Source organism: Notamacropus eugenii, chromosome X (genome assembly GCF_028372415.1).
Source record: "Notamacropus eugenii isolate mMacEug1 chromosome X, mMacEug1.pri_v2, whole genome shotgun sequence".
NCBI lineage: Eukaryota > Metazoa > Chordata > Mammalia > Diprotodontia > Macropodidae > Notamacropus > Notamacropus eugenii.
The window spans coordinates 14,090,681-14,162,769 of record NC_092879.1 but is presented as its reverse complement, the minus strand read 5'-3'; the positions used below and the strand labels follow the sequence as shown (position 1 = coordinate 14,162,769).

The following is a 72,089-nucleotide window of genomic DNA, read 5'->3' as shown; positions in this document are numbered from 1 at the left end:
ACAGTTTCACCAACTAGAAATTCTATTGTCTTCCACTGCTCAGAGAAGAGGTGGCTAATAGGATAGAAAATGTAGTGCTTGCATTAAATCTACACAAAATGGGAATAAGAATGCAATTTATCAAAGTGCAATTATTAAATACTTAATGAAAAACAATTTGATAAGTGCTGAGAAAACAAAGAATACAAGGACTAAAACAGATTCTACTCTTCTGGAGTTATGATGTAGTGCAGGAGACACCATTTGCATTAGAAGCTGCATGGAATACTCTCTGCCTCTAGATTGAGAGCTGATAGACTAGAAGCATATTTTCTATTCTTCCTTGAAACAGGGGGAGATAAGATGCAAGCTGAAATTAATTTTTCCTGATTATACATGTTTTAAAGGGCTTTGGTTTTGTCTTCGGAATAGGTGGGGAAGGGAGAGGAAAGAGGAACAGAAACTGAAAGTGAAAACGAAAGAAACTGGAATAAAGATAGTATATGCAAGATATATATGTGAATCTATCTATCTATCTATCCATCTATCTTATCCGTCTGTCTGTCTGTCTGTCTATCTATCTATCTATCTATCCATCTATCTATCTATCTATCTATCTATTTATATTTATATACAGACAGGAAGGCAACAGCAAACAGAGGGGTCAGGAGACTTTTTGCAAGAAAAACAGATTTTATGCGGAAAGAGGTATTTAGCTGAGGCTTAAAGACAGTCAGGAGGTCATCTAGTGCAAAGGCATGGATACGGAAGACAGAGCATCCTATGTGAGAAACAGCAAGTACAGCAGGATGGATGGAATGTAGAATTCGTGGAGATGAACTACCTCGAGAGGAGGAGGGGTTGTAAGGAGGAGAAGGGATAATGAGTTCATTAGATTCCTATTTGAAGTCTAGTCAAAATATCCAAGGGCCCCTTCTTGCCAAGTCAAACTCCTGTACATTGATTAAGGAGTTACATTCCATTTCATGGCTCCAAAAGATCTATCACCCTCTATCACTCCCATTGTTTCACGTAGCTTAAATCTCTCCCAGTCTCCTGTACGTTTCCTTAAACCTTACAGACACATCCATCCTTAAACAAACCCTCACTGGATTCACCCATCTCCAGTAATTATCATCTTCTACCTCTCCTGTTTTATGCAAAAGTCCTTGACAAATCCATATACTATCAGTGTTTCCTATTCCTTTCCTCTCATTCTCTTGACTCTTTGCAGTCTGGCTTCTGACCTTTCCATCCAACTGCAACTTTTTTCTCCAAGGTTAGCAATGAATTACTAATTGTAAAATCTAATGGCCTTTTCTCAATCCTTATTCTTCCTGGCCTCTATGCAAACTGTGACTCTGTCAATCTCCTTCATTTATATGATACTCTATTCTCTCTAGGTTTACACTCTCCTGGTTTTCCTTTTATCTGATATCTCATTTTTGGTCTCCTTTTGTTTCATCTTTATCAAAGTGACGATCATAAATGTTCCCCAATTCAAGCCTCTGTCTTGGGCCCTCTTCTCCTTCTATACTATTTCACTTGGTAATCTTATCGGTTCCCGTAATTTCAATCATCTCTATAAGGATGATTTTCAGGTCTATTTCTCCATTCTTAATCTGTCTCTTGGGCTTTAATATCACATCTCCAATTGCTCACTAGATATCTTAAACTCAACATGTCCAAAACTGAATATATTGTCTTTCCTCCAAAAGTTCTTTCATCCTAACTTTTCTCTTACTGTCACAGGTACTACTAGCCTCATGATCACCTAAGCTTGAATCCATTCTCAACTCCTTATTGTCTCACCCAATATATCTAATCAGTTGTCATGTCCTGATGTTTCTAGCTCTGTCACAAATCTTGCATATCTTATCTTTCTGCCTCTGACACTTCCACCAGCTTGGTCAAGCCTCTCATCATCTCATGCCTGGAATAGTACAATAGTCTTTGGGTTGAACTCCCTGTCTTAAGTCTCCTGATATCAGGTGATCCTCCACTCAACTCTCAAACTGATGTTCCTGAAGCGCAAGTCTGATTGTTTTCTCTTTACTTTCATTCAATAAACTCTAGGAGTTCTCTACTGCCTCTGTGAATAAATATGCAATTCTCTATTTGGTTTTTAAAGCCCCCCCATAATCCAATCTTGTCCCACCTTTCCAATCTTCTTACACGTTACTCCCATCCCTCTGGCATTATATGATCCAATAATGCTAATCTCTTTGCTTTTCTTAATATATGACGTGAATCTATCTCCCAATCTTAGGCAACCTGAAATCAGAATTCTCTCTCTGTCCGTTTCTGTCTCCTAGTTTCCCTGGCTAAACTCTCACCTAAGAATAAGAATACTTTCTTAGTCCTTAATTTTAGTGCCTTTGCTCTGAGATCACCTCCAATATGTCCTTTACATATCCTGTTGATACATAGGTGTTTGCATGTTGGCTCACCTATTATACTGTTATTTCCTTGAGGACAAGGGCTGGGTTGGGTTTTTTGTATCCCAGTGCTCAGCGCAATACCTGGCACATAGCAGTTGCTTAAAAAATACTTCCTGACTGATTCGAAGGATGGATATATAGATCCAGAATGATGACTGGACCTATGACAGCTGATGAGGAAATCAAATGGGAATATATAGATGAAAAGAAGAAGCCCTAAGACATGGACTTCAGAGAACAACCTCACTTAGAGAGAGTGACATTGGTGAAAATGTAGCAAGTAAGAAGAATGATAAGTGGTCAGATAGGCATAGGAGGAGAACTAAAAATCTGTCTCACAAAAACCCAGAAAGGAGAAATGATCAATATTATAAAATGTTGTCCAGAAGGCTGAGATTTTGAAAAGACCATTAGGCTTGGTAGTTAAGAAGAGTTCGCTGTTAACTCTGTCAGATGAGTAGGAGATCAGAAACCATGTTGCAGACAGTTGAGAAGTGAATGAGAGAAGTAGTGACAGAAGACACTACTTCAAACAGACGGCTTTTTTAAAGATCAGCTGAAAAAGAAAGGGATAATAGATGATTACCTTGTGGGGATAGTAAAATCCAGTAAGCATAAAAAACGCATAATTCAAATACCATGAGAATCATACAGCTTTTCATTCATGATTCTGAGGGCCTGTGTCACCATTATAAAAATACCAATTACTACTATTTCGTACTCTAAAAGAAAAGAAGTTCTGGTTATCTAAGCATTTTGGTCTTCCATAAAAATAGAAATTTACCATATGAGTATTTTTTAGTCTTATCCAGAGCATGAAAAATAGATTATATCTGGTACCTTTTAGCTTCTGGACCTTTATACAAAGACACTTTTAATTCAGTTTAAAGTGCTTTGGTTATTCAAAAATAGAATTCAGGGAATTTAATTCCTTAGGTATAAAAATAAGACAATAACTGCATAACTGAATGCATTATTTTGAGAAACAGGTGACACTAGGTTCCCAAAAGCTATTTTGGCAGAACACAACCAGGCAGATTCTTTTATGCTGAAGAGGCATTGAGTTTGTCTCAATGATGGACTACTTCGACTATAACTAAAATCTCCTCTAACCCCCTCTAATTGCTAATGCATGCATCCCATTCACCAACCCTCCATTTTCCCTTCTATCTCTCCTTTGCATATACGCATGTTTGCCCCATTAGACTATAAGCTCCACGAGGACAGGAATTGTTTCACTTTTATCTTTCTATTCTCAGCACCCAGCACAGTGTTTTGCTGATAGTCCTAGTGAGAGAGTAAATATTACAGACATCAGAGCGTAAGAGACTGATCAAGAGGCAGTAAGAGACAAGCACATGTTAGGAGCCTCTTCTGTAAAATTACAGATGTGAGTAGATTTATCATCTTATAAGGCCAATGAAAAAGATAAGTAGAATAATGTATTTCTTTTGATTTAAAGGAACCAACCACAGGCAAAGTTCCCCAGTCCTAAGAAACTGACATACCCAGAAGTTCCAAAGTATAGCCTGAGAAGAATAAAGTAGAGACAGTACTTCGAAAAAAAGGTATAAAAGGGAAGAAATAACACAATTGGACTGTATCAATTTTTTTCTCAAAATACTTGTGCTTTTGCATCAGGCCCAACAGATGCGTCCTATGCAGCAGTAGGATAAAATACAAACAGAAATGGAGTCTTGTAAGCTGTATGTTGACTCAGAAAAACCACATTAACATTATTTATGTTGTACTGTATTTTTCTTATTTTGATAAACACTTTTCAATTACACCTTGATTTGGTTCAGAGTTTAACACCCTGCTCTGGAGAATTAGAACACTACACCTTGAGTCATCACAGGCAACTATGGCCCCTCAATAGGACAAGCCATATACAGGACTTATATTCTCACAGAGACATACCAGTCTGTGTCATTATTTCTATGCTTTCCATTCTGATTATATGGAAAACTAAAATGCTCAGAAAAAATAATATCTAGCTATGGTATAGATCTCAAATGTAACAGGGATTACCCTCTTCACCTTAGTGGGGGCAGTGATTATCACTGGCCTGGTGCTAACAATAAGACTATTTTAAAAGAAGATGGTAATCTTGGTGGATCTGATACATTGGAGATGAGGTCAAGCATTCATTAGCTGTCTATATGCCAGATACTATTGAGTTGTGCAATGACTAGAAGGAACTACGAGTGTGTGTGTCTGTGAAACCAACAATTATTAACCATCACAAACATCTCAAACACAATAGGAAAGAGAAGCATAAAAGAAATTATGATTTGATCCCTCATACAATAGGGAGATAATAACAAAACACTTAATTTCTCCTCATGAATTTAAGTCCCTAACGTAGATATTTACATCTTAGGGTACTGAAACAGCTAGAGAATTACAACATTAAGCTAAAATGATAATTATAGCCACTAGAGAGTAAACAGAGGCAGCACCTTTGTTGAATCAAGTTAGGGATATCTTAGAGATCACGGAGAAAGGAAGATATCTGTGAGATTGGAGAATTGCAAATGGAAAGATGGTGTTGCCCTCTACAGTAATAGGGGAGGCCTATTTCTTACTGTATTCGAGAATTTTTCTTGAAATTGAAAGAAGATTCAAGGACTTCCATTACCTTGTTTTGACCATCAAGACAATGTTTCAGTACCTAAGATGTAGATCCTAAAGGGAGAATAGAATTAAAAGGAGGAGGAAAAAGCAAAGAAATGGAAATTAAGAGGATGTCTATCAATTAAGGAATGGCTGAATAAACTGTGGTATACGAAAGTAACAGAACATTATTGCCCTGTAAGAAACCTGAGAAACCTGGGCAGACTTTTCTGATCCAATGCTGAGTGAAGTGAACAGAACCAGTAGAACAACTGATAAAAGCACAAAAACATTTCTTTTGGAAGGCTTAAAGAATTTCATCAAAATAATGCCCAAAACCATGTCTCCAGAAGGCCCATGTTGAAGCATGTTATGCAACTTGTGACAGAGGTGATGGACACAGTGCAGAAAAATCATGTATTTTCCAATACAATCAAGATATGAATTTGTTTTCCTTGACTAGGTTACGTAATGAATTACGTAAAATTTACAAAAAGCAGCAAGAAGTAGAGATCCACAGTTTTTAAAAGCGATCTATTTTGTGCTGTGTTGTGAATACTAAAATGTTGGTTTTACATTTGTTTAACTTCAGTATAAAAAATGAAAGAACTGAGGAAAAGTAGTGATATTCAAGTTAGGATAACTTTTCTAGAATGGATGTGAAGGGGAGATATATAGTATTTAAGAAGAATAAGACACATAAGAAATTCTTACGGATGGGGGAGGTCCAGCCCTATTTGTCAGTGTAGCAGGAGCCAGCAGACAAGGAGATGTTGAAATTGAGAGGGGACGAAAAGGCTGACCATCTTCCACAAGAGACAGGAGTGGTAGCGATCAAGACTGATTAAGTACCTGCTATGTGTCAGACATTGTGCGTTCCAAGACAAAAAGGAAATATCTGTATGCCTGGCCCTAACCTCTCTTTTGACCTCTCAGTATCACATCTCTAGCTGTTCACTGGACATCTTTAAATGGATGTCCCTGAGATATCTTCACATATTTCCCCACAAACTGTCCCTTTTTCCCAACTTTGCTCCCACATTCAAGGGTACCACAATCCTCTTAGACACCCAGGCTTGCAATCTAGGGTCATCCTTGGCTCTGAACTCTTTCTTATCTTCCATGTCCAATAGTTTCCAAATGTTGTTTTCACCTTAATGACATCAATCTGACATTGCCAACACGATATGGCAAGTCCTAATGACCTCATACCAGGACTATTCCAAGAAGCTTCTGGGTAGTTTCCTGGATTTAAATGCCTCCCTACTCTAGTCCATCTTCCATTCAGCTGTCAGATCGATCTTCCTAAAGCCCAGGTCTTAATATGTCATCTGTCTATTCAGTAAACTCCTGGCTCTCTATAACACCTACCAAGATCAAATGTAAAATCTGCATCTTTTAAAGTCTTCCAAAATTTGACTCCTTCCTACCTTTACAGTATTTTTACACCTTACTCCCCGCCATAAGTTTTGGAATCTAATGATACTATCCTTAATATTCCTTAAGGTTCTTCACAGAAGGCATTTCATCTCTCAAGTTCAGATTTTCAATAGTGTTGCCCAGTTCTAGAACTCTCTCTCCTTGTATCCACCTCCTGCCTTCCTTCAAATCTCAGTTACACTTCCATCTCTTGAAAGAAACCTTTCCGGACAATCCCTTAATGTTAGTGTCTTTCCTCTGGAATTATGTCCCATTTATCCTGTGTATATATCTTTATTGTACATGTTATTTACATATTTTCTCCTCCAAAAGACTCCTTGAAATTGCGGATTAGTTCGGTTTTGTTTTGCCTTTCTTGATAGCCCCAGAACTGAGTACAACACCTGGCCCTGCATAGGTACAAAAAATGCTTGCGTGTTTGACTTGATATAATCGGTCCTCAAGAAGTTTATATTCTATCAGAGGAGATAACATGCAATCATAACCACATACAGAATATTTACAAGGTGACAGGGGGAGGAGCAACAGAAAACGCTTTGAGTTAAGTTTTGAAGGAAACCAGAATTTTTGTCTTCAGAGCATATATGAATACAACAGAAAATAGCCAACATCTACAATACTGAAAAGCTTCAAAGAATATTAAACCCAGAGGCAAATGGCAGAGCAGGAAGTAATTACATACTTTTAAATTCAACCTAGAGAAAAGATTGGTCATATTAAAAACATAGACATACCTGCTATAACCAACTCAATCCATAAAAATCAGGACTTTAAAAATGCTATCCAAGTTTTTTACAAAATTATGTATTACAATATGATTTCTTTAAACATCAAACTCCCCTAGTATAGTTAAAATAGGATTCGATTTGCTAAAAAGTTAACCAAAAAATAATCAATACAATTGATTAATACAATACAAAAACAATCTTTTCAGCAAAAGATCTCCCGTACAAAATAATAAGAAGCAAGAAATACCACGGTTTAGTAAAGTGCTGGACCTGGAGTTGGGAGAAATTTTGGGAGCAATTGCATTAAAATTCTGAATGATACATGAGCTATGTTTACCATAAGTAAATCATTTAGGCTTCGGGAACCTATGTCTCTTTATTCATGAAGTGGAGATAATATCTGAAGTACTCATCTCCAGGTCATTCTAACTGAGTGGCTACAGAAGTAGCCTTGAAGTCAGGAAGACCTGGGTTCTGAATCTAATTCTGACACATGCACTAGCTGTGTGACCAAAAGAAAGTCATTTAAGGTCTCTGTGTTGAACTCTACAGGGTTCTGAACTTGTAGACAAGACACCAACCTTCATAAATAGAGGAAATTGCCTTACCAGGGAGTTCCCCATAGCAATGAAATCCCAAGTTCAGTCCCTATCCCTAAACTTTCTACTTCAAAGGGTTGTTGTTGTTATGCATGTGTATTTTCAATTGCTGTATAAATGAATGTGAGCTATTATCACACCTGTAAGGAAAGTTACATTAGAAATACACATAACATTCTTGCTGCTTTTCAGTTGTGTCCAACTCTTTGTAAACCCATTTAGGGTTTTCTTGGGCAAAGATACTGGAGTGGTTTGCCATTCTTTCTCGAGTTAATCTAACAGATGAGCACACTGAGGTAAACAAGGTTAAGTGACTTGCCCTGGATCACGCAGCTAGTAAGTTCCTGAGGTCAGATCTGAACCCAGGTCTTCCTGCCTTCAAATTCAACACTAGATGCACTTCATCACCCAGCTCCCCTGTATATTATACTAGTTTTCAACAAAGTGGTTTCTTACAGCATTTCAACATTTAAAAGGTACTGACAAAATCACTGAGACTTGGATCTAATACACAATTCACTTTCTGAAAAATTATATGCAGGATTCTAAACTGAACAAAGAACAGAGTTTCACATACAATATATACTCAACAGATGTTCCCTGAATTAAATTGCTGTTGGAAAATTATGTTGACTTGGAAGAGGAAATCCTAAAGTCTACATTTATGACAAAAAGTTTTATTACAACAAACGCATATTTAAGTGAAGTCTTACCTTGAAGAACATGAGGATCAAATGGCAAGTCAATTTGACTAACAGATTTGTTATGTTGTGTATTTTTACATGGTGGTTCATCTTTTTAAAACCAAATGTTCATCAGTAAGTATATTACTTCTAATTGTACTGTCTGTGAGGTCCACTACTTTAGCCTGAAGTTTGATCCCTACAACGCACATCTGAAATGTTGTTGGGGCTTCTTGTCTCCAATATTTGTTTCTAGGTTTTATATCTGGAGAACACCACTTTCTTTAACAGAATTTCCACAACAAATTTTCTTAAATCATCTATTACTGCATCACGTGTCCTAGTTAAGGTCTTTGGTCCTGCTTCCTCAATTTAGGCTAAAAAAGTTCAATCACTTGTGCCTTTTATCCCTAAGCATAAAGGCTGCATTTGCAAATTACACTCAAAATAATAATACATATATAAAACTAAAAAATGGAATTGCGCTTTAGGTTCTCCCTAATTTAAAAATTCCTTTCAGCAATTAAAAACATTCTTTCAAGAACTCCATCAGAGTTAATGTCATGGTAGCACACATGTAAGTTTTCGAAAAGTTTGAAAATTATAATAGCTAAAATTTTCGAAAGGCACTTTCTTATATCTATGATTAAATTTAACATTACTTTATCTTCTTCCCAAATAATTTTAAATTTTTCAGCTTACTCAAAATTACTTTTTTTAGGAGTTGGTGTGACTCTTGGAGCCAGTGTTTAAAACATTTATTTCTCAAGGTTTCATGATAGGAAGTAGTATTTTCCGTTTTAATGGAAGCATCTGAACAACAAAAAAATTAAATGTGACGCCTTTCCATTTAATATTATTTAATAATCATAGTTTTTAACGATATATATTTTTAAAACAATTTCGTATTCACCAACATACCTACTACCTAGAACCAGATTCCTTGAAATAGAAGTTTTAAGAACTTGAATGACATCTTTCTAAGTTTATCTGTAGTAACCTGTTCAATGTTTTCATAGCCTACAAAATGCACTTTAGCGGGTGCATTTGATAATATTCCCTACACTCAATACCAATTGCCATCACTTACATTTTACATAAAGAATATGCGTTTCTTTCTTCAGTATTTTAAGTATTGCTAGTAATGTGCAACTTAATTTTCCGTGTTAACTGTACACCGATTTGCTTTTACCATTGCTACTGAATGAAAGCAATTTGTTGTTCCTTTTCCAATCATTTTACAATCATTTTTGACTCTTCATGACTCTATTTAGGGTTTTCTTGCAAAGGTCCTGGAATGATTTACCATTTATTTTTCCAGCTCATTTTATAGATGAGGATACCGATCCAAACAGGGTCACATAGCTATTAAAGTGTCTGACGCCAGATTGCAGCTCAGGGAGATGACTCTTCCGGACTTCAAACCTGGATCTCTCTTCATGGCCCCCAGATTCCCTTTAGACAGTTGTGAACTCTACTCTCTTAGGAGACGATCAGTTTCTTTGGAAGGCATTCCTACATAAGATAAACTTTATATACACAATCCACCTACTAAAAAAAAATTTAAATTGTAGCTAAAATTTAACCGTTTGACAAAAATCGTAAGATAAGTAATTTGCAATAATTTATTTTCCCGTTGCTCAAAGACACTGTTTTATGAGACAGAAACAATAAAATGATGGCATCAAATAATAGCAAGCAAACTCATTCCCAAATTCAAATTCCCTTTGGAACCTTATCTTTTTCCTCCAGATTCTTTTCTTTCCGTTTAGTCTTTTGTTTACTATTTTATTTTCCGGGAACATTTTCGAAATACCATTTATAACAGATAACTGCATGTATTTAAACTGCAAAAAATTGAATTTGGCTAGACTTTCAACAGAAACTTACCCCTAAGTAAGGTATGTACACAAATGTTCTTAACCTGGTACCCATGAAGCTAATATTTTAATAACTATTTAAATATAATTGATTTCTCTTGCCATCTTACATATATCATTTTATGTATTTAAAATCATTACTCTGAGGAGTCCATATACTTCAGCAGATGGACAAAAGAATTCAAAGCACAAAAAGGTGAAGAATAACATAGTTTGGCAGAAGTTCACACATATTAACAGAGGTTCTAGAAAGAAATAAATGTACTTAAATAGTAATCAACAAAGTTATCTAAGAAAAGGAAATGTTACCTGAATATTCTTAGAAGAAATGAAGACAAAAGCCATGAGAAAAGAAAAGCTCAATTTATGAAGCAAAAAGAAAGGATACTTTAATTAAAAGGCAAAAAATGTACAAAGAGCAGAGGTTATAATGAAGTCAAAAATACATCATGCATGTCTTACTTGTAAAATTAGAGCAACAAGGCTTTCAAATTTCTGCATTAAAATGAACAAGAATTTTTTGTTATCGGTATTCTGCTAGAGATATATTCACTTCATTTCACCCCCTTAAAGCTGAAAACACTGAATGAAAAAATGCAGACCTGAATAATATTTTACTTCATATATGAGAAGAGCTGAAAAAAAATTTAATTAGGAAAAATGTATTTTAAAAGAAAAAAGTAAAGCGAAATCATAATACTATTAGAGAACCCAAAGTCATCTCAAAATTAAGGTAATTGTGTTTAGTGATAATAGTCATAATACTACTAATAACAATGCACCTTATCGGAAAATAACCAAATACTTGCAGATTGAGAAAACTCCATTCCGCTTTTAAAGTTTTTCAGAGAATCATTTCCATAATCTGCCTGAATAATCTATGTCAGTGAAATTCTAAAGGTCAAAGAACATTGTTATTTAGACAATTTTAAATAGAGTTCCATAATTAACGACTAATGCTTGAAATTTTTTAGTTTGTTATATGAAGATACTGACTTACATGACGATAAAGGTGCTTCTATCTCTAAATTGTTTTATTCAATGTCACACGCACTCTCGGTAAAAATATTCCAGTGCATCAAAATATCATTGACTGTACACAATAGAAAACCTAACTCCTTACCATGGCATTTAAGTCTTTCCCTGGAAAGTTCTTAAGCCAATTAATCTGTCTTTCTAGACTTATTACTGAATACTTATCGACTCAACCTCCACTATCCACCCAAAATGGTCTCATTTCAATATATCAGAGAATGTGTGACTTTGTGAATATGGGCATTTCTTCCAGTGATGCAGACTACAAACCATCCATACCTACTGAATCTGTATTACATTTCTACATGTCCACCTATGAATTCAGCACAGGAATTTTTGTTCTCTTTTCAAATTAGTTAATTAATTAATTTTTAGTTTTTAAAATTCACTTTCACAAGATTTGGAGTTCCAAATTATAACCCCACCTCTCCCCTCCCCTCACCTTAAGACATTATGCATTCTGATTCCTCCTTCCCCCAATCTGCCCTCCCTTCTCTTATCCAATCCCCTTCTATTTAAATGTAAAGCAACATAAACCTCTGTACCCCATCGCCTATATATCTTATTTCCCAGTTGCATGTAAAAACAATTGTTACCATTCCTCTGAATAATTTTGAGTTTCGTATTTCCTAACTTTCTCCCTTCCAACCCATCCTCATTTAGAAGGCAAATAATTTGATGTACGTTATATATGTGTGGTCATACAAAACACTTCCACGATAGTCATGTTGGGAAAGGCTAACTATATTTCCCTCTATTCTGTCCTGCTCCCCATTTAATCTATTATCTCCTTTGATCTCACCTCAAAAGTGTTTGCTTCTGACTACCGGTCTCCCCATTTGTCCTCTATTCTATCATTCCCCCCTCATTCCCTTCCCCCTATTCTCTCTAAGGTAAGATACATTTCCATACCCAATGGAAGGTCCGTGTTATTCCCTCCCTCAGACAAATGTGATGGGAGTAAGGTTCATTCATTCCCTCACACCTCTCCCCTTTTCCCCTCCACTGTTAAAGTTCTTTAACATTGGTGCTGGCTGCGACGGGAAAACCAGCTGGAGCTGGAGGCAAGTCCCCGAACTCCAGAGCAGGGAAAGCTGTTCTGTGTTTGGGGGGGAGGGAATCCCTGCCTTCTTTATGGCCTCAACTCAGCTCCTCCTTCCCACAGGAGGCCCAGCCTTGCCTTTCCCCTCCCTCCATCACTTAGTCTTCTTTCGTCGTTGCTTTGTTTTTGGTAAATCAATGTCCTTTCTTAAAAACAATCTTATATTCCTATTTTTCGCTTAATTACATTTCCTTTCAAACAATATTTATTACTGAAATTCCTACTTGAAATAGAAATCTAAGACTATTCAACATTATTTTCTTATCATGTTCATGGATATACATACAGTCATGTAAGACAATTTTTAATGTAAATTAGACTGTAACCCCCCCCCATAAACCTCATGTACACTGAAGAATAAATATGCTTTTACTTTAAAGAAGGCAATATGCTTTAGAAAATTCATGAATGAGAATTAAAATTATTAGGGCATCAAATTTGTTCTACACTCGTTTTTTAATTCGATTATTATAGAATGTCAAATTGAAAGATGGATAAAGTGATTTTTCTGTGTAAGAGTATTTGGAAATATATTAAGTGAATTGATGTTATCTGAGTGGTAATAGCTGTAGTTTCATGTTTTTGAAATCCATGATATTGGTCATGTTATTGTTAGGTTTATAATTTTTCCTGTATTGTGATTTTTTTGGAGATCATTGTATAAGAAATGCTGTGAATATGAAAAATGCACGTAGAGAGTGATGCAATTGTATCTTCAGGAAATTTACGTCTCTTTTAATTTGAATGCTGATAGATTATTAATTGAGAAGTTAGAGAATTTGGTCACAATTTGAAAGTTAAGATTTTTTTGTTAACATTTTAACTGTGAAGCTTCTTGGGGATTTATCAGGTTCCTTGGAAGTTTCTGTTTGGGCAGGATCATGAAATTCCATCAGCTTGTATGTTGCGAAATTCTAAAGCAGATGTGAGAAATCGGCAACCTCGAGGTCACATATGGCCTTCTAGGATCTCAGATGCATCCTTTTGACTTTGACAGCAAATTTGACAGAACAAAGCCTTTTATTAAGGGGATTTGTTCTGTGAGGTTTGGATGTAAGTCCTTATACATGTTGGGACATTCTTCTCTTAACGATTAAGCATTAGGATGTGGTCTGTACAATACCACCTCTTTTCTACATGGTGTGATGAGGTAGAGAGATACATAGATACATAGAAGGACAGATACATAGATAGATAGAAGTATAGGTAGACAGACAGATCGATAAATGGATAGATAGAGATATATTCTAAAAATGGAGAGTAAAACAAAGGTTTGATGTGATCAAGATATAAAAAGAGGCATATGTACAAGTGTCCTATTTCAATGGAAGAGTGAACTTCACTTTGAGAAAAGCAACAATATGAGACTCTTTCTTTTAAAAAAGGTTATATAAGTGCACGTATATACATACATATACCTGTGTACATACACATACACTACACCGTGTGATTGTATTCCAAAAGTGTTTCTATTAAGAACAATGAGGAAAAGAGAAGTAAACATGATGGATGATACATTTTAAATATTTCTTTCTTTTGTTCCTGAAGGTAATTCAGAAGGAGACTGAAAAGGTATTGAAAAAGTACTCAACATATTTCAGGTTCAATTGAATATTCATAGACGAATTTTTTAAAAACTTTCTTCTTCCTTTTTTCTGGGATCTACAGGCTTTTATCATATTTTATCAATAAGTTCTCAAAATTGCATTATATATTTTACATGTAAAATTGCATTTAAAGTAATTAAATATAAATTGTATATAATTTTCAAATATATATTTAAAATATAACACATGAAATGTATGTATATTGTACATAATTACATATGATATGTAACGTTATTATATATACTATGGTATATAGTATACGTAGTATACGTATATAGTATATAGTATACGTAGCATATATTTTTTGTCAAAAGTATATATAATAAAGTAATAAAATTTTAAATTGTGTTTTTTTCCTGTTTTCGAGTAGGTTAATATCAATAGGTAATATTAAGAGACAGAAAGGGTTATTTTCAAGTCAGGCCCTCGTGGATCTTTTTTAAGGTTCCTCCTGTATCCCACTGATGGCACTGTTCATATCAGGTACAGGGTTCAAGTAAAGACAGAACGAGCAAGCACGTCAAAACTGAAATTCTCTGCCTTTTCAGAAAAATTGCAGGTTACTAATGTAATGTTCTTCAAATAGCTTAGTTGTTAATAAGGTTAGCACCATGATATTTAAACTGAATTTCACCACATGAACTAATTACTCGAAAACCAAATTTACGAAGTTATATAAGGCCTTACTAAATTGTTGTAAGCCTAATCACTAGCAGATTTTAGCAACCTTACCTTGGCAACCTCTGCAAGTGAGTTAGAAGCAGGGAGACAGATGTACTAGGAAGAACCCCTGCACCTGCCCTGGTGATGAGGTTGATGCCCGAATTGCTAAGGGATAATGTTTCCAAGGCAGTGTAGTGCTTCTTAGACAATAATCATAAGCTGATGAAATGCACATTTGGAGTGAGGTACCAGGAGCAAGCTGATCAAGGGGACTTTGCGTTATTTAATATGGCTGATCGTTATATGACTCTTGTTTAACATTTCCTGGTTTTCTGTTTACCTGCAGAAGTATTTACCCATAGACAAATGTGAACATATCCACAAAAACACTGGAAATTGGAATGGGAAATACTCATCTTTCATTTTCTATTACTAATTATCTATGTATCTATCCATCAATCTATCTGCCTGTCTGTTTGTTTGCTTGTTCCTTTATTTATTTAGTTTTGGTAAAGCAAATGGGGTTAAGTGACTTTCCCAGGGTCACACAGCTATTAAGTGTCTGAGGTCAGCTTTGAACTTGGGTCTTCTTGACCCCAGGGTTGCAGCTTTATCCATTGTGCGAATTAGCCATCTTTAAATAAAATAAAAATCTTTTACATCTAAAAAGAATGTATAAGATCATAATATGTAAAAGAATTACTTCTCTGCCACCGGAATAATTTCATCAATGAAAAAGCCTCTTTAAAATCCTAATTTTTTCTCCAGATTATTTTTCAACTCCTGAACCTGTGCTTAAGCTTCATAAAACCTGTATTTTTGCTTCTCTAATTTCAACATCCTTGTAGATTTATTTCATCGGTAGTAAGCTACCACGAAATCTCAAAGCGATCTTTTTCTCATACCAACATAAACAAGACCTGGATATATAAATTAAGTGCAAGCAGCTAAGATTTGAACCCAGACCTCCTGATGGCTTCCCTTCTCCAATAAAACAGCGCACAGAAAGGTATTTAGTATTGGAGCAGGAGGTGACTGCCACCTTCCTTTCCCTTTTCTGTTGCGTAGCCTACTCCAACCCCTCCACCAGAAGGTTCCTAGTGCCCTTGGCAGCTGGGTCCTACAGGCATGGAGTACCAGGCCTGCAGTCAGGAAGGGCTGAGTTCAAATCTTGTCTCAGACACTTAATTAGTGGTGACCCTGGGAAAGTCACTTAAGCTCTGCCTGCCTCGGTTTCCTCATCAATAAAATGCAGATCATAAAAGCACATCCCTCCCAGGGTTGTTGTGAGGATCAAATGATATAATGATGATAAAGTATTTATCAACACTGTCAATACTTTATAAATGTTGGTTGTCACTACTATTAATTACTACTTTGTGGTTGTTCAGTGCTTTGTAAATGCTAGTTACTACTGCTCCTTGTACTACTACTACTGCTTTGTGTTTATTCAGTCATTTAGTGTTTTCTTGGCAAAGGCTTGCCATTTCTGTCTGCAGCTCATTTTCCAGACGGGGAAGTTGAGTCAGAGATTAAACAACTTGCCCAGGGTCCCACAGCTAGTAAGTGTGTGAGGCTGGGATTTGAACTCAGGGAGATGAATCTTCTTGATTACAATCCTGACCCTCCATCCACAGGACCACCTAGTTGCCCTACTACTCCTACAGCTACTCCTCCTTCTCTTCCGACTACTACTACTGTCTTGAAGACTCAGAGTAATTTGTATGACCTGGTGCCAGTGTAGTCTGTAGGTATGTGAGTATTGTGTGTGTGTGTGTGTGTGTGTGTGTGTGTATGTATGTATGTATGTAGCAGCTACAGGAGTGAGGGGCATGAGTTGGAAGTGCAAATGTGAAAGATTGAATTTTACCCCAACCTTCAATAAAGTCACAGTGGGAACGTATTACCCTTTAAGGTTGAGCCAAAAGTCAACTTCCTGGTGGGGCCTTCTCCTCCCCCATCTCATTTATCCCATCTTCAAATTGGGAGCCCGTGGACCATCATGTTGAAACCATGCCCAAGAGCCGAGTCAGAGACAGTCTATCACTACACAGTGATGTGGTCATCCAGAGTAATACTTTTCTCCCTGAAAAGTAGGAAAGGTCTCTTTGATTCTGTATTTAGAGTGCCGCTCCATGACTTATACTATTGTTTGTGGGGGGAAGTTAAGAAATTTTGAATTCATAGTGTATTTCTGTTTTTGTTTTTCTTTTTCCTTAGGGAATTGATTTATATCTTGATATTTTTTTTTCTGATACTGGGTTGTTTCCTTTAAGTAGTCTCATTCTCTTTGTGTTCATCTGGGTATTTTATATTTTTATAAGTTTGCATCCATTTCTTCTAGTTATGTTAGTCAACAGTTGCACAGAATAGATTTTTACTTTTCTTTGGAATGATTGTGAATGTTTCTTTTGCTTTTTTGATACGAGTAATTTTATATTGCTCTCAAAAAATCAGATGCCTTTTTATTTTATACTTTTTTGTTTTACAATTTATAGTTTTATAACTTATAATTTTTATTTATTTTATAATTTTATAATTATTTTTTTATTTTATAATTTTTCAGTTTCAATTACTTTTATTTTTCTGGCAATCAGTACTTTGAATACATTTGTCTCTCCCAATACCCACTCTTCCCACCCCCCAGTTGAGTAAATTTTAAAAATGAAAAACATGTCCCTCAGTACATAACGACATTGTCTGGCAAAAAAAAAGGTTCCCCAGTAACCATGTCTAACAACGTATGCCACTTTTTACACTCTAAATTCACCAGCTTTCTGTCGGGACGTTAGCTGCAGGTTTTATCTGTAATCATAAGTGGTTTCTCTTTTTGTCATCACAAACTCTTTCTATGGATCCCAAAGGTACCTTCTTCCTTTCTCCTAATTTTCTTATACTTTGACCTTTTATATCTGAGTCATGCATCCATTTAAATCTCACCTTGGTGGATGCTGTGAATGTTGGTCTACAGCTCAGTTCTGTCAGATTACTTTCTAATTTGTCCAGAAATATTTGTGAACTAATGCGTCCTTCCTCCCATAACCTGGGACCTTTGGGTTTATCGAATAATTTTTTTTTCTGTAAGCTCTGTACTTAAACTTTATGGTGATGAACTTTTTTTTAAAACCAATATCAAATTGTTTTCATGATTGCCGATTTGTAATAAAGTTTGAGATCCAGGACAGATAGGCCTCCTCACTTCCCATTTTTCCATTATTATGCTTCAGATTCCTGACTGCTTTGTACTTCCAGAGTGATATTTAAATTATTTTTCTAGCTCTACAATCTGTTCTTTTGGGGGTTGTATTGGTACAACCTGGAATAAGTATGTTAGTATTGTAATTTTTATTCTATTAGTTCTACCTACCCTTGAGCAATTAAGTATTGATACTGATTGTTCCTGACAATTGTGATCTATAAATTAAATTTCTACTTTGACCCTCCTTCCAGTCTTTTCTCCTTGTCTCACCCAGGATTCCAGGTTCTTACTCTTCTTTTTAACCCCCCTTCATGTTCCTCTCCCCAGCATTTCAGTTTATTTGGCTTTTGATTGTTCTCTTACCTGTTCTGCCCTCTCTGTTAAAATTGCCCTCTGGCAGGTCTCTTGTCAGTTACTATTTTGCTTTTCAGTTTGTTGTATTTCTGTACTGAGATGTGTACATGCGTACGTGTGTGTGTGTGTGTGTGTGTGTGTGTGTGTGTGTTGTTTTTGGTGGTGGGGTGCAATTATGTTTAACTCCCTTTATCGATTTCAGATGAAAGTGAAGTGAAGTTTCTGGGATACACGTTTCTTCCACCCTTTCCTCCATAATTAAATGTTTTTCCTCTTATTCCTTTTTTGTATACATGATGGTCATTTTCTTCTCCTTTCCTTCCAAGTATGGTCCCCCCATTCTCTCCTATCTTTACCTCTGAGACCACCAAAACAGAAGGAAACCATCCACAGGCCCCCTCTCTTATTTTGCTTTCTTATGACCATTAAAGGTATTAATATTCTGAGGACACGTTTGTTTCACATCCCTTCATCAGCATGTAAACAATTCCTCCTCACATAACGCCCTTTCAATTAAACAAATATATGTACCTTTCTATGTTTCTCTTGATTCTAATATTTCCATTTCAAAATGTCTACTTGGGTGTCACGGCTTTCTGAATTATAGTCTTAAGATAGTCTTATATTTCTTAGATTACCTTTCCTTGGCCAGTTTCTGGATCACTTGTTTTTCATATTGTTTCCTTGTTATTTCTTTGTGTTTCTTTTTATTATGCATTTATTTTTACATACGATTTATTTCTTATTAGTTCCTCCAGTTAACATTTTTGTAATCTAATTTAGTCATTGTTTTCTGTTTGATCCATGGTAATTTCCAGGGAATCCAGGTCTTGCCTAAGTTATCATTTCTCCTTGACTTCAGTCCTCTCTATGGACTTCGTAATGCACCTCTTCTTTCATTTCTTCCAAGTACTGTTATAGCACTCTGGTCCAAGACACTTTTCCCCCTGACGCTTCACTTCCAGAAACATCAGTAGCCTTCTTGTTCCTTGGGTTTACCCTTTGGGCCTCTCTGTCTTCTAGGTATTTCCTTACAGTTTTCAGGTGAGTGGGTGGGGTTGGTTTGCTTGTCACAGCAGCCTCAATGTCTAGGCTGTAGAGGAGGGATGTGGCTGTGCTCAGGTCAAAACTTCACAGCAGTCTGGTTCTGAGTGTGTTCACGAAGAGGCCCTTCCTTCAAGGCACACAGGGATGCTCCTGTGCCGAACTCTGTCCAGAGACAGAAGCCTTATGTCAGATGACTCTGATGCCCTCTCTCATTCTACTCTGCTGCTGAGCTCAGAGGTCACCCTACTCCTGAATTCTGCCTAGGGCCTCACACTGAATTTTTTTTTTTTAATAAAAGTTCTGTGATTTTTTTCCTGTGCTTTCAAACTTCTTATCGATAATTTTTGTTTATTCTCTACCCTTATTTGTGAATGAATTGAGTTTGACAAATATAAAGATTTAAGCTTTTGGGATTAGAATTCGTTATTTGGTAAAAATTTTTGGGAGAATTGGAAAGCAGACTGGCAGAAATTAGGCACTGACCAAAATTTCGTATTATTCTCAGGAAACAGAAGAGGTAGTCACATCTCATGTCAGGATGTTATCCCTTGTAACAGTGAAGAAAACGAAGGGTATAAAAGTGTTTGTTTAGCAAACTTCATATCTAAGTCTAACAAGAGATTGTAAGGAGATAAGTTTTTATCTAGCACCTACCGGGTATCAGGCACTTCAGTTTTCCACACTCATAGTCTGTGGTTTTTGGAAAGAAGAGAGGGAAATGCATTTTCTCATGCCTTCACTAGGTTTAAGCTTACTCATAATTACATAGCTCTTTCTCTTCTTCTTTCTTCTTCTATCACTGTGGTTGTTGTGTATATTTTTTTCTGGTTGTGGTTATTTCCCTCCACATTTACTCCCATAAGTCTTTCCACGAAAGGTTTGAGATTTACGATCAGCTTTAGTTCTTTACATCTTTGTCCCCCCTCCCCCAACAAAAAACCACACACTCCTCACTGTGAAGCACCAGAGTTCTATTTGCCAAAAATGGGGCAAGTGAGTGGGGACAGTCAAATTATATTTCATAACTAGAAATGAATAATGGTGTATACATATTTAGGACAGTTACTTCGATTGGTCTCTAAACTCTAAAGGGGAGCATTTCTACAGTACCTACTATGTGCCAGATACTGTGCTAAGAGTTTTCAAGTTACCATCCCATTTGAGCCTCACAACAAGCCTTACAGCTGGGTGTTATTCTTATCCTCACTTTACGGTTAAGGAAACTAAGGGAGACAGGGGCCAAGTGACTTATTCAAGGTCACACAGCTAGGAAGCTTACTCTAATCATTGGCCACTGTGTGTTGCATGCCTACTCTGTTTTACTGATCTACCTTTCCATTTCTTAGCCAGTGCCAGACAATTCTTACAATTACTGCCCCATAGCGTAGCTTAAGATCCAGCACTGCTCAACCTACTTCCTTTACAGTTTTCATTAATTCCTTTGATATTCTTTATCTTTTCTTCTTCCAAATGAATTTTTTTAATCTTTTTTTCTACGTCAATAAAACAATTTTTTGGTTATTTTATTCAAATGGCATGGAATACATAGATTAGTTTAGGTAAAACTGCAATTTTTATTCAAATGTTTTCTTATCATTGCTTTGATTTCATCTTCATTAGTGGTGTGTACACCCTTTTCATTTCTAATATTTGTGTTTTTTTTTTCTCTTTTTTACTCATTAACCAACCGTTTATCTATTCTTTTGGGTTTATGAATTTAATGTTTGTCTTACACTCAATTTTACTAACCTCACCTTTAATTTTGATTATTCACTATGTTTAGTTGGGGTTCTTTAATTTATTCTTTTCCTAACTTTTTTATTGTATGTCCAGTTCACTGATCTGCTCTATAACTATTTTTTAATATAAACATTTTGAGATATAAACTTTCCTCTGATTACTGTTTTTACTGCATCCTGTAACTTTTGACATGTTATCTCATTGTCATTCTGGAGCTCATTAAAAAATAAGCTCCACTCTAGAGTAAAGCATTTTTGTAAAACACTCTAGGTCATGAATACAGTTTTTGAAGCCTTATAGAGTTCCACTTGTAATGCAGATTACCCAGTGGAGATGTCTTCTCATTTCACATTTAAACCTGTTTTGATGCTTCATTCTTTCAGGGAGCTCAAAAGAAAACTATTTTAATTCTGTAACGTAAAAAAATTGAGGAAGCGGTGGATTAGATCATCTCACAGGACCCCTTCATCTCTGACCCTTTGGTTCAAGACTGGCAGACTTTTAGAGATAGGACACAGGGGGAAGGGCTGTTGCATTTGGAGAAAATGGGCCTGGGTTTCCATTGCCCTCGCTGTGTATCTTCAAATCAGTCTCTTTCTATTTCAGACCTCAGTTGCTTCCTCTCTAAAATAAGAGGGTTATGTTTAGTGATCTTTAAAAATGCTTTTCATAATTCACATTCTATAATCCTGGGGTCCCCTTGACTTTAGCAGATGGTCATTCTGGGATCCTCGACTTTCATCTCCTTACAGAATAAGCTAGAACATGTGGTTGGCATCACACGATCTGAATTCCTACAAAGGCTCTGCTGCTGTCTATTTGTGTGACTCAAGAGAAGGACCCCATGGCAGGCTACAGAATGGGGAGGGGAGAGAATAAAGCATTTATGAAGTACATACTATGTGGCAAACACTATACTAAACTCTGAAGGAATATTATTTCATTTGATGCTCGCACCAACCCTGTGAGTTAGTTGGTATTATCATCCCTATTCTGTAGATAAGGAAACTGAGGCAGATAGTGGTTCAGTGACTTGCCCAGGATCGCAGAGCAATTAAAGGTCTGAAGCTGGATTTGAGTTCAAATCTTCCTAACTTCAGGTCCAGTACTCTATCCATTTCCCACCAAGCTGCCTCATGACTACTCTGATTTAGATGACCTCTTAAGTCCGTGCAGGGCACAAAGGAAGGGAACCATTTCTGAAGCATGACACTGATGTGCAGGGATAGCAGCCACAGAAGGAGAGCGTAACCCAGTGGGAAATGGACATCCCTACTGCTCTCTGCTCTATGGGAGACAGGAGACTTGGGAGCCTGGCAGGATGAAAACGACAATCCAAATCCCAAAGACACTTACAGTTTAAGGAGAGTTGTAGACAAAGAGACAAATGGCACTAAGAAGAGACTTCCCGTCACCAATGAAACAAGGCAGTGGGACAGTCTAGACTAGAGAACATTAAATACAAGGCCAAGTGAGGCCATTCACCTCGGCTTTCTACACCTCAGTTTCCCTTCCAGGAACAGCAAGGGGGTAAATTATATGAGCCCAATGGGCCCTGGCAGCCTTTGAGTGATCTCACAATAGTCACTTCAGCTGAAAAGGCCTTAGTTTGACTTTCAGTGAAAGCAGGGCTAAGAACTCCATTATGTGAGAGGGGTCTGCCAAATTTTTCCTCATCCTACACCTATGACTTCAGTTTGTGATAGTTAGTTTCCCTTTCCATACCTTGCAAGCTTAAAGTATGTAAACTGAGGGGGGCCCATTCAGCTAATAGAATTTAACCCCTTGCTGTTACTGAAAGGGAAACTGAGGCCTAGAAAGCTGACGTTCCTGCTATGAGATACCTCCTAGGCTTGAAGGGCACACGCGGGTCAAATACTTTTACCAAGTCTTATCACTGAGATGGAAATTCAGGATCAGAAAGATTTACGGACCATTATGATTTCTTCCAGAAGCTGGCAGGCTAATTTCAGATAATTGATTGCTGGATACGGATTTCACTGAAAGGAAAACTGAGGCCTAGAATGCTCAGGTGAGTGGCATGATATCCCTCAAAAAGTGATAGTGAGGAACATCTCAGTCCATGAAGTCCAACCCCCTGATGTTACCAAAAAGGAGACTGAGGCCTAGGAAGCTGAAGAGACTAGTATGAGATCTTCCATTAACTGGCAGTGCCTATGAAACCATAGTGTTCAACCTAATGCTGCCACAGAAAGAGAAACTGATTCTCAGAGGACTGAAGAGACTTTCAAGATCCTCCACAAAATGGTTGGTCCCTGGCAGATCAAGGGATCCAACCCTGTGCTGTGAAGGAAAGGGAACCAGGGTCTTGGAGAGCTGACCTGGGAAACTGAAGTGACGCATTTGAGATCACCCAAAAGCTGCCAGGGCTCAACAAGGCCACATCATTTCAACTTTCTTGTAAGAAATTACTAACTTTCTTTATAGTTACTAATAACTAATAATCTTAGACTCAGAATTTGAGACATAAAAGGAAAATAGTTTATTCTCATTGAGACCCTTGTAATTGGTCATTGGGGATGTAAGTTCTATTTCTCTTTACTTTTTTATGTCACATGTTCTATTAAGTTAGGGTTTCTTTTTTTAAACAAAGTCTTGAAAGTTGGACAATTTATTAAATAATCACTTTTCATTAAGAATTATGCTCAACTTGACTGAGTTTAATATTTTCCTCCAGAAACATAGTGCTTTTACTCTTTGACATACAGTGTTTCAAGACCCATGATCTTTTAGTGTAGTTACTGCTAGGTCTTGTGCGATTTTAATTGTGGAATTACCTAATGATTTTTTTTTCTTTTTGCTCATGATATTTTATCCTTGATTTGGGAGTTGTAGAATCTGAGTGCAATATTCCTGTCAGTTTTCCTCTATCCTGTCTTGCCCACCGTTTATTCTATCCTCTCCTTTAACTTCTCCTTCCACCAAAGTGTTTGTTTCTGATTAGCCCTTCCCGCAATCTGCAGTCACTTCCTGGAGTATTCCAAAATAAGTCGAGTTAAAGATTCTGATAAGTCTTGAGCGCCTAGAAAAATATTCACCTCCATGTCTGATCTAACACTGGTGAAGTCTCATTCAGACTTGTGATATTTGGCTTGTAATTTTGCTTCGAAGTTAAGAAATATTACTACAATGACTAGCCATTTTCCTTGTTTTATTCTTACAAGATTTGTTTCGTAGATGGGTAAGAGTTACATGAGGCACGAATCAGCTCAATATCATCTCCAATGGTTTGGAGCCTAACTTTGTATCAGATGACCTCTGACAGTGATTAGAATATAAGTGGCAATTTTAACGTGGATGATTTAGTCTGATTTCATTTTGACTGTGGAGGATTTGAAAACTTACTTCACTTCATACATGGCACATTTGAAGGCATTAGAAAATGTACCAGTAGACAGAGAGAGACTGAAGGTAAGTGATAAAGGGGAGCAATATGTTGGTGGAGATGGTATGGAAGGATACATAGAGGGAAGTTAGAAGGTTGGCCGTGTCTGCCATGTGAGGTAGGAGAGAAGGAAGATGCAAAAGGTATCTGTGGGATAGGCTAAGGAAAAGAGAGAAAAAGTTGGAGATCATGGCAAATGGCTTCAATTTTTCTTTGTAAAACAAGACTCTGAGCTGATAGGGCAGAGGAGGGGGAGCCATGGGAGGGTGAAGGGGGGATTCTTGGGAAGGGCCACTGTGGAGAGAAGGAGAGTCAGTTGATAAGGGAGGGGTCAAAAGGTCATCTAGCAGAAGTGAGGGCTTAGTGGAGGTTGGGTAACACATTTGTAGTAAACCCAGCCAAAACAGTTTCCAGATTTTCTTTACCTACATTCAGCAGCAGTGGTTGATGGGAGCCTTTCAATGCTGAATGGGGCTAGGGACTCAAGAGAAAAGAAGAATGTAGAGTTGAATTGGTTATCCAATGTGTCAAGATGCAGTGGCCAATGCAGGGGAAATGGTTTGGGAGATAATTGAGGAGTTAAAGGTCCTGGTGTGGAACAAGAGTAGGGTTTTGTAAAGGAAGGTAGTGGGAGAGATGAAAGATAAGGAGATTTCAGAAATCTTGAATATGGAGGTGGTACATTTGTGGGTGATGGCAAGATCATGAGTTTGATCATCTTTGTGTATGGCTGATGTGGGCTGGAGTCACAGAAAGTGTACTTGTGTGGGTAGGGTTTTTGAGAGGAAAAAAATAAAAATTATACTTATTCATACACAGACAGAGACAGACAGACAGACACACGAATATGGAAGTCTCAAAGAATGAAGACAGGATTTGGGGAGGAGAGTGAAATTGTGATGCAGATAATGAACTGAACTGAGGAAGGAAGTGAAGTGACCTAGTTGTGGAGGGGGACACAGAGGGAAGGCTGTAGACAATAGGTACCAGGATTTTCATTAGGTGGGAAAGATAAATTTCATTAATCTCAAAGGAGGAGAGGTTGCTGTGTGATGGAGGTAGGGGGAGAACCTGACTGTCTAGATACAAGATTTATCAGTTCTCCCCAAGTACACAGACAAGAGCACACCTCTTTGTGCCTTAAGGGCAACCTTGGACAACAGTGTATTCAGCATTCAGATGCAAACAGCAGTTAACCTCCAGTAAAGGCATTTCACTCAAAGTATCATTCTCTCCAATTAGTCCTATTTCTTATATAAACCTTTCCAAAATCATAATGGAAGAAATCAATCACAAAAGTATCATAATAGTATGAATTTCAAACATAGACTGCAAATAAAAAGTTTTTGCCGTGCAAATGACATTCATCCATTTGAGCGCATTTGTGAAATATCTTAGAGAAAAATAAAATGAGAAGAAACCAAAATGCTTCTCTCTTCCTTACTAGGGGAACTCAGAGACCAGTACAGGGTAAATAAAACCAGTTACATCTATAGCTACAAAAACGGTTCTTTTTCTTGATGTCTATAAACGTGTTCTGTGATCCATGGGTGCCTGATGGCTTCTTACAAAGCGAAATTGTTAGGACGAAAAGGCAGAAGATAGATATTAGAACAAAGGAAGGAATGTGTCTCTGTTAGCCCAGTTATTTACACTAAGTTCCAACTCTAACCCTTCTTTGTCAGTCTAATTCAGGCTGGATAAATAGAAGGGGAAGGACTTTTCTAATACCTCTCATACCCTACCCCCTGGCTCATCTCAGCTAATGCACTCCAGGTCAGGCATGGATGAGGTGTGGTAACTAACTGTCCCTTTGGAAGCTTTCTAATACTTTATTCTCCAGCCTCCCCTGGCAAACTTTTGATTATTTCCCTTGTTTGTCCTCCAGTTATTGCTCATAGTCTGAATACTATGGTTGCTACAGGGTAGAAAAGAGGGGAAATAGTGGTATCAAGTAATCGTTGCAGGAACGCCCAGGGTACCAGCGCAGGCTGTGCACTGGCCAGGACTGGGTAAAAGGTTAATGGAACATAAAGATAATCCCTATATATTTATGGGTCTGTGTGAATACATATCTTCCTTTCTGTGTTCCCAGGTCTAAAGGCACACAGGTATTTTGCCCCATCAATCACAGAAGTCTTAGTCCTTTGAACTCTGATCTAGTTCACAGCTGTTACACATCAAGTGCTGAGTCAATTTGAGTCAATTAGGCACTGAGTCAGGTAGGTATTGCATCTTTTTTCATTAAGCCAGACAGGTGCTAGGCCAAGTAGGCTTTTAAGCCCTTCAGCATTGAGCCAATCAGGTGCCAATTCTTTGTTTGAAAACTGTATATATTTTTGAAGATTTTGTTTTGCCTGGGGGCTCATAAAGGGGAAAGGTGCTTCACATGAAATGTTTTTGATTTACCATATTAGGGACACTGAGTAGCTGGTATCAAGATTCCTCATCCACTTACTCCCCTCCTGTGATCGAGAACTCAGGAGTAAGTGCGCAGGTCTGGTGCTGTATGTAAATATTTGCGTTATTCTGTTAGGCTTTGTTTTTCTGTATTTCTGTAATGAGGTTTTATATTGTCCTTGTGTGCAGAATAAATGTTGTACTGGTTTGCTTTCGAGTGACGACTGTTTATTATGCTAATCTATTAGATCCTTAATATCTGCATCCATATTATATACATATATATATGTATATCTGTGTGTGTATACATATATATCTGTGTGTGTGTGTGTGTGTGTATATATATATATATATATATATATATATATATATATATATATATATATATATATATATATATATATATATATATATATATATACACATGTGGCTGAAGAAATTTATAACAGTAGCTCATATGGCATTGATGATACACTGTCCTGTGTTCCTATCCTGTTGAATGGCACCAGTGAGTAGTGGGAGCACCTCTAAAGCACCCACGGTTTTAGAGAGCACGACTGGGATGAATTTCCTGACAGCTTTTGCATTCAAGGAGGGCGTCAACAAAGTGAGTACATCTCTCGGTCTGACTCTGAAGCAGGAGAGAGCGGCCTCGTGAAAACCTCCACAAAGGCCAGCTGAGAAACCGTCTCTCCAGACTGGTGGGTTCCCCAAGCACCCAGGCGCCTGGGCGCAGTCGCCTGTCCCGGTGAGGCCGGGATCTTCCAAACTACAAGCCCTTCCTATAGGGCGACTGTCTGTAGACTCAGGGGCTCCAAGTTGAGGGGGCTTGCCAGTCAGCCTTCCTGAGGGCAGAATAGGAGTCTAAACTCCGCCTTCAGAGTCCAACCTGGACTACACCTTCCGTTCTCCTCCTTCTGAGTCCTGCGGTTGGCGTAGCGACCACCACAGGTGAGGGGAATGGTGGATTCAACGTTCCAGACCCAGCACAGACAAAGGGACACATGACTCTCCCTGCACCCGCCCTCTCTGTCACCATGGTTATTACCATGCTTGGATGAACTGCCTGGCTCACCTGGTCTTTGCAGGTCTCCTTTCCAGGTTCGCCTGGCCCCAACGAGGGAAACTTGTCGGAATTCCTGTAGAGTGCAGTGAGTTGGACAATTGGCCAGGTGATCACCCGACCGGCTCAGGACATCAGGAGGTCCTGGGCACTCTGAAAGGCTAATTGTGGCCCCTCCTTGTCTCTCGACAAGGGAATGTCTCTTTTTGCCCCCCAGTACCACCCGCTTCTTGGTCTACAGACGTTCCCTGGGCTCTGCCCACGCCCCAGCCCTGACCTTTCCCCGGGGCTTGGATCTAGTTTGGAGCCAAGAGGAGGGAACCCCAGCCACCGCTGAGTAGGGAGCCCAGATGGGGTGTAGGCGTCACTGCCCACCCCTGCCCTGGCCTGCTGAGGGAAGTGATGCTGAGGAGCCTGTGATCGTCCTTCTGTCGAAGTCGAGGTGGAGGAGGGTGGCAGGAGGGTCCAGTCAGCCTCAGTCAAGGCTGAAAATGAGGATGACTAAGACCAGGTCAGTTGGGGGGTTCGCTCCTAGGGTTACCAGTCCAGGTTCAGTAAGGGTAAGGAGGCTCGTGGCAGTGGGGAGCTGTGCTGAAGGCCAGATCCAAGCTTGAGAGAGGGTGTTGAGGGTTACTTTGAGAGATCCACGGGTACCCAGGCCTGGGACCCTCTCTGCTGTGGTATTACAGGCTGCCTGCTGAAGTATGGGGTGGACAAACATTCGGAATGTTCGACTAGGCCACACAAATTAAGGACTGGGTGGGTTTGAGACGGTTCAGATCTCACCCCTAGCACTGTCCCTCGATTAGTGTCTGTTTCCCGGGATCCTGTCTGCTGGGGAGGGATGGGCGGGGTGGGCCCACTGGGCTGGTGATCTGCTAGAAACGGTAATTAGTGGACCATCGCCACCAAGTTTTTGTCCGAAATCCTTAGGGAAACTCATTATCCAGTTATTGTCAGTTTAACGGTCTTTGGAGCCAAGAAGGTACGTTATGATCACTGTAAACTTTATGCAGTTTTGTGTCCTAGGAAGGGGGAGTGGGGTCCGATATGACGACACTTAGGCTAAATGGTCCTAATGTACCTAAAGCAGATGAGAGTCACAAGGAGTGACCTTGAGACTGGATCAAGTTCTGGCTCTGCAGTTAACGTTCAACCAACACTCCCACCAGTTTGTAATCAATGTGGCTCCCTCATCACTGATGATGGAAATGTTATTTTATAGAGAACACACATGGGAGAGAAGATAACATGGTGGTCAGAAGAAGTAACGCAAGGACATTCTCAATGTCTCAAGAACTTTGGATTTGACTGTGCAAGAAGGGAGACACTGACACAGGACCACTCAGCATGGTGTGCTCCCATCAGAAAGTTTGTTGTGCTCTAGGAGCAAAGCAGAATTGAGACAGCAGAAAGTAAAGTAGGATGTGCAAATTTGGAGTATCCACCAGAAATATCCATGCGGAATATCTGTGCCCAACTTCTGGAGGAGCATTCTGGGCTCATACTGGCCTGATCAGCCAAAGTCGGACACACTAACACTTCACTTTATGATGGTGATGTGATTTTGATCCTCTTCTAAAACACAGGACAACATCCATTACACTACTGAGGGCATAGAATAGAAAACTGATGTTGGGAGAGTGATGATGAGTGAAATAGAGAATGAAGCAAAATGACTTGATTACTGGCATACAGTAGGCCCTTAATTCATATTTGTTGAAATCTGGAAAAAGACAAGGAGGAAATTGTATGAATTACTTGATTAGACAAATGTAAGTCAAAACATCTTTGAGGTACCATATTACATTTGTCAGATTGGCTAACATGAAAAATAGGAAAATTATAAATGCTGGAGAAGATATGGGAAAATTGGAACACTAATGCATTGTTGGTGGAATTATGAACTGATACAATCACACTTCAGAGCAATTTGGAAATGTGGCCAAAGGGTCAAAACGTACGTACCCTTTGAGCCAGAAATGCCACTTCTAGAATTACATCCCAAATAGATCATAAAAATGGGAAAAGGACCCAAATGTAAAAAAAAAAATATTGATAGCAGCTCTTTTCGTGATGGCCAAAAACTGAAAATTGAGGGGGTGCCAATCTTTTCGAAGTGGTTGAACAAGTAGTGGCATATGAATGTAGTGGAATACTATTGGGCTTTAAGCAGTGACGAGCAGGCTGACTTCAGAAACACCTGAAAAGACTTATATGAACTGATGCTTAGTGAAGGGAGCAGAACCAGGAGAACGTTGTACACAGTGATAGGCACATTATTTGATGACTACCTTTTATTAACTTAGTTCTTCGGAAGAACACATGACCTACAACAACTCCAAAGCCTCCTGATAAGAAATGCCATCCACATCTAGAGAAAGAAATATGGAGACTGAATGCAGATTGGAGCTTACTATTTGATCTCACTTTTTATTTTTTTTCTTTCTTTTGGTTCCTCCCATTTCTTCTAATTTTTCTGTACAACACGACTAATGTGAAAATCTGGTGAATTAAAATGCATTTAATTAAATAATATATATGTATATGTATATATATATATATATATATATGTTACAATGCATATAAAATATATTTAGTTAGAATATAGAGCCTATATCTGATTGCACACCTTGTTGAGAGGGGGATGGAAGTGGAGAAAATTTAAAACTTATGGAAGTGAATGTTGAAAACTAAAAGTAAATAAATTCATTTTTAAAAACAAAAGAATAGAAGCAGTAGGAGGTCATGGATGATTTGGAAGAGAGCAGTTACATTGGCGTCATGGAATTGGGAATCTGACTGTAAAGAGAAAAGGAGATCCTGGTTATTGCCAACGTAAAGGCCTCAGGTACAGACAAGTTTTCATGAATTTGACTGGTTCAGGATGGAAAGAAAAGGATGTTTTTCAGAATAGGGGACATTTGAGAGTATAGATAAGAGAGTGAAAGACTGAAGATGATAACAACGCTAAGGCCTGAGGTTTATGCAATTCTGAATATTGGGAGAGTTGCCTTTTTCATACCTGATCTCATGGAAGCCCCACAACCACCCTTTCAGGAAAGAACTTCTGGTATTCTGAAATACCACATTTTACAGATGAGTAAACTGAGTCTCAGGCTCTCTTCTCTCTCTTTCTGAACAAGAGGCAGTACAAGGGAAAGGGAAGTATCTGGACTTGTAGCCATCATACTTCGTTTTAAGCCTCGTTCTGCCAAGTATTCCCTGCATTGTTATAGTAAAAATAACGTAAGTAGCCCCATTTTGTTTTTTAAACATTATTTTCTGAAGGTTCAACTCCATGTAAGTCACCTGGTTTTGGAGATGGCACAAGTTTACTGCCCCTCCTTACAGTCAGTTCACCCCAAGAATACCACTCTACCCTCCACCTGAATGTCTAGATCAACTCCACCAGTAAGAATACAGGAAGCTTAAGCCTTCATGCTGTTTATCACTCTCTCCACTTTGTTTATTAAATCCTATAGAAACTAGGGTTCAGGGCCTCTTGTACTGAAAGCTTTGGGCACGATTTGTTTCTGCAACTACATGCTTTCTTGAATAAATTGCTTGCCTGAATAATACTCATTTTTTTTTCATTGTAGCAGTATGTTCTTTGACCACTCCTGGAGACCTCTCTTTTTATGTGTTTCCTACTTTGTAAGAGATTGAAGGGAATGTGAAAACAAATAGACTTGGAATATGGGAGATACATTTGTAGGGCTTGTCCAGTGTTTTGGGGACATGTACAGTGACTGTCTAAAAGATGCCTGGGAAGACTAGTATTAATCAGATTGTGGGGAGGCCCCTCTTCCCCCTTCCACTCGTCTCGCTCTTTCTCCTTCCCCTTCCTCCTCCATTGCTTCTTTCCCCTTTTATTTCCATTCCTTGACTCCTAGAATGCTGAGCTTCTTCTAGGCTCCACGGCACATGAGCCTTTCCCTATCTGGGTACAGCTAGGCGGAGATGGAGTTGGAATTAGGAGGAGGTTCAGGATCTTTTTGGATTCCTCCTGATGCCTTCCTTTCTGAAGGTGACATTAAAGCTCCCAGGTGCATCTCCTCAGGAGATGGAGGTTTTCTTATGTTGTCTAGCCCAATTTTCTGGGTTCCACTAGTTGCTCTTCAAGGTAACTTTCTGGATTGTACTTGCATTTAGAGAGCATCAACCAGTAAGGTTACTGGAATGAGTGGCCAAACTCAAACCCTCCAAAAATCTGGGACCCTCACCCTCCTTCCTTTACCTCGATCTGATCTTAGGTTTGTGCAGCCCTTAACCTGCCTGAAGAGGCAGTGTGTGACAGTGGACTTGATGTAGGGAAGACCTAGCTTCCAATCCTTTCTCTGCTCTTTCAACCTGGGGCTCTAGATTCAGAACTACAGGGGACTTTTGAGTACATGTAGTCTCCCTCTTCTTCCCCATTCCTCGAGTTCTCAAAAAAGGAGCTGAGACCCAGGAAAGCTAACTTCCTTTCCCAGTTGAGACTTTCCCTAGTCAGACCAGCCCTCAAACCCAGTCCTCTCCCTCCAGCCAAGAGCATATTCCCCTCTACCAAGGATACTTTCCTTAACGTCTCAGATTCTAGCTTGGACTTGGGTTTGAGATGTAGGGCAAGAAGACGCAGGAGCAACTGGTGAGGGGGACCATAAATCAGATGTTCTATTTCTTTGCTAAAAAAGAAAGGAGACACCCCCTTTTCTAGTGTGCTGTATTCAGTCGTCGTCTGCACCTTAGCTGTGGGAGGGTTGGTGCACTTTCAGTAAAGAAACTCTTTCCATCTGAGGAAGGTAGCCACTCCGCTAGAATTTTTCTGGTAGAGGAGTGCTGCAGGTACTGAGCAACGATGAGCTACATTGTCTCTCCAACCACAAACAGACCAATTGCGAGGAGTCTTTGTCTTTTTAGATTAGAGGCAAATCAGGCTTACTCTGCCATTTTGATGATGAAGCAATATCACTATAGAATCCATCTTTTCCAGAAATGTTCAAACCATCACCACTTATTCTAGAATTTCATATTTAATTTGTTTCGATAACGTAATACATTTTCACGTTCCCCTATACTTAATAACTAAAAAAAGGCAGACCTTAGCCGGCCATTGCTGTTCCAGTCTTTTTCGAAGAAATAATATATCCTGATTAAAAGCTTTAAATATGAAGATCTTTATAGTCTTTCATTACCCTTGTGTTAATGGGAATACTTTTTGGGAAAAGGTAACTATCCCTTTGATGGAGGTGAATTCACAACCTGAGAAATGTATAAGATGGGTTTTCTTCCCTGTTAAAAATTCTTCTACATTCTATAAAGAGAGCTCATTCTAGACAAGGTCTTCTCATTATTGTCACTCTTAGGTGCATGAGTTGATGTTTACTTTGCATGGGGTAATGTGGCTAAATCTGGGCCTAAAACACACACACTGACACTACGGGAGGTTGTGAAAATATGCCCCCTCTCTCATCATTACCTCCTATATCATCTACTGTGTGCCAGAAACGATGGTAATTACTCTGCAATTACCATCTCATTTGATCCTCACAACCACCCAGGGAGATAGATGCTGTTATCATCCCTATTTATTCCAGTTCAGGGCATGAGGCAAAGGATGTCTTTAGTGACTTGTCCTGGGTAAAATAGGTAGGAAGTGTCTGAGGCCAAATTTGACACCATTCCCAGGGCTGTATTCACCGACCCACCCAGCTGCCACTATCCTGCCAGAAGTCTGATTACAACACATGCTTCCATGTAGACCCTGTGGGTGTATGGTGGAATGAACACTAAAAGTCACCAAAGCACAATATCTTTCCACGTGTGCTAGTAGTAAGCCCATGGCTTGGTATTTCTGTCTATTTTCATAGACCTCAGTATGGCGATCAAATATTTCTTAGTTCTAAGTTCCTATAATTTCCTACTCAAAGTAGAGAAACTTTTGAAAGCAATTACTTTTCTTGTTCCTCACATAAGGGCTCTCAATCTCCATTTAAAAGCAAAAGTTCACTGATGTCTTTGGTTTTATACACCATCAAGGTTTAGCCCAATTTCTTTCCCCTCCCTCTTACAGAGAGCAATATGACAAATAGTACATAACAGAGTATGCTATCAGTTTATTTTTCTTGTCTTGCTGCTGTTGCTAACAATTCTACATTATCAAAGAGCATAGAGAAGAGGGTGGGCATCCTTGTTTTTTTCCCATTCCTTTTGAAAAGACTCTGGTGTGTCTGCATTGCATAGGATCATTGCTTTTGGTTTCCGACTCTTTTAATGATATTAAAAATCCCTCCATGCCTGTACTCTGTAGAGTTTATGGCACACGAGTATTCTACTTTGTCAAAGGTTTCTATGCTTCCAGTGAGACGATCATGTGGCTTAGGTTATTTTCATTATTACGATGGTGAACTACTCTGCGTATCTTCCTAATGTTGATCCATCCTTGCATGCCTTCTATAAAACCAACTTGATCATTATCAGTGTCTTCTTGGGTGATTGACTGTAGTCTGACAGAATCAGTTTTCATGAATGATATCGGCATCTAATTCATCTATGTTTTATCTTTCCATGGATTAAGTATTAGGAGTCTTTGTCTCATAAAAAATTCTTGTAGGGTGCATTCTTTCTCAATTTTTGAGAATAATTTGTATTGTATGGGTGCAAATCGTTCTTTGAAACACTTGATAAAATTCTCTGAAACCACAACAACCAAGACGTTTTCCCCCCTCCACTTTGGTAGTTCCTTTACAGTAAGTTCTATTTCTTTTTATGAGATAGGGTTTTTAAGATGTCCCCTCGGTCTCCATTGGTTTGGTATTTGGCACTTTTGAACATGTTTCTCTCTCTCTCTTTTTTTATATTCTCTGGTTTATTTGTTTGTTTTGCTTTTACAATTATACCTGTAACAGATTATTCTTTTAATTACTTCTAATTTTGTTGTGGTTTTCTCTTACTCTAGCATCAGACACTGTGCTAAGTGCTGGGGATGTGAAAGGAAAAGAAAGAGCGTCTCTTGTCTCAAGGATATTACAATGTATTGGAAGAAAATTACGTGGAATAAGTGGGCTGGGGAAATCGGTAGCCAGTGCACAGTGCAAAGAATGCCATTGGTGGGACATGAGGAGATAGCTGACCTGGGAGCCCTTTTTACATGGACGAGTTCTTTGCTCCACACTACAGCCCCCACTCACAGAATACTGTGACATTTTAAACACCAAAGCTGGTGAAGTCTCCCTGGATAGTGAGTATCCTGATGGGAAATTTCTTGGGGCTTAGTGGTAACCAAGGAATGCAGGACTGTGGGAAATTTCAGTAGTGGCTTATTTTCAAAGTACCAGCTTTTAGTTACCCTCTCTTTAGACATTTCTTTGTCTTTTGGTTTGTTTCCAATTGATGTCCACTAATTTGTAATATCTCTTCTTGTGTGCTTATTTTAAGCTTCTGTCTTTATTTTCCAATTGTCTAACTGTATATTTAGTTCACTAATCTTCTCTTTTTCTATGTTTGTAGAGTCATCATTTTCTCCCTGAGGACTGATTTGGCAGCACCTCAAAAATTTGGGTATGTTCTTCAACTGAGATCATTTTTTCATATAATTATTAACATTATTAAATTATTAAATAATTATTAATTATTATCATTCATTTGTCATTTTACTCAAACTTTAGAATTTCCTTGTTGTCTTCATGTGGAACTGCATTTTTTTAGGACCCTGAAATGGAGCATAGTCTTCTTTTTCATTTTGGTGTGTAAAATATGGTTTTTCCCACAACTAATCCTATATTATGTTTTTTCCAGTTATGTGCTAGGAGAGTTTTCAACATTCACGTTCACAAGATTTTGAGTTCCAAAGTTTGTTTCTTTTTTCTCCCTCCCCAAAATGGCAGGAAATCTGATACAGGCTATATATGTACAATCATATTCAACAAAATTCCACATTAGTCATGTTGTGAAAGAAAAGTCAGGAGAAATGGAAAAAAAAACCATGACGACAGAAAAAGAGAGAAAACAATATGTGTTGATCTGTAAAAACAAAATTACCTTAGAGGATTAAACAATCAAGCATATAAAAATAAACATCTTTTTCTTTGCATCATTGAGAAGAGCTAAGTCTATCAAATTTGGTCACTGTGCGGTGTTGATGTTACTATGTTCATTGTTCTCCCATTTCTGCTCACTTCACTTAGCATAGGTTCATGTACATCTTTCCAGGTTTTTCTTCTCATTATTTCCTATAAAACAATTGTATTCAATTGCATTCATTGACCATAACTTATTCAGTCATTTGACAATTTACGTTTATCCACTCACCATGCAATTCTTTGCCACCACAAAAACAACTGCTATGAGTGTTTTTGTAGACGTGGGTCCTTTTTTCTTTTTTGTGATCTCTTTAGGATACAGACCTAGCAGTGTTATTGCTGATCAAAGCTGTACCCTTTGGTCATAGTTGCAGTTTACTCTCCAGAATGACTTGATCAGTTCGAAACGCCAGCAACAATGCTTTAGTGTTCCCATTTTCCTACATCTTTTCCAACTTTTATCATTTTCCCTTTGTATTGTATTAGCCAATCTGATAGGTAGGAGGTGGTACCTCAAATTTGTTTTAATTTGCCTTTCTCCAATCAATGGTAATTTAGAGCTTTTTCTATATGATTTTACATAGCTTTGATTTGTTTATCTGAAAACTACCTCTTCACAACGTTGGTCTTTTATCAACTGGGGAATAACTAATAGTCTTATATAATTGACTCATTTCTCTATATACTTTAGAAATGAAGACTTCATCAAAGACTATGATTTTAAAAACTGTTTGCTATCTTTGTGCTTCTCTCCTAATCTTGGCTGCATTAGCATTGTTTGTGTAAAAACTTTTAAATTTAATGCCATCAAAATGATAAATTTTGCCTTTTACCATCTTCTCTCTCTCTTGTTTGGTCATACATTCTTCCTTTAGCCATAGATGTGAAAGGTAAAGTGTTCCTTGTTCTTCTAATTTGCTTATGGTTTGACACATAGATTTATGTCTAAATGGGGTATCCATTTTTAGTAAATCTTGATATATGGTGTAACATATCGGGCTATGCTTATTTTTTGACATACTATTTTCCAATTTTCCCAGCAATTTCTTTCAAATAACGAGTTCTTTTCCCAGAAGCTTGAGTTTTCTGGTTTGTCAAATCCTGGATTTCTATAGTCACTGAATACAATGTTTTGTGTACCTAACCCTTCCACTAATCCACCACTCTGTTTCGCAGCTCGTACCACACAGTTATTGATGATTGCTGCTTTGTATAACAGCTTAAGATCTGATATGGCTAGGCTACCTTCCCTTGCATTTCTTTTCATTAATTCCCTTCATGTTCATGAACTTTTGTTCTTCCAGATGAATTTTGCTGTTATTTTTTCTAGTTCTTCAGAACAATTTTGGTAATTTCATTTTGTGTTCATCCGTTGTTTTGTAAGAAGAGTGTGATATCAGAGAAATGATGAATCTAAATCCACCCCTCTAGTCATAAAAATTCCTCTAACGCTTCCAACACACACACACACACACACACACACACGCACGCACGCACGCACGCACGCACGCACACACACCTTTCACCCTTTCTCTACTCCCAACTTTTGTCTCTTCTCTTTTTACCAGTTGGAACGCTCCATGTGCCCCTTTGTCCAAATGCTATCCATCTTTCAAGGCCTAACTCAAGATCCATCTGTACCACAAGTCCTTCCTCAACCTTCCTAGCTTGCATCAACCTTCCCTTTCTTCTAAAATTGAGAGTCTCTATCAGTCTTTTTCAAAGACATTCTCCCTTGTATCGCTGTTACCTAACTGTTATTCATATGTAGGTGTTCTTTCCCTAACTAGCTCCTCTATAAAGGACAGGGCATATGTCTTTCATTTCGTTGCCATCCGCTACACAGTATTATAAAAGGGAAGGAAGTCAAATATTTGTTAATTCAATGATTAAATTAACAGAATAATTTTAAGGGACTTGGTAGTAATTGTTTTTGTCAATTCTTGAAAAAGCAAAAATGGGGGGCGGAGCCAAGATGGCGAAGTGAAAGCAACGACTCACCCAAGCTCCTGGAAAAATTCCTCTGGATATCTCTGGGGGGAGAGTCTGACCAGACTTTGGAGGTATAGAATCCAGTGGGTGACGGACTATGAGGATTCGGAGCCCAGGTTGGACTGGAGGGTCCACGGGAGGGATCTGTTCCGGGGGGGTAAGACCCCGGCGCACAGCGCAGCGTGGTCGGCACGACAGGGCGGAGGGGACCTGAGGGTCCTGAGAGTGGCGGGCAAGACCAGCAGAGCAGGAGATAAGCCGGGCCGAGCCGATGAGAGCCGCTGAGCGCCAGATATCAGCGTAGCAGCCCTTAAAACCTTCAGCCTGAAGACTGGACTTCGGTAGGTCAACTACTTGAACTTCCAGGAGCTGGGATGGCGGAGTGATCAGTAAGTGCTCTCTCCTCATCCCTGATGACTGTGAGGGAACCATAAAATTCTTCCCCAGATTAATCCTGAATCAGCGGGAACAGCAGAAGGGGGCGGGTGGTCTCATAACACCAGAGACTGGAAAAGTGGCAAGGGGGGAATTCTTTGTACTGTGGCGGAGGCGATCTGGAGGGACAGATGACCCAGGGCAGAGAAAATTCGCACTGAGACCCAGGCAAGTCTCAGCGCTGGGAGACAAGCCCCAGGAGGGGCGGGAACACGCATTAACTTCTACGCATACCCCAGACCTCCAGGGGAAAAGGGAAGACAATAGGGAAGCTGGGATCACCATCCCCTGACCTTGCCTTTGCCTCAGGTCAGCTAAGGAGATCTCCTGAGACCAGACCACCCCTCCCACACACCTAACAAGCTAACCCCAGGGTTGATCTGGGAAACAACAACAACAAAAAAAAAGCCTGCTCTCAGCCTAGACACACAGCAGCCCAACTTAAAAGCTCTGTATCTTCTGACTGAAAGAACCAAAAGCAACAACACTCAGCCAACATCATGAATCGGAAAAAGCAGAAGAAAAGTGAAAAAATCATAGAATCTTTCTATGGGGATAAGGACCAAAACACAAACACCAAAGAGGTCAGAGCTGAGACTGTACTTCCATCTGAAACCTCAGAGGGGACTGAATTTCTCGCAAGCACAACTAGATTACCTGGAACGTCTGAAGAAGGATATAAAAGAAAAACTGGCCAATGATTTTAAAATTATAAAAAAATAATTCACTGATGAGAACATCACTCTGAAAAGGAAAATTGAAGAAATAGAAAAGGAAGTTCAAAAATTAACTGGAGAGAATAACACCCTAAAAGGAAGAGGTAATCAAACGGAAAAGGAAACCCAAAACCTACTTGGGAAAATTGATCAGATGGAAAAGGAAACCCAAAACCTAACTGGGAAAATTGGTCGAATGGAAAAAGAAATACAAAAATTAAATGGAGAAAATAGCTCCTTAAAGGGAAAAATTGGTCAGGTGGAAAAGGAAATGCAAAAGGTAACTGAAGAAAACAATACGATGAAGATTAGAATTGGACAAGTAGAAACTAAAGACTCAATGAGGCAACAAGAATCAGTCAAACAAAATCTAAAGAATGAAAAGATAGAAGAAAATGTAAAATATTTAATTGGAAAAACAACTGACCTGGAAAATAGATCAAGGAGAGAAAATTTAAGAATTATTGGCCTGCCAGAAACCCATGATGAAGAAAAGAGTCTGGACAATATCTTCCAGGAAATCATCAAGGAAAACTGCCCAGAAGTACTAGACTCAGAGGGCAAAATAGTCATTGAAAGAATCCACTGTTCCCCTCCCGAAAGGGATCCCAAACTCAAAACCCCAAGAAATATCGTTGCCACATTCCAGAGCTATCAAGTGAAGGAGAAAATACTACAAGCAGCCAGAAAGAAACAATTCAAATATCAAGGACACACAGTCAGGATCACACAGGACCTTGCAGCTTCTACATTAAAAGATCAAAAGAACTGGAACCCAATATTCCATAAGGCAAAGGAGTTGGGACTTCAACCAAGGATCAACTACCCAGCAAAGTTCAGCATAACATTTCAGGCAAGGAGAAAGTCATTCAACGAAATAAGGGATTTCCAGAGCTTCCTGACCAAAACACCAGAACACAATAGACAATTTGATCTTCAAATGCAGGTCTCCAGAGAATCATAAAAAGGTAAACAGAGGGGAAAACACAAAAACAAAAACTCGCTACTCAATTAGGGCAAACTGTTTACCTCCCTATAAGGGAAGATGATACCTGTTAATCTTGAGAACTGTGCAGCTATTATGATAAAAGGGATATATGTAGAGGGAACGGGCATAAAGTAAATGATGTCATGTCAAAAATATGATTTAAGTATGAGAAGGGATTGTAATAGGAAGTGTGAAAAGGGGGAAGCAGAAAATGACAAATTATATCACAGGAAGAAGTACCAAACTATAGTAGAGGGAAGGAGGGGAGGGAGATGAGCATTGTTTTAGAGGTACTCTCATCTGTTTTGTTCAAAGGAGGGAACAATAATCTTAAGTAGATAATCCTAACTAGTTCTATAGGTAGTAGGAGGGGAAGGGGGAAGAAAGGGGAGGGTGGCTAAAAGGGAGGAAAGAAGCAATAAGAGTAAAGGGGAGTAAAAGGAAGGGGGGCAAAAAGAAGGAGGGGAAGGCTGCAGGAGGAGAGGGAGAAAAGTGAATACTATTGAGGAGGGGAAGGGAGACGGGAGAGCTAAAAGCACAAATGGTGAGAAAGAGATTGGAGGGAAATACACAGATTGTAATCATAACTGTGAATGTGAATGGAATGAACTCTCAAATAAAACGGAGACGGATAGCAGAATGGATTAAAAGCCATAATCCAACAATATGCTGCTTACAAGAAACACATTTGAAACGGGGGGATACACATAGGATAAAGGTCAAAGGATGGAGCAGAATATATTGTGCTTCAGCTCATGTAAGAAAGGCAGGAGTAGCAATCCTAATCTCAGACAAAGCGAAAGCAGAAATAGATCTAATCAAAAGGGATAAGGATGGAAACCATATCCTGCTAAAAGGCACCATAGACAATGAAGCAATATCATTACAAAACATGTATGCTCCAAGCGGTATAGCATCCAGATTCTTAGAGGAGAGGATGGAGGAGTTGAAGGAAGAAATTGATAGCAAAACTATACTAGTGGGGGACCTCATCCTCCCCCTCTCTGAACTCGATAAATCCAACCTCAAAATAAACAAGAGAGAGGTTAAGGAGGTAAATAAAACTCTGGATAAGGTAGATATGATAGATCTTTGGAGAAAATTAAATGGGAATAGAAAAGAATATACCTTTTTCTCAGCGGTACATGGAACATTTACAAAAATTGACCATGTACTAGGACATAAAAATCTCACAATCCAGTGCAGAAAGGTAGAGATAATCAATGAATGCTTTTCAGATCATAATGCATTAAAAATTACATGTAATAAAAGGCCATGGAAAGAGAAACCAAAAATCAATTGGAAACTAAATAATCTAATTCTAAAGAAGGATTGGGTTAAAGAAGAAATCATAGAAACAATCAACAATTTCATTCAAGAGAATGACAATAGTGAGACAACATACCAAAACTTATGGGATACTGCAAAAGCAGTTATTAGGGGAAGTTTTATATCTTTGAATGCTTACATAAATAAAATAGAGAAAGAGGAGATCAATGACTTGGGCTTGCAGTTGAAAAAGCTAGAAAAAGAATAAATTGAAAATCCCCAAGTAAATACCAAATTAGAAATCCTGAAAACCAAAGGAGAGACTAATAAAATTGAAATTAAGAAAACTATTGAATTAATGAATAAAACCAATATTTGGTTTTATGAAAAAACTAATAAAATTGATAAACATTTGGTCAATCTGATTAAAAAAAAGAAAATAAGAAAAGCAAATTACTAATATTAAAAATGAAATGGGTGAACTCACTTCCAATGAGGAGGAAATTAAAACAATAATTAGAAACTACTTTGCCCAACTTTATGCCCACAAATTCGATAATCTAAATGAGATGGATGAATATTTTAAAAAATACAAATTGCCCAGATTAACAGAAGAGGAAGTTTAATACTTAAACAACCCCATCTCAGAAAAAGAAATTGAACAAGCCATCAATGAACTCCCTAGGAAAAAACCTCCAGGGCCAGATGGATTCACAAGTGAATTCTATCAAACATTTAAAGAGCAGTTAATTCCAATACTACATACGCTATTTTTGAAAATCGGGGAAGAAGGAGTCCTCCCAAATTCTTTCTATGATACAAATATGGTTTTGATACCCAAACCAGGAAGAGACAAAACAGAGAAAGAAAATTATAGACCAATTTTCCTAATGAATATAGATGCAAAAATTTTAAATAAGATTTTAGCAAAACGAATACAGCATCTTATCACGAGATTAATACATTATGATTAGGTAGGATTCATACCAGGACTACAGGGCTGGTTCAATATTAGGAAAACTATTAGCATTATCCATCACATCAACAACAAAGCTAACAAAAACCACATGATTATCTCAATAGATGCAGAAAAAGCTTTTGACAAAATACAACATCCATTCCTACTAAAAACATTGGAGAACGTAGGAATAAAGGGAACTTTCCATAAAATAATAAGCAGGATCTATCTAAAACCTTCAGCAAGCATTATATGCAATGGGGATAAGCTAGTTGCATTCCCAATAAGATCAGGGGTGAAACAAGGTTGTCCATTATCACCACTATTATTCAATATGGTACTAGAAATGTTAGCTGTAGCAATTAGACAAGATAAAGATATTCAAGGAATAAGAATAGCCAAAGAAGAAACTAAGTTATCACTCTTTGCAGATGATATGATGATTTACCTAGAGAATCCCAGAGATTCAAGTAAAAAATTACTTGAATTAATAAACAACTTTGGCAAAGTTGCAGGTTACAAAATAAACCCACACAAATCTTCTGTGTTCCTATATATTAGCAACAAAGTCCAACAGCAAGAGATAGAAAGAGAAATCCCATTTAAAGCTAGGGTAGACAGTATAAAATACTTAGGAGTCTACCTGCCAAAACAAACCCAGGGATTATATGAACACAATTACAAGACACTTTTTGCACAAATAAAGTCAGATTTAAGTAAGTGGAAAAACATTAGTTGCTCATGGGTATGCCGTGCTAATATAATAAAAATGACAATTCTACCCAAATTAATATACTTTTTTAGTGCCATACCAATTAAACTATCAGACAACTACTTTCTAGAGCTGGATAAAATAATATCAAAATTCATTTGGAAAAACAAAAGGTCCAGAATATCAAAGGGACTAATGAAAAGAAATGCTTGGGAAGGTGGCCTAGTGCTACCAGACCTCAAACTCTACTATAAAGCAGCAATTATCAAAACCACTTGATATTGGCTAAGAAACAGAGAGGTAGACAAGTGGAATAGACTTGGCACTCAAGATGCAGTAGGCAAGGAATATAGCAACCTTCTGTTTGATAAACCCAAGGATCCCAGCTTCTGGGATAGGAACTCATTGCTTGAGAAGAATTGCTGGGAAAACTGGATAACAGTGTGGCGGAAATTAGGCATAGACCCATACCTGACATCATACACAAGAATAAAGTCCAAATGGGTACATGATTTAGGTATAAAGATTGATACCATGAATAAACTGGAGAAGCAAGGAATAGTGTATTTATCAGATCTATGGAGAAGGGAAGAATTCTTTACTAAAGGAGAGATAGAAAGCATTACGAAATGCAAAATTGATAACTTTGATTACATTAAACTGAGAAGTTTTTGTACAACCAAACCCAATGCAACCAAAATCTGGAGTGATGTAGTAAATTGGGAAAGAATTTTTACAGCTAAGCTCGGGGATAAAGACCTCATTTCTAGAATATATAGAGAACTGACCCAAATGTATAATCATACAAGTCATTCCCCAATTGATAAATGGTCAAAGGATATGAACAGGCAATTTTCAGAGGAATAGGTTAAGGCTATCTATAATCATATGAAAAAATGCTCTAAATCACTATTGGTTAGAGAGATGCAAATCAAAACAACTCTCAGGTACCACATCCCACCTATAAGATTGGCAAACATGACAGAACAAGAAAATGATAAATGCTAGAGAGGATGTGGGAGAGTTGGAACACTAATTCATTGTTGGTGGAGCTGCGAGCGCATCCAACCATTCTGCAGAGCAATTTGGAACTATGCCCAAAGGGCTACAAAAATGTGCATACCCTTTGACCCAGCAATATCGCTACTAGCACTGTATCCCCAAGAGATCATAAAAATGGGAAAGGGTCCCACATGTACAAAAATATTTATAGCAGCACTCTATGTAGTTGCCAAAAACTGGAAGTCAAGAGGGTGTCCATCAATTGGGGAATGGCTGAATAAATTGTGGTGTATGAATGTAATGGAGTACTATTGTGACATAAGAAATGATGAACAAGAAGACTTCAGAGAGTCCTGGAGGGACTTATATGACCTTATGCTGAGTGAAAGGAGCAGAACCAGGAGTACTTTATGCACAGCAACAACCACAGTGTGTGAGAGTTTTTTCTGGTAGACTTAGAATTTTGTAATAACACAAGAACTTCTTACAAAAAAAAAAAATCCCAATGGTGGTTCTCAAGGGAAAATGCCTTCCACACTCAGAGAGAGAAATATGGAAGTCACTCACATAATGTAGCAGATCATGTCTGTGTATGTGTATGTGTTTGTGTATCATGTTCTGATTTGTTATACGATTTCTTTCATTCATCTTAGTCTGACTACATAGCATGACTATATTGAAAATGTACTCAATAGGAAAGTATATGTAGCATCTATACAGAATTGTACGCAGTCGTGGGGAGGGAGGGTGATAGTAGGGGGTAGGTGGGGGGGATAAAATGGCAATTGTATGGGAGTGATTGTTAAACATTAAAAAAAATAAAAAAAAATAAAAAAAAATAAAAAGCAAAAATGACATCACTACACTGGCGTCAAGATCAAGTGTTTCCAGTTGTGACGAATCAGATCAATATGAGCTTGGAAAGCTCTAACATAGTTTGGGCAACAGTCCATATAAACATTTGAAGTACAGATGTTTCTAACTCTGGATATCTTGTGTTTCTTTTGAGCTCCTCCTGTTCTGCTTTGCTCATAAACTACAACACCTTCTCCATCCTGGGTGATTCTGTGCCAGTATCTCCCATGTCTCACAACTAATTCCAAAGTTCTTCTGAGAGACCTTGAGCATGTCCTTGTATCAGTTCCTCTGATATCCATATGAGCCTTGTTTTAGTTCTCTGTGTAATAGTCTTTTAGAAATACATTTGGACAACATGCTCAGCCCATTGGAGTTTCACTCTGCAGTGGAATTTGAATAGTTTGCAGTTCAGCTCCAGAAAGCACCTGGGTGTCCAGGAGCTTATCTTTCCAGTTTCAATTGTCTTAGGAAGATTTATAAGATCATCTTGTGAGATAAATTAAGGGACATAATAGTTTATTAGCTATTCTAGAAGTCTGATGAAGAATTTAATATCATAACTATATTTGAGAGCCAGCATAGTGTAACAGTTAGTGAGCTGCCTCAGAATCAGAAAAATCTGGGTTCATAATCCAGATCAGACACACACTAAGTGGATGACCCTGGATGACCCTCATAGTGCCCTCACACAACGCTTCAAGGTCTGTGATTTTATTATGGGAGTGGCTGAGCTTAGAGCCTCTGGGGGAATTGAACAGCTGATCTGTACTTCAGCCCTGAGGCTTGGCCCTACCCTGTGGGTAACTTCCCTGGGGGAATTGAGCAGCTGACCTGAATTTTATCCCTGAGCATGGTCCTCGGTTGAAGAGGAACACTAGGACCCTCCTCTTGATAAAAGATTCATAAATCAAGAGAGTGGCTGAGAAAATGCCCCCAAAGGGAAAAAATAAGACCATAGAAGGTTACTTTCTTGATGAACAATTATTTCCTTCCATCCTTTTGGATGAGGAAGAACAATGCACATGGTTAGAAGAAGTCAAGCCTTCCGCATTCAGTACCTCCAAAAGGAGTATGCAATGGGCTTAGGACATGGAAGAGCCTGAAAAACGAGTCAACAGATTGCTAAAGGAGATACAAAAATGCTGAAGAAAATAAAACCTTGAAAAAAAGGCTAACTCAAATGGAAAAAGAGGTCCAAAAAGCCAATGAGGAAGACAAGGCATTAAAAAGCAGAATCAGCCAAATGGAAAAGGAGGTTCAAAAGTTCACTGAAGAAAATAGTTCCTTAAAAATGAGAGTAGAGCTTATAGAAGCTAATGATTTTATGATAAACCAAGAAATTAAAAAATAAAACTGAAAGAATGAAAAAATAGAAGATAATATGAGATATCCCATTGGAAAAACAATTATCCTCAAAAATAGATTAAGGAGAGACAATTCAAAAATTATGGGACTACTTGAAAACCATGATGAAAAAAAAGAGCTTAGATAATATCTTTCATGAAATTATCAAGGAAAACTGCCCTGATATTATAGAATCAGAGGGAAAAATAAATATTCAAAGAATCCAATGATCACCTCCTGAAAGAGACCCACAAAGAGAAACTCCTAGGAATATTGTGGCCAAATTTCGGAGTTCCCACCTCAAGGAGAAAATACTGCAAGCAGCTAGAAAGAAACAATTCGGGGATTGTGGAAATACAATCAGGATAACGCAGGATCTGGCAGCTTCTACATTAAGGCATCGAAGGGCTTGGAATAAGATATTCCTGAAGTCAAAGGAACTGGGATTAAAATAAATAATCATCTATGCAGCAAAACTGAGTATAATACTTCAAGGGAAAAAGTTGTCATTCAATGATATAGAGTACTTTCGAGCATGCCTGATGAAAAGACCAGAGCTGAAGAGAATATTTGACTCTCAAACACAAGAATCAAGAGAAACATGGAAATGTAAACAGGAAGGAGAAATCATAAAGGACTTTCTAAAGTAGAACTATTTACATTTCCACATGGAAAGATAATATTTGTAACTTTTGAGACTTTTCTCAGTATTTGGTTAGGTGGAAGCACACACACACTCACACGCACATAGACAGAGAAAGACAGCTTAAGTTGAATCAGAAGGGATGATATCTACAAAAAATAAAATTAAGAGGTGAGAGAGGAATATATTGGGAGAAGAAAGGTGAAAATGGAATGGGGCAAAGTATCACTCACGAAATAGATTAGAAAAATATTTCTTAATGGAGGTGAAAAGGCAGGAGGTGAGAGGGGAAAAGTGAAGTTTACTCTCTCTTCACATATGGCTTAAGGAGGGAATAACATGCTTACTAAATTTGGTATGAAAATCTGTTTTACATTACAGGAAATTAGGGAAGAAGGGGACAAGTGAGATGAAGGGGATGAGAGAATGGATGGTAAATGGGAGAAGGGAGTAACTAGTAGTAAACAATTTTGGGAAGGGACAAGGTCAAATGAGAGAATAGAATAAAGGGAGGACAGGGTAGGAGAGAGGCAAATATAGTTGGTCTTGCACAACCTGACTATTATGGAAGTCTTTTGCAAAATGACACATATGTAGCCTGTATTGAATTGCTTGTCTTCTCAGTATGGAAAGGTTGGGAGGGAGGAAGGGACAGAATTTGGAATTCAAAGTATTAGAAACGAATGTTGAGAACTGTTTTTGCATAGAATGGGAAATAGGAAATACAGTTAATGGTGTATCAAAATTTATCTTGCCCTACAAGAAAAGATGGGGATGAGGGAAGGGTGGGGCAGGATAGAAGTGACGCCACATTGAGGGAAGGGGAAATCGGAATGCAAGGGGTTATGGGGGTAAGGGGAGGGGAGAGATGGGGAGGAAAATTGAAACTAAAAATTTTGTGGAAATGAGGGTTGGGAATCTAAAAATAACTAAAAACATCAAGAGAAGGATCAATGGGGGAAAACAGAATTAAGCGAAATGCATAGAAATCATAATTGTGAATGATATGAACTCACTGAAAAAACAAAAGCAGGTTCAGGATGGAGTAAAAATCAGAATCTGACAATGTGTTGTTACAGGAAGCACAAAAATTCTGGTTTCTTTCAAAACTTAGCTCAAAGCTTTTTCTGTTGCTCCTCCCCCTATTCATATATATATATATATATATATATATATTTATTTATATATATATATGCATATGTATATATATATGCATATGTATATATATATATATTGTATATGCTTATCATTGCATGTTCTCTCCTCTGATAGAAGATAAACTTCTTGAGGAGAGATTATATCAAGTCAAACATGCAAACATTTTCTGTACCTACACTATGCCGGGTGCTGTGCTAAGTTCTGCAGCTATCAAGAAAGGCAAAACAAAACCAAAATAATCCCTAATGTCAAGGAATCTAATAGAGGAAAAAACATGTAAACAACATGTATGAAGAAAATATACACATAGGATAAATTGGACATAATTCCTTTGGGAATACACTGACATCAGGGGGTTGTCAGCAAAGGTTTCTTGCAAAAGATGTAAGTGTAACTGAGACTTGAAGGATGCCAGGAGGTGGACACAAGGAGAGAGAGTTTCAGGCCTGGGAAACAGTATTGAAAATGTAAAGTTGGGAGATGAGATGACTTGTGTGAAGGACATTAAGGAATATGAAGGCTAGCATCACTAGTTCCCAATATATATAGCAGAGAGTAAGGTGTAAAAAGACCATAAAGTAGGAAGGAGCCAAATTTTGGAGGACTTTAAAAGATGAGGAGTTGACATTTGACCTTGAAAGGCATATTAGAGAGTCAGAGTTGATTCAATAGACAGATGACATGGTCAGACCTGTGTTTAAGGAAGAGCAATCTGAAAGCTCAATGGAAGGTGGACTAAAGTAGGGAGCCATTTGAGTCCAGGAGACTACCCACAAGGCCCTTGAAGTTGTCCTAGTATGAGAACATTCCGATTTGCATTATGGTGGTGGCAATGTCAGATTGATGTGACTAAGGTTAAAACAACAATATTTGGCAACTGATTGGATAGGGAAGATGATAAACAGATCGGAGTCAAGGATGACCTTAGATTGCAAGCCTGGGTGACTAAGAGAATTGTGGTACCCTTGACTGTGGCAGCAAAGTTGGGAAAAAGGTACAGTTTGAAGGGAAGGATATTAAGATGACTGACGGACGTCCATTTCAAGATGTCCAGTGAGCAGCGAGAGATGTGATACTGAGAGGTCAAAAGAGAGGTTAGGGCTAGAAAAAGAGATATTTCCTTTTTGTCTTGGAATGCACAATGTCTGACACATAGTAAGTACTTAATCGGTCCTTGATCCCTACCACTCCTTTCTTTCTCTTATGGAAGACTGTCAAACTTTCCTTCCACTCTACATCTTAATATCTCCTTGTCTGCTGACTCCTGCTACGCTCACAAATAGGACTGGGTCACAGCAACCGTAAGAAACTCTTTTTTCACGTACTCTTCTTAAATACTATATATCTCCCTTCACAGCCAAATCTAGAAAAATTATCTTAACTTGAATTTCACTACTTGTCCTCATTTCTTTCATTTCTTCAACTGAACTTAAACACATATAAAATCAACATTTTTATATTGACAAGAAAGAACAAAAAAAAAGATTGCATTTAAAAACTGTGGATCTCTACTTCATACTGATTTTGAAAACTTTATGTAATGAATTCAATGCATTATTTTCAAAACTTTCCCGTTTATATGTGTTTTCTTCTCAACTTCATTTCATTTTTCTCTAGCATTTTAAAAATGTTTCAATGGTCCTATTTTCTCCCTCATCATTTTTGCTAATCCCTCCCCCCCCCCCAGTATTAAAAACAGGAAGAAAAACACCTTTCAACAAATAAGCGTAGACAAGCAAAACAAATCCATATCTTGATTATGTTTGAAAATATATGATTTTTCTGCCCTGTGTCCATCACCTCTGTCACGAATGACATAACATACTTCAACATGGGCCCTCTGGACACATGTTGTTGGGGATTGCTTTGACGAAAATCTTTAAGCCTATCAAAATAAATTGTTTTGCACTTTTATAAATTGTTCTCAGATCAAACAAGTCTGCCAAGGCAGACTCAAACAAACAACGTTTCTCAGGTTGTTTACAGGGCAATAACGTTCCATTCCATTCATATACCACAGTTTATTCAGCCATTCCTTAATTGATAGGAATCCTCTTAATTTCCAGTTCTTTTCTTTTTCCTCTTCCCTTTAATTCTATTCTCCCTTTGGGATGAGGATATTTGTTTTGCCTCTAACTCTCCTATCGCTGCTATCAGTCTCCCTCTCAACACCTTCCATGCCTTTCCTGACGTTTCCCTGTTAATGTATTTTCTACACCAAAGTCTGTGAGTCTGTTCAATCCTCATTTTTCCAGTTCATAAATTCCTTTTACTTATGCATCCCAATTATGAAGAATATCAATTTCAACTTCTTTTTTCTTCTTTTATTCACCAGCATATTCCCTTTGCCATTCTTTCTCTTTCCTTTTGGACAATCCTCAAAATAGAATTTACCTCTACATTGTCTTTCTTTATTTAAATTCAGTACCTGTTAAAAATTGTATTTCGTTTCTTTCAAAAAGGAAAAATCTGTGCTCTTACTCCAATCACTTTCTCAGACTGCATTGAGAAAGAAAAAAAATCCCTATTACAACTATGTTTAGAGAAGTAAAACAAAACGCATGCTGGTAATATAAAAAACAGTGATTTTGAAATCATATTGCTTTTCCGTAATTTTTTTTTCCTTTGGGAATTGATTTATGTCTTGCTATTTTTTTCTAATACTTGGTTGTTTAAGTAATCTAATTCTCTTTTGTTCATCTGGGTATTTTATATTTTTGTAAGTTTGCATCCATTTCCAATATTTAGTTACGTTAGTAAAGGACTGCACAAAAGAGATATTTAAATTTCTTTGGAAGTAGTGTGAGTGTTTCGTTTGCTGTTTTGATATGAGCCATTTGATATTCCTCTCTTTGAAAAAATCAGGTGACCTGACTACTTTTTTATTTTATAATTTTTCAATTTTCATTATTTTATTTTTCAAGTTTTAAATGTAAACTTAAATTTTAAATTTAATTTAAATTTAAATTTTAAGTTTAATTTAAATTTAAGTCCATTTGCGTCTCCCAATACCCGCTCTTCCCACTACCCAGTTGAGTAAATTTTAAAAACGAAAAACATGTCCCTCTATACACAACTACAAAAAGTTCCTGTCTAAAAACGTATGCCTCTTTTTACACTTTAGGTTCATCGCCTTTCTGTCTGGACATTAGCTGCAGGTTTCGTCTTTATTCATAAGTGGTTTCTCATTTTGTCATCATAAACTCTTTCTGTGGATCCCAAAGGTTCGTTATTCCTTTCTCCTCTAATGTGTTTGTACTTTGACCTTTAATATCTGAGTCATGCATCCATTTGAAGCTCACCTTGATGGATGCTGTGAATGTGGGTCTACAGCTCAGTTCTGTCAGATTACTTCCTAATTTTTCCAAAAGTATTTGTCAGCTAATGAGTCCTTCCTCCCATAACCTGGGACCTTTGGGTATATCAAACAATTTCTTTCTGTAAGATCTGTACCGAAACTTTTCTGCTGATAGACCTTTTTTAAACCAATATCAAATTATTTTAATGATTACTGATTTGTAATAAAGTTTGAGAACCAGGACACATAGGGCTCCTCATTTCTCATTTTTCCCTTATTATGCTTCAGATTCTTGACTGCTTTGTACCTCCAGAGTGATGGTTAAGTTATTTTTCTAGCTCTACAATCTATTCTTTTGGGAGTTAAATTGGTACAACCTGCAATAATTATCTTAGTATTGTCATTTTTATTATAATAGCTCTACCTACCCTTGAGCAATTAAGTATTGTTAGTGATTGTTCCTGACAACTGTGATCTATAAATTAACCTTCTGCTTTGACCTTCTTGCCAGTCTTTTTTCCTTGTCTCACCCAGGATCCCAGATTCTTAATCTTCTTTTTAAACCACCTTCATGTTCCTCTCTCCAGCATTTCAGTTTATATTGCTTTTGATCATTCTCTTATCTATCCTGCCCTCTCTCTTAAAATTGCTCTCTGGCCTTGTCTTGTCACTTACTATTTTCCTTTTCAGTTTAGTGTATTTCTGTACTGAGATCTATCTGTGTTTCTGTGTGTGTGTGTGTGTGTGCGCGTGTGTGTGTGTTGTGTTTGGGGGTGGGGTGACATTGTGTTTAACTCCCTTTAGAGATTTCAGATGAAAGTGAAGTGAAGTTTCTGGTATACACATTTCTCCCACCCTTTCCTCCATAATTACATACTTATCATCTTATTCCTCTACTGTATACATGATGGTGATTTCCTTCTCCTTTCCTTCCAAGTATGGTCCCCCCCATTCTCTCCTGAGACCATCAGAATAGAAGAAAATCACCCACAGGCCCTCTGTCTTATTTTCCTTTCTTATGACCATTAAAGATATGAGTATTCTGAGGACACGTTTGTTTCCCATGCCTTCATCAGCATGTAAACAATTCCTCCTCACATAATGCCCTTTCAATTAAACAAATACGTCTACCTTTCTGTGTTTCCCTTGACTCTAATATTTCCATTTCTAAATACCTACTTGGGTGCAAACATTTTTGAATCACAGTCTTCAGATGGTCTGATATTGTTTATATTATCTTTCCTTGGCCAGTTTCTGGATCATTTGCTTTTCATGTTGTTTCATACATTTCCTTATTATTTCTTTGTATTATTCACGTATTTCTACATACGATTTATTTCTTGTTAGTTCCTCCAATTAATATTTTTGTTATCTTATTTAGTCATTGTTTTCTCTTTGATCCATTGTTATTTCAGGGAATCCAGCTATTGCCTAAGTTATCAATTCTCCTTGGCTTCTATCCTCTCTATAGATGTCATTATGCATCTCTTCTTTCAGTTCTTCCAAATGCTGTTAGGATTCTTTGGGCCAAGACACGTTTCCTGCTGACCCTTCACTTGCAGAGACATCACTAGCCTTCTTGTTCCTCGGGTTGACCCGTTGAGCCTCTGTGCCTTCAAGGAATTTCCTTACAGTATTCAGGTGAGTGGGTGGGGTTGGTTTGCTTGTCTCAGCAGCCTCAATTTCTAGGCTGTAGAGGAGGGATGTGGCTGTGCTCAGGTCAAACTTCACACCAGCACTACGGAACGTCCTGAGCAGGCCTTGCCTGGAGTGTGGTCACGAAGAGCTCCTTCCTTCAAGGCACTCGGGGCTACTCCTGTGCTGGACTGTGCCCAGAGACAGAAGTCTTTTGCCAGAGGACTGATACTCTCTCTCATTCTACTCTGCTGCTGAGCTCAGAGGTCACCCTACTCCTGAGTTCAGCCTGGGGTTTCACACTGTAATTTTTTTTTTATAAAAGCTCTGTGTTTCTTTCCCCGTGATTTTAAACTTTTTATCCATAATTTTTGTTTATTCACTACCCTTATTTCTGAATGAATTGTGTTTGACAAATGTAAAGATTTAAGCTTTGGGGATTAGAATTCATTATTTGGTAAAAATTTTGGGGACAACTGGAAAGCAGTCTCACAGAAATTCGGCATAAATCAAAATTTCATATTGTTCCCAGGAAACAGAAGAGGTGGTCGCATCTCATCTCAGGATGCTATCCCTTGTAACAGTGAAAAAAACGAAAGCGATAGAAATGATTATTTAGCAAACTTAATATCTGAGTCTAACAGGAGATAGCAAGGGGATAAGCTTTTATACAGCACCTACTGGGTGTCAGACACTTCAGGGTTCCACACTGATAGTCTGTGGCTTTTGCAAAGAGGAGAGGGAAATGGATTTTCTCATCCCTTCCCTAGAGTAAAGCTTGCTCAAAATTATACAGCCCTTTCTTTCCTTCTTTCCTCTTCTATCACTGTGGTCGTTGTGTATATTTTTTTCCTGATTCTGATTATTTCCTTCCACATTTATTCCCATAAGTCTTCCCGTGAAAGGCTTGAGATTTATGATCAGCTTTAAATCTGTCCACCTTGGTCCCCCCCTCGCCCCCGACAACAAACCACACACTCCTCACTGTGAAGCACCTGAGTTCCATCTGCCAAAAATGGATGAAGTAAGAGTGGGGACAGTCAAATTATTTTTTATAACTAGAAAGTGTAATGGTGTATACATATTTTGGACAGTTACTTTAAATGGTCCCTGAACTGTAATGGGGAGCATTTCTACAGCACTTGCTATGTGCTAAGAGCTTTCAAGTTACCATCCCATCTGATCCTCACAACAACCCTTCCAGGTGGGTGTTATTATCCCCATTTTACAGTTAAAGAATCTAAAGCAGACAGGGGAAAAGTGACTTATCCAAAGTCACACAGCTAGGAATCTTACTGTAATCATTTGCTACTGTGTATTGCATGTGTACTCTGTTCTACTGATCTACCTTTCTTTTTCTTAGCCAATAGCAGACAGTTCTTAAAATTACCACCTCATAGCGTAGCTTAAGATCCAGCACTGCGAAACCTATTTCCTTTACATTTTTCATTAATTCCTTTGATATTCTTGATCTTTTGTTCTTCCAAATTAATTTGATTATCATTTTTTCTAGCTCAGTAAAATAATTTTCTGGTTATTTTATTCAGATAGCATGGAATAAATAGATTAGTTCAGGTAAAATTGCAAGTTTTATTCAAATGCTTTTTTGTAATTGCTTTGATTTCGTCTTCATCAGTGGTATATATACCTTTTCCATTTTTAATATTGGTGGTTTCTTTTTTCTCTCTTTTCTACTCATATTAACAAATGCTTTCTATTCTTTTTCTTAAAACCAAATCCTAGTTTTATTTATGAATTCAATGGTTTTCCTACACTAAATTTTATTAATCTCACCTTTAATTGTTAAGATTTATCATGTTTAATTGGGTTTTTTAAATTTATTCTTTTCCCAGCCTTTTTTGTTGTATACCCATTTCATTGCTCTGCTCTTTCATTGTTTTTCATATAAGCATTTTGAGATGTAACTTTTCCTCTGGTTACTGTTTTTACAGCATGCTATAGGTCTTGACATGTTGTCTCATTGACATTCATGAGATCATTAGAAAAACGTTCTCCACTCTAGATTAAAGCTTTTTTGTAAAAAGCTTTAAGTCATCAATACAGTTTATGAAGCCTTGCAAACTTCAAATTATAATGCAGATTTCCCAGTGGAGATGTCTTCTCATTTAGTGTTTAAATCTATTTTTATACTTCATTCTTTCAGGGAGGCCATAAGAAAATTATGATCTTTTAGTGTAATTACTACTAGGTCTTGTGTGATTCCTGTTGTGGTATTACCTAAAGTAATTTTGTTTCTTTTTGCTCATAATATTTTATCCTTCATTTGGGGGTTTCAGAATTTGAGTATAGTACTCCTGTGAGTTTTCCTCTATCCTGCCCCACCCTCCATTTATTCTGTTCTCTCCGTTAACTTCTCCTTCCACCAAAGTATTTGCTTCTGATCACACCTTCCCCAATCTGCAGTCACTTCTACTGTGCCCCCTCTCTTATCCCCTTCCTCCCTGCTTTCCTGTAGGGTAAGATACACTTCCATACCAAATGAGGGTGTTTGTTATTTCCTACAGTAGCCAAATATGATGAAAGTAAGTCTCATTATTCCCTATCACCTTCCCCTTCTTCCCATCCACTGGAAAAGCTCCTTCTTGCCTCTTTTATGTGACATGATTTATTATATTCAACCTCCCCCTTTCTCTTTCTCCTAGTATATTCCGGTCAACACTTAATTTTCTTTTTTAGATATCTTCCCTTCATATTCAACTCACTCATTATATGCTCTCTCTGTCTGTCTCTGTCTCTGTCTGTCTCTCTCTATCTATCTCTTTGCTTTCTCTCTCTTCATATGTGCATACATATACCACACATATACCACAAGCATATATATATATGCATATATGTATACCATATATCACACACACGCATTCACTCACATATACATGTATACACACACACACATTCTTTCCAACTCTCCCAATTAACTTAACACTGAGAAAAGTCTCAGGAATTACAAATATCATGTTTCTATGCAGATATACAAACAGACTTTAATAAATCACTTATGGTGTCCTTTCCTGTTTACATTTTTGTGCATGTCTTGATTCTTGTATTTCAAAGTTACATTTTAAATTCAGTTCTGATATTTTCAACAAAAATGTTTAGAAGTTGTCTGTTTCAGTGAAGTTCCATTTCTTGCATTAAGTATTATACTCAGTTTTGTTGGGTAGGTGATTCTTGATTTTAATCCTATCTTCTTTGAAATCTGGAATATCATATTTCAAGTCCTCTGATCCTGATCCCTCTGATTTCAAGTCCTCTAAATCCTGTGTTATCCTGATTGTATTTACACAATACTTGAATTGTTTCTTTCTGAATGCTTGTAAAATATTCTCCTTGACATGGGAATTCTGAAATTTGGCTACAATATTCCTAGGTGTTTTCTTTTGGGGATCTCTTTCAGGACGTGATCTGTAGATACTTTGCATTTTGTGTTTTAACCTCTGGTTCTAGAATATCACGGAAGTTTTCTTGATAATTTCTTGAAAGATGATGTCAAGGCTATTTTTTTTATCATGGTTTTCAGAAGGTCCAATAATTTCTAAATTATCTCTCCTGGATTCATTTCCAGGTCATTTGTTTTTTCAAAGAGATACTTCACGTTGTATTCTATTTTTTTCATTCTTTTAGTTTATTTTATAATTTCTTGCTTGTTTGTAGAGTCTATTATCTTCCATTTGCTACATTCTAATTTATAAGGAATTATTTTTTTCAGTGAGCTTTTGGGTTTTTTTTTTCCATTTAACCTACTCTGAGTTATAAGGCTTTCTACTCGTCATTGACCTTTTGGACCTCTTTTACCATTTAGGTTAGTCTAATTTAAAAGACATTATTGCCTTCAGCATTTTTTTTTGTTTCTTGTAGCAAGTCATTGACTTGTTTTTCATGATTTTCTTCCATCACTCTCATTTCTCTTCCCAATTTTTCCACTACTTCTCTTACTTCCTTTTCAAAATCCTTTTTTAGCTCTTCCATGGCTTGAGACAAATTAATTTTTCTCTTAGAGGCTTGGATACAGAAACTTTGAGTTTGTTTTCTTCTTCTGGTTAAATATTTTGATCTTCCCTGTCAACAATGCCATAAGAAAATACCTCTTCATCAAGAAAGTAAGAATCTATAGTCTGTTTCATTAACGTCTTCAGACACAGAATTAGAATTAATCTTTTAACACAGAATTATAATTAAATCTTAGAACATGGAATTACAATGAAGGTCTAAGAAGCAAGAATCAGAATTAGTCCTAGAAAATATAATTAGAATTAGTGGTAGAACACAGAATTAGAACTAAAAACTTACAACACAGAATTAGAATTAGTGGTAGAATGCAGAATTAGAATGAAAAATCTTAGAACACAGAATTAGAATTATCGTCTTGGAACACAGAATTAGAATTAGAGTCTTAGACCACAGAATAAGAATTTGTCTGAGAACACAAAGCTTACTCGGAAAGGGAAAGCGGTCACACTTGCTCTTTATTATTAAAATACATTATATTTTGTTTTTATGTATTTGTTTTTACAGCACTGATTTCTTTCATTTTTTCTCTTTTTCCTGTTCGAAATTCTCTCCATCCTCCTACTCCATCTCCTACCCAATGACAAGGCAACAAAATTCAAGCTCATTACAGATATGTATTAAAATGATCAATGATAACTCCAGAAGACTGATGATAAAACATGCTTTCTGCCTCTTGCCACAGAAGTAATGTCCTGTACATCCATAAGGAAGAAACATTTTCAGGCATAAACAACAAAAAATGAATCTGATTTTCTTCACTATACTCATATAAAGGGTTCCACCCATCCCCCTCCAGTCAAATACAGAAGGCCCATGCTTCTTCACTGAGCCAGTCAGTCAGAGTCATGAACAAGCTGCAGAACTCTGTTGAACCAATTAATCAAACCTTTAAGCTAGATGGAAACCAGCTGGGGAGGAAACTGGGACTGATTGAAGAGTTGATCCCGCCCTGTGGAGGTTGGATAGAAACAGCAAGACAGTATGATACAGAGCATCCCCGTGGCAAGACAGCCAAAGGGTGGAGAAGCTTCAGCTAAATCTCTAAGAGGGAATTGTTCGTGGGGGAGAGAGATTCTCTTTGTCTCATTCCCACCCTCATGCTTGATAGATCAAGGACGACATTTCGAAGTATTTCAAGGTCAGGAAAGATTTGTGCCCAAAACCACACCTGCATTGAAAGCTTATGAAGAGCATATGAAATCATAGTGAAGACAGAGTAGACACTCTACAGAAAAGCACCTTCAAGAATCTACAAAAATCCCAACAGAAAGCTGCAGCATTCTGATAGGAAACTGTAAGGTTGCTGCAAAAGGGAATAAAAAACTTCCAGAAACCAGGAGCTGGAAGTACTGAGCCCTTTTGTCGCAAAAACTATCTAATCTGAGCCCTCTATCCTCTGCCTCTGCATTTACTCACGACAGAACATGCTTCTGGTTAGGGAGTATGTATGTGTATATATACGTATGTATATATATAAATACGTATTCATACGTGTATATCCACCTCTGACTTCTCCCCCCCTTCTCTCTCTCTCTCTCTCTCCACACATACACACACACACAAACATACATATACACATGCATATATGTATGCTGGAGAACGAAATGGAAAACTACTCCATTGTCTCACTGAAGAAAACCCCAAATGGTGTCATGGAGAGTTGGATATGACTGAAAAATGACTGAACAACTACAGTATGAGGAGATATAGACATGGATCTTTAAAACCTAATTATTCTTAACCTACCATCTTAGTGTACTAGGGTGGTAGCCAGTGGCAACTCCTTCCAAAAACCTAGGGCAACATGTTCTGCCTGCTGTCTGTACATGTGGGAAAGGCTGGAGAGACTACTTATAGAAAGGCATGATGACATGCAATGAAAATGTCCTGTTTATAGCTATTCTGACTCCTTCTTGTCCCTTAACATGTGAAGGAGATATAGAACACGTACGAATGAAGGATGATTCAACCTGGTCATGGGATATTTTTTTCCTAGCATTGGGTTTCTGTAAAGGGTATGGGAATTGGGGACTTTCTGAGGATATTGACTACGTCTGTGCCCCTGTTACCAAGAGGTCTGTAAGATCATTTTTCAAATCAGCGTAATTATGAACCAATCCCAGTCTTAGTTTAGTTGGCACCAGCTGACATTATGTAATGAGCTTATAAATTCGTATTGTATAAATGGGTGATCGAATTGTAGGGGTGGGAATTTGATCACTGAGGGATCATTTACCTCTATTAGTGCTAATTGCTAAGCCTACCAATAGATAGTTTATGCTATGACTTTTATACCTCGGTTTCCCTTAATTGCAGATTTAGAGCAAGAAGGGGAAAAGAAATAGAGGGTTTCCAAGAATTCCTGATGCAAAATCCAGTGCTGTATAGAAACTTGAATATACAAACACACTGAAGAACAGAGAAGAATATCAAGGTAAATATGAATGAAAAAGTATAAGAATCTAAACAAGAATAAACTCTTTCCACTTTAATACATATGATATATATGTATATATCACTCCTCAATCCCCACAGAACTCTGTGAATTTCAGAAGTCATAGAGGAATCCTAAGAAGTCAGAGTTTGAGAGTCATTTTTAAAAATATTTTACAATAAGCTTTTATAGATGTCATAATTTTTATATCATCATAGTTTTCCCCACTATTCATCCCTATCTCCACCCAGATATCCATCCACTATACAGTAAATAGTATTTCTTTAAGATAATACCATTTAGAAGGAATGAATCATCACAACTAATTTATACATTGGAAAAATGTAAAAATTTGTTTAACGTCTAACAGTTATGGATTTCAACCCTTCATAAATGGACATGTGAGTGGTGTCCACTCACAGTCTTCTGTGTGTTGGCCTTGATATTTAGGCTTCTGTAACATTCACTTTTCATTTGTGTCTGGGGGAGAGAAGGTGTTCTTTCTATTTCTATGGTTGTAGCCATTGTTCGTATTGCTTTCTTGGCTCTGCTGACTTCCCTTCTGCATCAATTCATGTATATCTTTCCACGCTTCCTTCTGTTCATCACAGACATAATTTCTTACAGCACAATTACATTCCACTACTCTTATGCACCATAATTTGTGTAAACATTCCCCAATCAGTAAACATCTACTGTGTTTCCAACTCTTTGTTATCACAAAAAGTATAATATTGTGATGTATACAGGAGTTTCTTTCGATCAGTGACTTTCTTGGTGTACCCAAGTACATATACCCAGGAACTGATTATCTAGTTCAAATGGTATGGATCTCTTAATTTGCATTATTTCCAATTAATTTTCAAAGTAGTATACCATCTCTTTGTTCCACCAACAATGCATTATTGTGGCTATCGTTCCCACATGCCCTGCAAAATTTAATGTTGTCATTTGGGGGTGATCTTTGCTAATTTGCAGAGTATGTGGTAAATTCTCAATGATTTTTGTTGTGTAGTTCTCTTATGGGTCATTTACAGCCTTTTTTGTTGTATTTTTCAACACTCAGAAGTTCTGCTGAGAACTATTTGCTCATATTTTTGATCACATATCCGTTGTAGAATGACTATTAATCACACACTCATGTGTGCACTATACATGTCTATATATTATTTATATGATTTCTTTTTCAGGTGCTTATAGTATAACTTTGACACGAAAACTTATTTCCCATTCTTCTCTTTTTATCCAAGGTGTATTAATTTTACCTGTGCAGAAGCTTTTCAGTTTCATGTTAGGAAAGGATTCTATTTCTTTCTTTCTTTTTTTTTTTTTTTTTTTGTAATTGCCTCTAGTTCTTCTTTGATTAAGAATTCACCTCTTACACATAGCTCTGACAGGTATTTGCTTTGCTTTTCTTTTAAGGCTTTTAGCAGTATAATTATTAATACAAACATTTTATCTCCATTTTGACTGTATTGGTTTTCTCAGCAGTATATTCCTAGGTAATTTATATTTCCCAGTTTATCAAGCACTGGTTCCATTCATTCATTCATTCATTCATTCATTCATTTCTTCATTCCTTCAACCATTCATGCATTTATCCATTCATTCATTCATTTATGCATTCATTCATCCATTTATCCATTCATCCATCTGTCCATTCAATCACCCATTTATTCATTTATTTATTCATCTATTTATTCATTTATGTATTCATGCATTTATGTATTTATTCATTTATGATATATGCATTTATGAATTTATTCAATTATGAAGTTATTCCTTTATGCATTTATTCATTTATATATTTATTCATTTATTCATCTATGCATTTATTAGTCTAGGTATTTACTCATTTATGCATTTTTCATTTATTCATTTATGAATTTATTTATTTATGTATTTATTCATTCACTCGCCCATTTATTTATTTTTTCTATTTGTAGCTCCAATATCCCGAGTGTTTCTCCGCCTCATGCCTCAGCAGGCAGTTTGCAATACCCCAGCAGAGAGGGTCCCAGCCCTGGTTACCCGTCAACCTCCCAAAATAACCGTCAACGCCGCCTCCCAAATTCGGACCTGGCCTTCAACTCGGACCCTGCTGCCACGAGCCTCCCTGTCCGTACTGAATCCGAACTGGTAACCCTAGGAGCGAACCACCTGACCCATCGCCTTAGCCATCTTCATTTCCAGGCTAGGCTGAGACTGACTGAGTCCTTCCGGACCTTTCTCGACCTCGGGACCCGCCGAAGGACGGTCACACGCTCTTCAACCTCGCTTCCCTCAGCAGGCCGGGGCTGGGGTCGGCAGTGACCCCTCCGCCCCATCTGGTCTCCCTTCCCAGTAGTGGCTCGGGTTCCCTCCCCTTGACCCCAAACGAGATCCAAGTCCCGGGAAAAGGGCAGGCTTGGGGAGTGGAGAAAGTTCAGGGAAAGTCCGTAGGACAGGAAGCGGGGTGGACCAAGGAGGGTGGAACTGGGAGGCAAAAAGGGTCATTCCCTTATCCGGAGACAAGGAGGAGCCAGAACTCGCCTTTCCGACCCTGACGGAGACGGACTTGAGTTCCCGGGACCTTCTCCTGTCCTTAACGGGTCTGGTGGCCACCTGGTCAGTTATCCAACTTACTGCACTCTAAAGGAGTTCCGAGAAGTTTGCCTCCTTGGGGCCGGGAGAGCCTGGCAGGGAGACTTGTAGAGGCCAGGAGGTCCAGGCAGAGCATCCAAGCGTGGTGGTAACCATCGTGGCTGGGAGGGCGGGTGCAGGACTCGTCATGCTTCCCTTTGTCTGCCCTGAGTCTGGAGCGTTGAATCCACCAATCCCGCCACCTCTGGTGGTAGCTATGGCAACCGAAAGACGCAGGGACGGGGGTGGGGGATGAGAGGAAGGTGGAGTCCAGGTTGGACTGTGAGGGCGGAGTTTCGACTCCAGTTCAGCCCTCTGGAAGGCTGGCGGGCAAGCCGCCTGAAGTTGGAGCCCTTGAGTCTGCAGACAGTAGCTCTACAGGAAGGTCCTTTTAGTTTGGAGGGTCACCGCCTCACGGGGACAGTCGCCTGTATCCAGGAGCCGGGAGGCTTGGGCAACTCACCAGTCCGGAGCGAGGCATTCTCAGCCAACTCTTTTGCAGGTTTTCCCAAGGCCGCTCTCTCCTGGTTCAGAATCAGACCGAGAGACGTACTCAGTTTGGTGATGCCATTCCTGAGCGCAAAAGCAGTTAGGGAATTCTTCCCAGTCGTGCTCTTTGAAACCTTGGGTCTTCTGGAGGTGCTCCCACCACCCACTGGTGCCATTCCACAGGACAGGAACAGAGGGCAGTGTAATTTCTTCAGACATTTGTGTATGTATATATATATATATATATATATATATATATATATATTATGTGGATGCAGATATTAAGGATCTAACAGATTAGTATAATAAGCAATCTTCACTCGAAACCACAGCAGTACAACATTTACTCTGCACACAAGGACAATATAAAATGTCATTACACAAATATAGAAAAACAAAGCTTAACAGACTAACGCAAATATTGACATACAGCACCAGACCTGGGCACTTACTTCTGAGTTCTCGATCACAGGAGGGGAGTAAGTGGATGAGGAGTCTTGATACTGGCTACTCAGTGTCCCTAATGGGGTAAAAGAAAAAGATTTCAGGTGAAACACCCTTCCCCTCTGTGAGCCCCTAGGCAAAATCAGTCTTCAAGAATATATACGGTTTTCAAATAAAGGCTTGTCACCTGATGGGCTCAGTGCAGACAGGGTTGAAAGCCTACTTGGCCTAGCACCTCATTGGCTTAATGCCAAAGGTGCCAGTGCTTACCTAACTCAGTGCCTAATTGACTCAAATTGACTCAGCACCTGACGTGTAACAGCTGTGAACTAGAGCAGAGTTCAACGGAACAATACTTCTGCGATTGATGGGGCAAAATACCTGTGTAACTTTAGACCTGGGAACTCAGAAGGGAAAATGTGTAGTCACACAGGCCATATGTGTATAGGGAAGATCTTGATGTTCCATTACCCTTCACTCAGTCCTGTCCAGTGCACAGCCTGCACTGGTAGGTACCCTGGGCATTCCTGCAGGGATCAGTTGGTACCAGTGGTTCCCCTCAATGCTCTCCTGTAGCAGCTATAGAATTCAGACTATGAGCAATAATAGGAAGTCCAAAAGGGGGAAAAAAACAAAAACAAAAAAGTCGTCAGGGGGACTGGAAAATAAAGTACTGAATTGCTTCCAAAAACACAGTTAGGTACCACACCTCATTCGTAACTGGCCTGGAGGGCATTAGGTGAGATGACCCAGGTGGTAGGACTTGAGAGGTGTTCGAAAAGTCCTTCCTCTTGGATTTATCTGGCCTGAATTAAGACTGACAAAGAAGGGTTAGCATGGGAACTTAGTGTAAATGACTGGGCTAACAGGGACACACATTCCTTCCTTTGTTCTAATATCGATCTTCTCCCTTCTCCTCCTAATAATTATGCTTTGTAGGAAGCCATCCAGCACCCGTAGATCAGACAACATGTTCGTAGATATCAACAGCAAGAGCCGTTTTGGTAACTATAGATGGAACTGGATTTTATTTATCCTACACTAACGTCTGAGTACACCTAGTATAGAAGAGAGAAACATTTTGGTTTCTCCTTGTATTATTTTTCTCTAAGATATTTCACAATGTCTTCAAATGGATGAATGTCATTTGCATGGCAATAAGTTTTATTTGCCGTCTATGTTTAAAATTCATACTATTATGATAGTATTATGCTTGATTCCTTCCATTATGGTTTTGGAAAGCGTTATATAAGAAATAGGACTAATTGAAGAGAATGATACCTGGAGCAAAATGCCTTTATTGGAGGTTAGCTGCTGTTTGTATCTGAATGCTGAATACACATTTGTAGTTCAAAGTTGTCCTTAAAGCAGAAAGGGTATGCTCGTGTCTGTATACTTGGGGAGAACAGGTAAATCTTTTATCTAGATAGCAGGTTCTCCCCTTACCTCCATCACATAGTAACCTCTCCTCCATTGAGATTAATGAAATTTATCTTTACCAGCTAATCAAAATCCTGGTACCTATTGTCCACAGCCCTGCCTCTGGGTCTCACACTCCAACTAGATCACTCCACTTCCTTCCTCAGTTCAGTTCACTATCTGCTTCACAATCTTACCCTCCTCCCCAACTTCTGCCCTCATTCTATGGGACTTCCCTCTGCGTGTGTCTGTCTGTCTGTCTGTCTGTGTCTATGTGTCTATGGGTATAATTACTGTATGTTTTTTTTTTCTCTCAAAAGCCCTACTTACACAAAGAGTACACTGTCCATGGCTGTACCCCACTTCAGCCATACACAAAGATGGGCAAACTCATGATATTGCCATCACCCACAAATGCATGACCTCCGTATTCAAGAATTCTGAAATGTCCTTATCTCTTACCTCTCTCACCACCTTCCTTTACAATACCCTACTCTTGTTCCATATCTTGACCTTTAATTCCTCAGTTATCTCCCAAACCATTTCCCTTGCACTGGCAACTGCCTCTTGACCCCTTGGAAAACCAATTCAACTCTACATTCTTCTTTTCTCTTGTGTCCCTAGACCCAAGCAGCCTCGAAATGCTCCCATCAAACACTGCTGCTGAATGAAGATGGAGAATATCTAGAAATCATTTTGACTGGGTCTACTACAAATGAGTTACCCAACCTCAACTAACTTAGGTGACCCTTTGACCCCTCCCTTATCAACTCACTCTCCCTGTCTCCATAGTGGCTCTTCCAAAGAATGCCTCCTCAACCCTCCCATGGCTCCCCCTCCTCTACCCTATCAGCTCAGTACCTTCCACCGTATTTTACATAAAAATAGAAGTCTATTCATCTTAGCTTCTTTTTTATTTTATGGTTTGTTTTATCTGGTTCTGAGAGGGAAAGGCTGAGGTCACCCACTAGTATAATTCTGCTGTTTATTTATTCATGTAACTCACTTAACTTTTCTCAGAATTTGGAAGCTATACCACTCGGCGCATATATGTTTAGTATTGATATTACTTCACTGTGTATGGTAACTTTCAGCAACATGTAGTTTGCTTCCTTATCTCTTCCGTATCTCTTTTACTTCGATCTTACTTTGCTTTTGCTTTGTCTGAAATCAGAATTGCTATCCCTGCTTTTTTTCACTTCAGCTGAAGCAAAATATATTCTGCTCCAGACTTTTACCTTTCCTCTGTGCTGTGTGTATCTCTTGCTTCAGATATGTTTCGTGCAAACAACATATTGTAGGATTCTGGTTTTTAATCCACTTTGCCATCCACTTCAGTTATATGGAAACATCATTTCATACACAATCACAGTTATGATTACTATGCATTTCCCTCCATCCTATAAAATGTTTTTTTCTTTCCTCTTTACCTTCTTGTGCTTCTCTTGAGTCTTGTATTTGAAAATCTTGTTAATTTCTGAACATTGATTCTAACCTAATTGTCTCATTTTGTTGATATTACTAAAATGTATTTCTGTTGACACTTACTTTTGACATTATTAAACTTTAAGTAAAGTTCCAAATAGCCTGCAGCTAAAATTGGTATTACTTTTGCTCCCTGATTTCTCACTTGTATGTAAAGGAATTAGTCAGAAACAATTCAGAACAATTAAGGCAGCACAAGCGACCAGGGAGGTGGAAAGAAGAAAATTCAGATCTTTCCACTGCATACGTTTCTGCATTCAGTGTTTTATCCAATAAGAGTAGGTGAGCATCTGCTATGCCACCACCTCCAGGTCTGTTTACAAATGTGTTATTAAAACAGTTTTGTCATTCACAGTATCTTGCACTCTAGAGAACTGTAAGTTCGGAGGACAAAAATCATTAGAGGGAGTGCCGGTAAGGAAGTGACGAATATCCTACACTTAGTAAAATGTTTAATACGTTAAGTGACCAATGTGTTTTAGATTACAAAGAGTCCCTTTGGGACTCCAAGCATAACTCTCAGATCTGTCATCCTGCTTGTTGTATTGAAATGCAGGGATAGGACACCACCTGGCCATACTGGACTGGACTGTCTTCATTCACTAGCATATACAGGGATGATGGAAGCATTTGCGTAGTATCTACCCCACTGCCATTATCTTCTTGCCACAAGCCAAAGAAGTTTCTTTCCACATCTCAATCTTTTTATAATGATGGCTCACCTTCTTACTTTACCTTTACTCATAATTTGTCTATATAACTAGCCATAGCCATTAAAAGAGAAGTTGATTGTTGCCTCAATTTGGCAGCTAAATTTTGTGGTAGGGAAAAAAGATTTTAAGTGATCATTTTAAAATAAGATGTTCTTAACTAAAGCTGGAAACAGTGTCACCAGGATGTCAGTGAAATATACCCTATCTTAGCAAGTGCCAATAAGAGCCACGAATTTCGTATTTAAAATTAAAATTTGACCTTGAGGAAATGAACTGTAATACAATTTGAAACTATATAATACCCTTATAAGGAAGAACTGACAGCTGATAGTCATGTGAGTGGAGTGTATGTTAAGTTTTCACATGTATATATTATGTATCTATCTGAAAAGTTTCTACTGTAGTGTTCTGTTTCCTTTGTAATTTGTAGTCCCAAATACTTTCCTTAAACGTAAAAAAAAATAATTTTGAATAAGCTGAATAATTTAAAATTTATTTGGGAAGAAAATTACATAATGTTAAATTTAACCATAGAAATGAAAAAAATGTCTTTTGACAATAGTAGCTATTATAATTTTAAAACTTTTTGAAATCTTACATGTGTGCCACAATGACTTAGCAACATTGCTGTAGTTCTTGCAGGGATGTTTTTAATTTCTGAAAGGAATTTCTAAATTAGGAAGATCCTAAAGCACAATTCCATTTCTTCTTTTTATAAAACTGTTAAAGGACCAAAGACCTTAAGTAGGACATGTGATACACTACTAGATGATTAAAGACATTTCCTCCAGGAAATTCTGTTACAGGAAGTGTTGTTCTCCATATATAAAACCTAGAAACAAGCATTGGAGTCAAGAAACCACAGCAAGATTTCAGATATGTGTTGCAGGGATCAAACTTCAGGCTAAAGTAGGGGATCTCACAGACAGTGGTGCTGGAGTTAAACTCACTGACCTTTCTACTGATTATCCAACAATTATAAGTGATATGCTTACAGATGAACATTTAGTTTTAAAAGATGAACCACCATGGAAAGATACACAACATGGTAAATAATTTGTGAGTCAAATTGACTTACCATTTCATCCTGATGTTGTTCAAGGTAAGACTTCATTTAAATATGCATATGTTGTAAAAAAAAAAAACGTTTTGTTATAAAGGTAGATTTTAGGATATCCTTTTCCAAGTAAACATAATTTTCCAACAGAAATTTAATTCAGTGAACATCTGTTGTGTATATATAGTGCAAAAAACACTGTTCTTTGTTCAGTTTAGCACCCTGCATATAATTTTTCAGAAAATGAATTATGTATCACATTCAAGCCTCAGTGATTTTGTAGGTATCTATTAACTGTAAAAATACTGTAAGAAACCACTTCTTTGAAAACTAATATTATACACAGGGGACCTGGGTGAAGCAGTGAATCGTGTGTTGGATTTGAAGTCAGGAAAACTTGACTTCAGCTCTAGTCTCAGACACTTACTAGCTGTGTGACCTTGGGCACATCGCTTAAACCTTATTTGCCTCAAATTCCTCATTTGTAAAATGAGCTGGAGAAGGACTGGCAAACCACCCCAGTATCTTTGCCCAGGAAAACCCTAAATAGGCTCACAAAGGGTTGGACCCAACTGAACAACAGCAAGAATATTATGTACATTTCTAATGTGACTTCCCTTACAGGTATGATAATAGATCACATTTATTTATACAGCACTTGAAAATACACACACATAACAACAACAACCCTTTGAAGTAGATAGGTTAGGAATAGGGACTGAACTTGAGATTGTATTGTTATAGGGAACTCACTGGTTAGGAAATGTCTTCTATTTATGAAGGTTTGTATCTTGTCTGCAACTTTAGAGTGCTATAGAGCTCAACACAGAGAGCTTAAATTACTTTCCTTTGGTCACATAGTTAGTACATGTATCGGTATTAGAATCAGAACGACTTCAAGGCTATTGTTGTAGCTCCTCAGTTACAATGCCTTGGAGATGAGAATTCAGATATTATCCTCCCTTTAAGGATAAGGAGATATAGGTTCCAAAAGGCTAAATCATTTGCTTATGGTAAGCATAGCTCAAGCATCACTCAGAATTTTAATACAATTCCTTCTAAAATTCCTCCCACCTCCAGGTCCAGCACTTTACTAAGCCATGCTGTTTCGTGTTTCATGTTATTTTGTGTGGGAGATCTGTTACGGAAAAGTTTGTGTTGATTAAATTTTTAGAAAATCAAATCCTATTTTAAATATACCAGGGGAGTTTGATATTTACAGAAAGTGTATTCTAATCTATAGACTATTTTGCAAAATACCCAGACAACTTTTGTGAAGTTCTGATTTTTATGGATTCAGTTGGCTATATTAGGTATACCTGAGTTTTACATTTTCCCAACCTTTTCTCTACTTTGAATTTTAAAGTATGTAATTACTTCCTGTTCTGCCATTTACCTCTGGGTATAATACTGGCTAAAGTTTTGTGCTGTTCTAGATGGTGGCTATTTTCCATTGCATTCATATGTCCTCTGAAGACAAAAATTGTGGTTTCCTTCAAAACTTAGCTCAAAGCCTTTTCTTTTCTTCCTCCCCCTATCACCTTACATATGTTTTGTACATGCTTATGATTGCATGTTGTCTCCTCTGATAGAAGATAAACTTCTTGAGGACAGATCATATCAAGTCAAACATGCAAGCATTTTCTGTACCTACGCTGTGCTGGGTGCTATGCTAAGTTCTGGGGCTATCAAGAAAGGCAAAATAAAACCAAAATAATCTCTAATATCGAGGAGTCTAATAGAGGAGAAAATAAGCAAACAACATTTAAAAAGAAGATGTATACATAGGATGAGCTGGTCATAATTCTAGAGGGAAGGCACTCACATGAACAAGTTGTCAGGAAAAGCTTCTTCCAAAAGATGGAAGTGTAACTGAGACTTGAAGGAAGCCAGGAGTTAGACAGAAGGAGAGAGAGAGTTCCAGGCCTGGGCAACACTATTGAAAAAGTAAAGTTGAGAGATAAAATGCCTTGGGTGAAGACCATTAAGGAACATTAAGCTAGTATCACTAGATCCCAAAATATATGGCGGGGAGTAAGGTGTAAAAGGACCGTAAATTTAGGAAGGAGGGGGGCAGAGCCAAGATGGTGGAGTAGAAAGACGCACATATGCTACCTCCTAACCCACTGCCCAATAAAATATCTGTAAAAAAAGAACCACCAGCGATTTCTGGAGCAGCAGAAGCCACAGAAAAACGGAGCGGAGGAGATTTCTGCTCCAGAGAGCATGAAAAACTCTCCAAAAGGTCCCTCGCTCCCCAGACCCGGAGCAGAGCCCAACCCTGCCTTGGAGGTGTGGCGTGGAAAGGAGCGGATCCGAGCAGGCTTTAGGGACAGAATCTCCAGCAGCTACGAGGGTCCCCCACCCACAGGTGACAAGGGTCAGTGAGAGTGTCTCTTCACCAGGTCGAGAGGGGTGTGGGGTGACCCCACAACTCAGGCCCCCTCGGGAGGCAGCAGCGGAGGTGGGAGCAGACCAGGGATCCCCAAGCAGGCAGGAGCCCAGATCCATTGCTGAACGTCTCTGCATAAACCCCCTGAGGGAACTGAGGCCAAGAGGCGGCCCTGCCCTGACTTGAGCACCTGAATTTAACCTCACACTGAATAGCAGCCCTGCCCCCTCCAAAAACCCTGAGGCTGGGAAGCAACATTTGAATCTCAGACCCCAAGTGCTGGCTGGGTGGATCTGGAGGTGAGGTAGGGGTGGAGAGGACACTCAGAAGTCAAGTCACTGGCTGGGAAAATGCCTAGAAAAGGGAAAAAAAAATAAGGCTATAGAATGTTACTTTCTTGGTGAACAGGCATTTCCTGCCTTCGTTCTGATGAGAAAGAACAATGCTTAGCATCAGGGAAAGACACAGAAATCAAGGATTTTATATCCCAGCCCACTCAATGGGCTCAGGCCATGGAAGAGCTCAAAAAGGATTTTGAAAACCAAGTTAGAGAGGTGAAGGAAAAACTGGGAAGAGAAATGAGTGACATGCAGTCAAAGCATGAACAGCAGGTCAGCACCCTGCTAAAGGAGACCCCAAAAAATGCTGAAGAAAATAACACCTTGAAAAATAGGCTAACTCAATTGGCAAAAGAGGTTCAAAAAGCCAATGAGGAGAAGAATGCTTCCAAAAGCAGAATTAGCCAAATGGAAAAGGAGATTCAAAAGCTCACTGAAGAAAATAGTTCTTTCAAAATTAGAATGGAACAGATGGAGGCTAATGACTTTATGAGAAACCAAGAAATCACAAAACAAAACCAAAACAATGAAAAAATGGAAGATTATGTGAAATATCTCATTGGAAAAACAACTGACCTGGAGAATAGATCCAGGAGAGACTATTTAAAAATTATGGGACTACCTGAAAGCCATGATCAAAAAAAGAGCCTAGACATCATCTTTCATGAAATTATCAAGGAAAACTGCCCTGAGATTCTAGAACCAGAGGGCAGAATAAGTATTCAAGGAATCCACAGATCACCACCTGAAAGAGATCCAAAAAGAGAAACTCCTAGGAACATTGTGGCTAAATTCCAGAATTCCCAGGTCAAGGAGAAAATATTGCAAGCAGTTAGAAAGAAACAATTCAAGTATTGTGGAAATACAATCAGGATAACACAAGATCTAGCAGCTTCTACATTAAGGGATCGAAGGGCATGGAATAGGATATTCCAGAAGTCAAAGGAACCAGGACTAAAATCAAGAATCACCTACCCAGCAAAAGTGAATATAATACTTCAGGGGAAAAATTGGTCTTTCCATGAAATAGAGGACTTTCAAGCATTCTTGATGAAAAGACCAGAGCTAAAAAGAAAATTTGACTTTCAAAGACAAGAATGAAGAGAAGCATGAAAAAGTAAATAGCAAGGAGAAGTCATAAGGGACTTTACTAAAGTTGAACTGTTTACATTCCTACATGGAAAGACAATATTTGTAACTCTTGAAACTATTCAGTATCTGGGTACTGGGTGGGATTACACACACACACACACACACACACACACACACACACACACACAGAGAGACAGAGTGCACAGAGTGAATTGAAGAGGGTTGGATCATATCTTAAAAAAATGAAATCAAGCAGTGAGAGAGAAATATTTTGGGAGGAGAAAGGGAGAAATGGAATGGGGCAAATTATCTCTCATAAAAGAGGCAAGCAAAAGACTTATTAGTGGAGGGATAAAGAGGGGAGGTGAGGGAAAAACGTGAAGTTTACTCTCTCACATTCCACTAAAGGAAGGAATGAAATGCACACTCATTTTGGTATGAAAACCTATCTTACAGTACAGGAAAGTGGGGGATAAGGGGATAAGCAGGGTGGGGGGAATGATGGAAGGGAGGGCATGGGGA

General features: G+C 38.2%; 1 long non-coding RNA gene across 1 annotated transcript; it reads left to right on the top strand.

Moving 5' to 3' along the window:
* The first annotated feature begins 28,015 nt into the window (after positions 1 to 28,015).
* On the top strand, positions 28,016 to 61,703 carry LOC140515238 (uncharacterized). The gene is made up of 4 exons (XR_011970909.1): positions 28,016 to 28,091; positions 35,474 to 35,524; positions 59,399 to 59,516; positions 61,463 to 61,703. It is a non-coding gene; the product is annotated as an uncharacterized lncRNA (long non-coding RNA).
* The last annotated feature ends 10,386 nt before the right edge of the window (positions 61,704 to 72,089 follow it).